Here is a 72,089-nt window from a genome sequence, read left to right as displayed (position 1 = left end):
AATTACTGATATTTACTACATGGGACTACTGCCAGAGATAATCCTGAAGTATCTGGAGGCCTAATAGGTTATTGAATAAAGGACTATAAAGCAATTAAGCAGTTTATGGACCACACATTATTTTAATAAAATTATGCAATCTACCGATCTTGCCAAAATATTAATATTTCAATACTATCCAAAACAGTTATGAAATATTATATCAGTATGAATGACAAGAAATCAACCCACTGTCAATTCCAAACAATCTTTTAATAGCATACATATCCAAACAGGTGATAATCAATACGAAAGAAATCATTTTTAAGAAGATGATATTTGTGGTACAAGTTTCTATTATCCCCAGGGGTATGCTGTCAGATCTGTCAGGAGCTGGCTGGATTAGGAAGATGGAAAATGAGCTTCCTGTTGTGAGCAGTTTAAGACCTCTATAGACAAGATAGGCAAAGGTGACATTTGTTTTGACTGGTTCATTTCAAAGCCTCATCTCAATCTATCTGACATCATAATGGAAGAAGATCATCCCTCTTGATATCTCAAGAGAGTGATTTATACCACTGGGAGTAGATCCTCTTTCCCACTTTCATTTAGTATTGTACTCAAGGGGCATAGGTAACAAGAGTTTGACTATACATAATGACAAATCAGGGGCCCGTTGCAGAAAGAGTTGCAATCAATCGCAACTCTAAAAATCATGCGCGAATTGATTTTCAACCAATCAACAGCACGCATTTGGGACTTGCGATTGATTTTTTACTTGCATTTAAATGCAACTCTTTCTGCAACGGGCCCCAGGAGTAGCTCATCACTGATATCAGGTAAATGAAATTTCATTGATGCATCAAAACTGTGCACAGCTTTTGATTGAGCCTTATGATCAATATGAAGAGTTGATCATTCAAAATAATTTACATGCACTTGTAAGTTCTGGTTAACTATTCAACAATTTGGAACCTTGGCTAGCTACCTCTCTCTTTTTTAAAACAACTCTTAATGTATTGTCTTCACAAGAATGCAGTTTGTAATGTGACCAGTGTGGTAACGCCAGAAAATATACCCAAACTTTGTCAAAGTAGTATAGATCTTTCAAATAATATTATTCAAAGCATCCTGAATATGAAAATCTAAAAGGAAAGAACAATTTCAAATGACCTTATTTGTAAGACCATAAAGAACAGGTATTTTAAGGTGGTAAAATTAAACCCAAAACTTGATATTTTAGTAATCCCATCTTGGTTCGATACCATGCACCTGCTGAGAGAGATCACCCTTCCTGAAGTCAGGTGACTTCACCTCAAAACAACAAAACAAATCTAAAGCTGTGGTTTAGAGCTCCAGACAAGAGCTGGTCTGACAAATACAAGCTTCTTTTCATGGAAACAGACTGTGACAGTGAACATGAAGTAACAAAAGTTTCAGAAGGGAATGTCCATTCTACAAGTGCTGAGTGAACTGACATTGATTTACTGTAGCTTTACCAGAGATTTATCATTTAATCTACCAGTGATTGACAATTAAATCTTGAATAGCTCTGAATAAAAACAAGCTCAAAGAATAATCCATATCCATATGGAATGCATTAGACCTGCAAGTTGATATCTGGTAGAAAAATATAAACACTGGCCATATACATTAGTAGGCCTATAAACCATTTTTTTTTACTTCAGTATTTAATCGCATCACCACAATTCTCAATGCACCAAACTTCTAAATATTCAACTTAAACAAGCATGATTTCCAATTTCAAAGAAAAGTGGAGGAAAAGTAAGTCGATAAAAGTACCAACACTCCTTACATATTATCTTGCTTTAACTGTTCCATAAAAAATGAGAGAAGCAATTTCTATGTTGTAATTTGAACACTCAATATCGAAGGTCATATATTTCTGATAGGGCAACAAGCCTGGAGATTAAAACATTCAAGATGAATATGCATATTTTTGAAATATATGTTGTATACTTACAAAAAAATAAACCATATTTGGCTAAGCTTGCCCTGACAGTTTGCCATGTTCCCAATTAAGCATGTGATCTGATTCAGGCTGGAAAGTAAGTGAATATTCCTGTAGACTTGAAGGAAATGAGTCCTTGATGGGAGCGAGGAGAGATCAAAGGTTCCCCTCTATCCCCTTACTTGATCGGATCTATCACCTGTAACAGGAGAGAAAAAGATATATTCAGATTGATCATCTTTAAAGAGAAGATATTGAGGAATATTATAACTTAAAAGATTGCAAGAAAAAAGGTGCACAATCAGATGCAATGCACAAGGAAATTAAATTTGGTGATTAAATTTTGATGATAGATATATGTTCTTCCTGGCAAAACACCAAAAGGAAAAAGTAGAGGTGAAGTGTGTAAACAAAAATGTATGCAGTAACTGTACTTTCTATAAATTAGACCATCCCATTGATGGAGCAAATATACTAATGACAAATGAATGGGAAATACGGAACGGACAATGCAGATGGTTGCATGACTACACATAGACAAGTGTCATTTCTGTCTTTCTTGTCAGCTATTCTTGACACTAGCCTTCTATTTATCACAGATCCACACGACTTACCAAACCTTGCACTCCAAACTCTTGTAAACTACTTGTTCTTTATTTAGAATTATTCACTCATTGTTCCTTAGAATGAGAGAGAATGCGGTGCTTTATACTCATACCTGTACTAATCTATACCAGGTGTGAGATAGAGGTGATATCAACCCCTGCCTGCCTGTCAGGTAATACATCACGTGATGCTGATATTAGCAAGGTTCACATGACAATTTCCTAAAACTAAGTTTAGCTAAATTCATCAGTTTAAAAAATCAAATTCTTTGAAAGAGTCTGTATTTATAAAAACTTTATGATCTTGAAGTTATGGCTCTGAAGCAAGGTTGATCACACAAATGACTCACGACTTCAGTCGTGAAGTTTCAGATTTTTGTTGCAAAATTGCAATAATAATTTGTGAAGTTCACGATTTTCGTTGCAAACTTTGCAAATCAATAAGTGAAGTTTACACTGGAAATCGTTAACGCTGCAGATAACAATTGAAAAAGTTTGCAACAAAGATCACAAACTTCACTAATGATGTTGTATGTGATGGATCGTACTCCAGATCCACCATCAGAAGTCACCTTATTAGGTTGACAGCAGTACACAGTTTAATAGGGAATCACTATGCTGGAAGTTTATATGATTAAGAGCCCTGGATATTTAAATTTGAGGGGAATTTGTAGAATATTTCCTAAATCTCTGCTTCCCTTACTGCTGTGTTATGGTGTTATGTACAGAGGTATTTTACTTTTTCTGGTACAATGGGGAAAGAGAATGCAGAAAATTCAGTAACAATCCCTGATTAGATTTCAAAAGAACACATAGGACCATGTAGACAACAATAATTTCAGAAATTTAATTTTACTTGAATTTGTAAATATGAATAATTTTACAGTTAAATTCTTCTGATGGCTAAATTTTTGTCCTATCTTACATCTGAATTAAAACATATGTAGGTGCAATATGAACAGAGCTAAATAACTAGTGTTCAGAGCGGATGTTCAGAGGAACTTTCTTAATCGAAAGACATCAATAATTTCACCCCTCTTCAAATGCAATGCCTTTACCTAGGTGTGAAAAGGCTTCTCAAATATACATAGCAGCTCAAGAACAGAAACGGCTTCAAAGAAGATAAACTATTGCTGTATACCCTTTTGAACCCTAAATATATGAATATAAATATCTGATAATACCATGCTGCCTTTTCAAAATGGACAAAATACTCATGTGTTTAATACAAACTTATTTGAAAAGGACAGAAGAAGGAAAGTAGCCCTCATAAAGTAAATAACAATTGTTTTCCAGCAAAAAGTACAAAGGAGGAACACTTCAAATGATAAAATATCAAATGAGGGGGGGGGGGGGTTAGAGGCTGATATAGGTCACAAAGTTATCCAACTGAATCCAGTAGATGTCTGATAATGGTGAATAACAGGTCTTGAGATTTAGAGTTTGTTGTGCTGCCTAGGGTGACAGATAGGTAAAAGGGGATTTATCATTCCGTGATAAAACAAATGTAATTTATTGATTTCTGACAGTCACTGCAAACTTCTCCCTGTTTGTTTAAAAGTTTGAGTCACTTTTCCCAGGCTTGGGACTGTTTTTTGTAGGAGAAATATATTTGAAGCAAATATCCAGGTTTGTTATGTGGTTGGCATAGGGAGGTGGATATACCAATAATAATACAAGGGAGTGCAAGAGCTTCTAACTACAGAATAAAAGCTCACACAGATCATGAAAATATTAAACTTGTACTTCAATAAAATTACATGGTACCTGTAACTACATTGAAAGTGGACCAGTTTGATTTTCATCATAAATGAACTCCAATCAATGTCAACACTGCAAGGCTGTAAAGAATGTCTCAAAATAAGATCTTTTATTTGATTAAAAGATTTTAAATGATTCATTCACTATACAGTGCGTATCAAAAAAAAGTTTACACTTTGAAAAAGCCCTGGGAATTTAAAAATATACAACATGTGGGTAATTTTTTTCACATACAATCCTGGGTTTGGGTCTCATCTATCCAATGAAAGTAAAAGTTTTGACAGAATGTTACACTTGAGTGAGCACTGTCCATTTTTGTAAAGCTCGCAGAAATCTGTTTGCGCAGAAATGCACGTTTGTACGCTGTGTCAAGGGGAAAGGGTGAAATCAAACTTACCCTGTGAAACATTTCTCATACATTTCCCTTGCACTTTTAGTCAATTGAAATAAAACAGATACATTCAAGCATTTTCTAACAATTTTGCCACCCAAATTGAAATTTTAACACTTAGTATACACCATTTTTACCCTTTTTGTGCCTGCTGGATCTGAGGACTGAATATGAACCAAAGTTCATATCAGACATCTCTAGCATTTTTTCACTAAGTTTTTGTCATTTAAAGTGGGTTTACATTTCATTTTTCATTTAATACTTTTTTCTCCTCACTTTTCCCAAGCTTGACAATGATTAACAAAATGAAAATCAAGCCTAAGCCATTTCATGTAAATCACAGCTCAGTGTAAAGCAAATATTGTCCTGATGGCCTCGGTGTCTGGGGGAGTGAGGTGGGGCGCAACGCACTCCTCGAAGTGGTTTTGGCAAAGAAACAAGTTAAATAGGTAAAAGATATCTTCAAATCAATTTTACTAGCTAAATTCCATGTGTTATTCATGATAAAGGTCTACTTTTATTCGCATAACTATTTCAAAGTTCTGCGCAAATCATTTTTCACTAACTTTTCAAAGTAAGTGGTGCTCACTCAAGCGGAAATATTTTTCGACATTTTTATCGTCATTTGCTTAAATGAACCTGTACCAATGTTGAAATGTGGAAAAATTTTCAGGATATTACAAATATATAATTTTACAGGATTTTTTCTAAGTGTATACTTTTTTTGATACGCACTGTATACAGGGCATTTCAAATACACTTAAAATTTATCAAGGGAACACTAAACAAAAGTGGAGCAAAAACAAACTTATAATTCACTAGTTAGTCAAAGAAGCTGCTAACAATCCTAAAAAAATGTCAACTGCAATCCAGATAGAAAAATGATTTACTGCTATCACATCAATAACAATTACAAAGTTTTTCCAAGGATAAGGATTAAAATATTTGAGACAAATTCCAAACAAACAAACAACAATTAAGAGGTAATTCACAGTCCTTGTTATTGATACTAATAACCCTGATATAATCTCCATGGTGTTTTAGAGTTTGTTTTCTATGGTTTCTCAATCTAGCTTTAGCAATATGCCTATATAAATAGAGAATGAATAAAAGTTATTCCACTACCAGTCAAGCAAAGAGCATAAAATTCAGAGACAAAACTGTTTATGTACTCAACTAAGCATTTTATGAAGATGTTACATGGATCATAGATCTATTTATTTCTCTGTATTTACAGTTAGTCTTTCTATTCAGAGCAAACTAAATGGTTGTGTTTGTGCATTGAGTATAATATAAAATACACTTTCACCATAGGGCCTATACAATTATAGCCTTCAAACTTGAACTTCCTTTAAACTTCATGCAACTGAAGTGCATGAGTCAACCAAACCATCATCTGTTTCCACTGTGTACTTGCTAGACTTTACAAACCTATTGCAGTATGATCTTATTGATGTTTAAATAAACTTAAAGTGAATAACATAAATATTTAATAAACTAGATATATTTAAAAAAATATTTTTAAAGTGTAAATCTTAATTTGTCTAATAAAATCAAACTGTCCGAAAGGCAGTTATGCAACATGAGAATAACTATAATTGTATTTTTCAAGGGGGGGGGGGATGGTCTTGAATATCTTATCTGCACTAAATCCCTCTCTGGATATCATAACCCAGTGATAATAACCCCAACGGCTTCTGTGATAAGAGCAAGAAAGACGTCAATTGTGGACAGTGTAAATGGTTTACTGTCCTTTTGCCATTCTGGATTTGTTATGATGTTCTGCAAGCAACCATTCACTCTCTTGCTAAAGCTTCTAAAATGAAATCACACAGACTTTGATCAAGTGATAGTAGGTTTATCCCCTCACATATTAATGGATCAGTTTTCACTATTTCTAAGGCTCAAAGCTATCAATCTCAGTTTAACCCCTTTCATCTACCCTGTGAAGTAGCCGGTGTATCAAAGTACCAAGTAATCCTTGATGCGAAAGAGGGGGACAAAATAATGAATAAACTCAAAATCTTGTTCCTGAATGGTAGCAAAGCTGTTATATGATACAGGACTTTGGCAATCACCAGAGCAGCTGAATGCCTTTGTGCTCAAGATATCAGCATAGTAGCTCCATGATATCAGTATATCAGGTAGCTGGGATAATACAAGACTTGTACTTCACCTTTCAAAATCTCTTCCTTCTAAATCTGGGGACGAATACCTTGATTACTATTGGTGGTGATATTCTTTTGAGCACCTAATCCTGGCCTAAGGTTGCTTTGGCTTCAAGCAAGTGAATCAAATAATCAGAGAATCAGGTGAATCAAAGAAAAAATAATAACTTTGAGTCATGATCTAGCACAATATAATTTCATAAGAAAGATTGTGGTGTGAGAATGGTACCACTTTAAAAAAGGAAAAGCAGAAAAAAACCCTTTCAAGTTTAAAATCCATTGGATAAATTGGATGAGGACATGATTTCAGCACTACAACTGATGTCAGCAGCACGGGGGGGCACGATTTCAGGATTTCTTGGATACTCCACCTTTTTAAGGAGTGCATTAGAATACATTTTAAAAATACATTTGACATAATATGCATTCATTATCTTTGAATAATACCCCTTTCATAAACCCAATTATGCGGCTAATAGCAGCATAATTTGGTCGTAAAATTGGAGGACCAGAGTTATCCGCATTATTTTGATGCTATTATCCGCATAATAGCAGCATCGGGACAAGATTTTGAGTTTATGAACGCATTTCCAAATAATGTGGATAATTGCCATGGTGCGGTCACAAGGTCACCCTTTTCCAACACAACCACATCAGAGGGGGGCGTGTCCAGTTGTCATGATGATTTTCCGCCTTTTTCAGGACGGGCACTAGTAAAAATAATGCGGCTTATTTTCGGAGTTTGTGAACGCAATTTTTATTGAAATATCCGCATTACTCTTAGGCGGCTAATTGGTGGATAGGTTTATGAAAAGGGTATTATAAGTCCATATCATTTAGCCTTTGTTATCACTTTAGTTATGAAGTATTGAATAAATGTATCAAGGTCATATACCAGTTAACATGGAAAGGTAATTTGGTACTTAAATCATTACCTCATGGGAGTGAGGGTATTTTGGGTTCATTAAATTTCCTTTCTAAATCTGAATACATAAACAAGTAAACATGTTTACACAAACAACCTGCAGTTATTATGGCTAAACATCTTTTAAATGGCTAAATGATTTATTATAGGGGGGTAACTACTCGATTTACTAAACACTCATAAAAAAGGGTTATGTAGACATCCTAAACATGCCAGGCTTATATTGCCTCTTGACCTGATACAACCTACCCTTTCTATGGGTATACCATATAAACAATAATATAATTGAGTGCCCCCACTCTTTGACCCCGTTCTCATAACCGCCCTAAAACTAGTTTACTGGAAACTGTAATGAGTACGGTCGAAGCGATCGTCCAAACCAGTTCCAGAAACCATCTCGCGATGTAGTTTTCAAGATCGCTTTGAAAAGCAGGGTCTACGGAATGGGATCAAGGTACAATAGGTATGGTGCACGCTAGCTCTATGCATACATGTATATATGGGGGATAGCGGTGCATGGAACTGATAGCGAAGGGAGTTGTGAAGCCGTGCATGCAGCTCTCGCATGCGGTGCTCACGCTGGACAAGTTTGGCAGGGCAAGTGGAATGAAATGTTTAGTAAAGGGGTCTTGTCAGTGGGGCGGCTTCAGAATGGAACTTTTATCCTTGGGAGTACCTAGAGAACTGAAAATTAGGTCTGAAAAAGGGGGTCATTAAAGCGGCACGTCCCTGTACCACCACTATATGTGAGTGCCCCCCCCCATTGACAGCATTCCCATATGAACAAGACCACTTTACATGAAGTAGTTTTGAAAACCACTTTCGACTGATCAAATGGGAACACTAGAAAAGCGAATTCCAAACTGGTTTCCTGATTCAATTTCCAGTAAACTCATCTTAGATAGTAAAATGAGAACCATGTCTTTATTATGGTGCCTAATATTGTAATGTTTTATACCCAACATTTGTCAGAATTGATCAGATGTCGCACATAAATAGAAAGAATGATTACTCTTTGCAACAAGCAAAAAAAGAAAGAAAATAAAAGGATATCTAACACCAGATTCATAAATCTATTTTCATATTTTGTCAATATTTCAGAAATCTGACTGTCTCATGGATGGCCTCCTAACTATTTAATCTGCACCAAACAAAAACACAGATGACCTTAGGATAAGGACATCTTTCACAATCATCATCATGAATCCAAACTGAAATGACAATTGAGTGTCAAATATTCACATCCAGGTTGACCTCTAGATAACTCAGACAATGCTGTTCATATTAGCATCTACACCCAAGGAGGACCTTTGTGGGTTGCATGGGATCAGTACTCGGAGTGTCAAAAATTTCACATTTTAAAGTACTCTCTAGGTTAACTGACAAAATCTGGAGAATTTCTACATCTACATGTAAACCTGAATATGCAGTGCCATCTTGGTCCGATTGCTTCAGAGTAATTTTGTGGATGCTTTCATGATGAGAATAACAGAGTATAGAGGAAATGTTGGAGACAGGAGCAATGATCTACAGAGCCCTTGTCCCTATTATTTTCCCAGAAGTCTGGCAAAATTGGAACAGGGTCCAGTCCACTAACTCAAGTCTCCTCATCATTCCATCTTCAACAATAGGTAGTTTCAAACCGCCTCGATCATAAGAATCCCCTTTAAACTACAAGAACTTTTTTAGGCTAAAAAATACCCATTAATTATTCCTGCATTCACACCGCCCCGAAACATACTCTTCGGGATAAGTTCCTGAAGTTACGAGCATGCGCAGTATGGTCTGATAAGCAGGCAAGGCGCGAGATTCAAAATCACTAGCCCAGCAGCCACACATGGCGCCTGCGCCAAACGACATGCTGGGTTAAAAGTTCCCGTAAATTGCTTTCACATTGCCAAAATACCTGCGACCTTGGAAAAATCCCCGCGAAAGTTCTTGTAATTTCGCCAAGTACCTACTATTTAGCGGGTATTTTCGTTTGGGGAAATTACACGTAGTTTGCTTTCACATTACCAAAATACCTGGAACTGACGAACTTTGAGGCAGTCTGAAACCACCTAATGTCTACAAATAAAGTTCACTTTCACTTACCATATCATATGTATTTCCATTCCTCCCTTTTCCCTCTTTTAATAATGTTTATTTATCTGTCCCTTTAGTTCTAGAATTTATTTCAATAAATGGCAGTTGCTCTCACTGGATAATTAAGTCAGTCGTTTAGGGAGGCCTACAGAAAGAACACAGAGATCACATTGTAAGTTTGTAGAACAAGATTATGGGTGAATCAATTCAAATACTGCTAAATGCTGCACAATGAAAATGAATGATTGCGCATAATTTCAAGCAATCTTCACAAAAATATAATTAAATACCCCTTTGAATGTCAATGTACAAACTCTGTATAGTGGGTAGAAAATTTCTCAATATGTATTGATAATTGGGAACTGTCCGCTGACTAATCTCCAAATCCCTTTTACTAGATATCTAGTCAGAGTAGTATTTCTGTTTGTCCACCAACCCATATTAATCTTGTATAACTAAATAAATCGTAGCATACAGTATATCAAGTCTATTAATAAATCCTCAACTTGACCACAATGATAGACTATCTGACAAATCACTGCAGTGATCTTCAGCCCTTTGTCAAAAAATGTAAAAAGTGTAACAATTGTCAAAAGTAGAAATCTGACTGGAATAAAAGTGAAACCCTGGTTCAGGATAAATTGGCAATACTCCTATATTTCTGAAAGTTAATGGACATTTTCTTTATCTTGCAGCATCAAGTGAAAGTCGAATGACACCAAAGAACTTCCTGTCCTTTCAAGGCAGACTGATAACTTAACTTTTTACCTTGCAAGCCTTAATATATTCATATTTGTTATCAATAGCCATAAGGATCTAAACAAAGTACATTGTCCTTGCATGATGGTACAATCACAGACAAGGTACAATTCAGAATGCTTGATGTGGATATGAAAAGAAACTCCAAGAGTTAGTGTATTTATTTCATTTTTTCACTTGGTCTAATGCCAATTCGTCCAGTTACCAACTTGTCATAGATGACATGGTCAGAGACGAACTGGTAATTAGACAAAGTGATTACTGGACCAAATGGTTATTGGATTAATGTTGCTAGATTAAATGTTAATGGACAGAATGGCATTATACTAAATAAAGGTAGACCATGTGATGAGTGGAAAAGTTGGTAATAGACTAACTAACAATTAAACTTTATTTCTTCTTGCTGGATTTCCAATTCTCCAAATCATTTAATAATGTGACTTTCTGATTTCACCTTTACCTTTTCTGCAAGAAATTCTATTACCTCCTTTCCCCATTTCCAAAGCCTCAGAAGATACTTAATCTGGTTAGATGTCAAACTAAAAATCAAATACTGTTTTTGATCTTGACATGTGATTTACAAGCAAGAAAGATTTAATTGCTTTGCATCAGTTCACATTCCATAAACTGTCTGGGCTGAAGCATGAGACAATGTCATCGTTAGCCTTATTATCGAACGCAGTCACCTCATTATATTCCATACATGGCTCTTTAACATCAGTGAATCGTGAAATTGTTCAAAATGAAAAAAAAATCGTAAACAAACTCCACTTTAGATTTAACCTTCAAGAGATACCTCTTAGGATCAAAATGACAAACACCCTGATGCTTAAATTTTCTTATCAAGGTTTATATACCTTGGAAACAAACAACAAATTTTGACAGGTTTAATCAAAAGTTTCAACATATCTTTATAACAAAGCACAATACTCCTAAATAACACAAACGTTCATTTAATAAGCACACAGGAAATTGTCAAAAGTGATTGACCCAGATAGACACCATACAACTATAATTGGTCTAAGGTTACTGATTAATGTTAACTTAACGTCCTTCTCATTCTTTCTATTGTGACATTATAATCTACTGAAATCACAACAAAGACTCACCTTTCCTTCAAATGTACAACAGAGATGTTGTTAATCCTTCAAGATCCAGTCAAAAGTAAATTCTAATCCTGAATATGACGAGGAAACAAACAAGATATAGAACCAGTCACAAGCTTTCCTTAAAAAAACAGAAATCTGAAAAAACAGATATATTCTTGATAAGACAAATAAAAGTCGAGAGAAAGAGATAGAGATGAGCTTCCTAATGATCCCAAACTTCTGTACTGTCCTGGAAGGAACCGGTCTTTTGAAAGTTGGCGGAGCAGAGTGCCCCTCTGATCACAGCAAGTAACAATCCCTGAATGATTGGATTAGCAAGGAGACATCATCAGTGCATGAAGGACTACAAAACTGTGTGTGCCCGCGCGAGCTCAGCAGGCTGATTTTGTTCTGACCTCCTATGCATACAATCATACAAGTCTCTTTCTTTATATCAGAATCCAGTAGGCCTAGTACTATTAAGCTATTAAGTGATATATAAATCACTATTAATATTTTTTTTCAGTACTGGTACGTTTGATTTAGAAGTATATTAGACAAAATAATGCACTTTCCCTTACTCCTTACCATAATTTGTCTATTTAAAAAAAGGTTAGGAAAGTATTATTGAAATTTATATTTGGTAAATGAACAAATGTGAAAAGCATTGAAATGCTCTGATTAATAGATTTCTCTTCCAACTACCCTATCCCCCACCCCCCATAAAAAGTTTCAGTAGGTGGTTTCAGACCGCCTTGAAGTGCTGAGCTAGTGGTCTTGAATCTCGCGCGTTGCCTGGTTATCAGACCATACTGCGCATGCTCCTAACTTCAGGAATTTATCCCGAAGAATATATTATGGGAAGGTGTGAATGCAGGAATAATTAATAGGTATTTTTTAGCCTAAAAAGTTCTCGTAATTTAAATGGGGATTCTTATGATCTAGGCGGTTTGAAACCACCTAGTTATTCACAATGAAGTCAGAAAGCCATTCACTTCTGACTGTAGGTCTGATAAACATAATGACAATAGTGCATATAATTTGCGCATTACACACACACACACAATGTACTGAGTTGTGTATATGCTACCACCATTCACAAACTTGGTTGGCTATTACATCAACGTAACTAACCAATCAAAAGTTGCACTCTCTGTGGTTTGATAAAAGTTTAATCCCTTCAGACCAATCAGATCTCTTCTTCCACTACACTGACCAAACAATGAGTCTGCATGATGATAGGGCTTCATGGCAAAATTGGGAACTTACAGCATAGCATGCATAGTTATTGAAAAGGGGCTAACAAATTAATTTTGTTCAGTTAATGGTCATTACTGTCAGTGTGTGATCAGAGCAACAATAAAGTTTACTACAGGGCATAAGTTTTTCCTGCCAGACATAAACAGGGAAATTCCTAAGTTCTATTATTCTCAAGATGGTTGATGAAGTATAATACTGTAGGAGCTCTTATTTTCGCGGGGGTTTTATTTTCGCGGATTTCGCGAATTGCCGATGGGCCGCGAATTTAACAACACGCGAAAATATCAACACATTTCTTAGTCAGCGCCAATGCCCCAAACAGCAAAGCTTTGCTATTGAAAACATCCTGCATATTGAGAAAATGGAGATATGCACCTCTATATGTACAAAAATAGGCTTAGAAAGTACAGTTAGTGATTCAAAAAGTTAGCTAGAATTTCACTTTTTTTAATTTCTCAAACAAAATCAGGGCCTAAACTATTTTCTAACATTATTTTATCAATATTTATACACTCACTGTAATATCAAAATGTATTTTCCATGAAACAATTTGATTTTATTGTCATCTGATTGACTCTATACACGCGTATTTGTAGCTATTTGCATACTCATTAATATTCATAAGTCACATGACCAGAATTTTGAAGGTGAACATTCTGTTCACAAAATTCCACAATTTTGCACTTTTTACCAACTTTTTGAAAAATGAATCGAACCAAACACAAATTCCAAAGATTGCTTAACCCTATAGATCCTGTGGCATGATGAATTTTTAGATCTTAAGGTTAAAAAAGTGAAATATAAGCCACTTTTTCCACAATTTGTAACTGTTTTTACAGGGACATATTTATGTAAAAAAGACATATCAGCATGGTTACTTTGAGGAGTGTAAAAGTGCACATAAATTGCACTAGTTTTGCTTCTTTGAAATGCTGTGGAAATGTATCGTACATCTTCCGATCGCGAATTTAACAACCCGCGAAAATGTCGGGACCCCCGCGATTCGCGAAAAATTCTGTACGCGAAAATAACAGCTTTTACAGTAGTAGTTGTGATTAGCTGGTTACCTATGTATTCATAGGAACAAACAAAATGTAATCAAATAACAATTTTATAAGTGAAGCTGTGTCAATTGTATTTTAAGACTTCTAACAGGGCAACAGGGTGAAAGGGACAGAATAACAAACACAAATGATCTACAAAGTACTGATAATCTTATGAGCTATTTATAAACAAAATATATCAAATTATCCAGTTGGTGTTATTTAAAAATACAATTTCACCCCCCCCAAAAAAAAAAAATTCTAGCACTTCATTGAACAAAGTATAAACATCAAATACTTAACATTTATAATCATAGCAACATCAGTCCTGGGGGTGTTTCATGAAAGTTGTCAGCACTGACTTAATTGTTAGCAGTCAGTTGGCAAGCCCTGAAAAGGTAGCTTCTTTTATCCAAGTGATATTCATGACTAGAGGGTTTTTGCATAGTTAATGAGCTTGGTGCGAACCAAAACACCTCTTTTTATTCGGCCATTTCTGCTCTAAATATTGACCAAATTTCATGTTTTTGGTATCTTTGTAAAGAAGAAGAATTATTCTTTCAGGTCATGTGTTTGGATTTTTAAAAGGATGTTGTAATATAGGGAAAACGTTTGATCTAAAACATGAAACAAAATAATTTTTTAATGCAACAAAAGTTGTTATTTTCACACTTAATTTCTGTTTGAGCACGAATGATTTTTAGATCATGATAAAGCTGAAGATCTCAGCTTTAATATGATATAATTTTTATAAGAAGATGAATTTTAGATGGGTCAGCAGCCAGCTTTTCATAGGCGAAGTACATTTAGCAGCTCAAAAACAAGAATACTGCGCTCTGATTGGTCATATAGACCACACACCCACGCAAATTCCAGTGTTCCCCACACTGGGCCTCTGCAAAGTCACACTCACCATGTGGTAATCTCTTCAAATTACCCGCGGCTGTTGTTTTGAAAACATTATTCAGCCAATCAGAACTCTGGAATTTATGTTTCTCAGAAATTTCAGAAATCTCGTCTTGCATCTTGATGGAAAAAGCTGGCTGCTGACCCATCTAAAATATGCCACATATCAAGAGTGACATTTGTAAGAAAGTATAGAGTTTGAGCTTTCTGATGATATAAATAATGTTGGTGCCTAAAACACAAAATGTTGCACAATTTTCAAGTGAAAACAGAAGAAGAAAATTATGTTTGATACATCTTTTCAGGTAAAAAAAATCACTTATTTTTCAAAATATTTCATTAAAAAGAAAAGACCAATATAAAAGAGTAACATTTACTCTTGCCCATGGTACAATAATAATCAAAATTACTCAAGGAGAAAGTGGTTAAATTCTTTGAGAAAGAAAGTCTCACAATTCACGAGATTTTGCAGGGACATGAATTCAGCCACGAGAGGTCTTGGATAAATCTTGCTCATTTGCTCATTAACACAGGGGCTTGCCGACTGACTGTTAGTGCTGACTATTCCAGTGAAATCCTTGCTTTTGATTGGCTGAAAAGTACTGGCCTATGACTGTTCCTATGGAAACTGTCAGATTGCCAATTTGATGCTGGTCCCCAGGTCATGGTTAATAAGTGCCGAAGCGGGACTTATGTGGCAACACACAGATTAAGAGGTCTCAATAAAGCTATCAAAATAAAATATGTTATACCATTCAAATATCTTTGTTACAATACAATTAAATAATACAGCTGTATGTAATTCTAGGGAGACGGAATTTCAATAGAGAGATGCTGCAATTAAATTCTATAGAAAAAGACTATTTTAAAGTAATTATCTTGAAAGAATATAGCTCTTTTGATCTTTCTTATGATTAAAGATTAATGACAGTAGTTGCAGTAAACACTGATTTCATGAGAAATTCTGTAAAACCAAGCTTAATTGTCAGAATATCATCGAGGATCTAGATCTGGTACAGTTACATAAACTGAACTTTGTGAAATCTTGAAATCTACGCTGAAAAATGTTCACACTGAAGATCACCAACGCAGATAGGCACACGTGGGACAGGGTATTATTATTGCTGGAATAAAGACCCGACGGAAGTGACCGAATTCGCACTTATTTTGCTTATTTCTCAGCAATTACACAATTTCTTCCAGAATCCTTTGGCACATATTTTTTATTCATACAAACAGACACTTGGGTGGTCATTATAATAGATTCTGTAAAAAGTCATTTTGAGATCGTTACCAAAACTGGAATTTATCTTTAATATCATTACTCTCATATTTTCACTAAGCTATCATTATAATCATCATAATTAATATCATGATTACATTACTAACTATAACCATTATCATTATTACAGTTACATTATGATTAATGATAATAACAATGCTCTGCTTCTATATGTATTGTGTACAGTATAGTGTTGTAACACCTGTGATTGCTTTAAAAATCCCAGTCATTAGGTGGTTTCAGACCGCCTCGAAGTTCGTCAGTTCCAGGTATTCTCTGATCGGGAAATTTACCCCGATCAGAAAATACCAGGTATTTTGGTAATGTGAAAGCAAACTACGCGTAATTTCCCCGAAAGAAAATACCCGCTAAATAGTAGGTACTTGGCAAAATTACGAGAACTTTCACGGGGATTTTTCCAAGGTCGTAGGTATTTTGGCAATGTGAAAGCAATTTACTGGAACTTATAGCCCAGCGTGTCGTTGGGCGCGGAAGCTGCCGGTGGCTGCTGGGCTAGTGATTTTGAATCTCGCGCCTTGCCTGCTTATCAGACCATAATGCGCATGCTCGTAACTTCAGGAACTTACCCCAAAAGGGTATGTTTCGGGGCGGTGTGAATGCAGGAGTAATTAATGGGTATTTTTTAGCCTAAAAAAGTTCTCGTAATTTAACAGGAATTCTTGTGATCGAGGCGGTTTGAAACCACCTAATGGATCCTGTCTTGCCCACACACAATGTATGCACTATCTTCACTCCCTGGGGAGCATTTCAACAAGAGTTCCAAGACTCAATGCTAGGTATACCACATGGAATTTCGCTTCCTACCAGGTACTCAGGTGGAGAGTAGCAAAGTGAGCATTGATGCCTTGCCAAAGGATGCTATCGATTGATGCATGACCCTCTGATTACAATACAAGGCAAGAGTAAGCACCACAAACAACACTATACAGTGTTTCCACATATCACAATCATACATTATCACATAGATTAGGGGAAGGCGGGGTAAGTTGTGACACTTTTTGCATTTTGCATGTTAGAATTGATATGACTAGTACTATTGTAGAAATAAGTACCTTGCCTTTAAATTTGATTCTTGGGAAATGTTTTTCACCTACATATAACTTTCTACCCCCACACTGAAAGTCATTGTGACCTTTGAAAAAACCGATGTCAAATGGCTCAACTTGCCCCATATATGGGGTAAGTTGAGCCACAAAAACTACGTACAAAATGTATGGGGGGAGAACCAGCGTGTCAATTTTTTTCACTTGCTAATTCTCTATAAATACTAACATCCTTTCAAAGGAAAAAAGCAGCCATGTAAATTTGCTCCTTTCATCCTGCATTTAAATTGATTTTTATGGTTTGTTTGTTTTTTGAGATACATTACCATAAGAATTACCATGGCTCAACTTGCCCCATGCTGTTTGGCTCAACTTACCCCAGTCCGAACTTAGTGCGATAATTTTGTATCCACACATTTATTATGCATCCATCATATAAAAGACTAGGACAAGAATGAAGATCCATACCTGGACTAACAATGTTGTTATCATGTCTTTACTATATTTAAAGACGTGTGTGTGAATAAAGCACTTATCTATTTCACACTCTTTTTTACTTTTTTGGCTGAAATTCATACTTTTCCCTCTAAAAAACTACTTTTTGTTTCAAAGTGGAAAACAATGTGTTGGGGTTAAGGGTTATGCTATGGGTCATCAATACATGACACCACCACAATGTCTGACTCATTCATTATTTGCCTGGGGCCCGGGGGGGGCCACTTCCATTCACGAGTGGATACCATGCGCGACCATGGGGTCTCAAAAAGCACCCTAAACACGTAATTTCCATGTTCTGAAAAAGCACCCCTTAACAAGTATTGGCGTGTGAAACCCTACCCTTAACAAGTATTGGAAACAAAACGATACTCTTGACAAATATTCCCTGAAATGAACCCCTAAACAAGTACAGGAATGTTTTATTGTTACGGGTCCTTCGGTCGTCGGCTTTACCTTATTTGGTTTAGTACGACCCCACCCCTTCTACACGTCGCTCAAATCGGACTCTAAACACGAAGTGTTGGGGCAAAAAGGACATCCTTTATAAAACATATTAATTTTGTTTTATCATCCCCGCAAATTCGACCCTAAACACGTAATTTTCCTAGCGAAATAGATACCCTTTTTTCATTATTTTGGTGTTTTTGACACCCTTATCACGTTACGTACGTAACGTGCCCTATCGCGAAAAAGACATCCTTTTTACGTGTTTTTTTGGTCGCGCATGGTATCCACTCGTCAATGTAAGTGGCCCCCCCGGGGCCTGGGGCTTGTCACTTGTGGCTCAACTTGCCCCTATGCTCAACTTACCCTGCCTTCCCCTATAAATGGGAGATGTGCACACCCGTCCAAGTTCAGCTGATCTACAGTACCGGTGAGCATTTGTATATCTGTCTTACAAACAAGACGATAAGCTCTAAATATTCAAAATGTGATTACTTACGCATATACACTGCCCAGACTAGAGGTTCTATATTTGTATGCTTCCATGGGACCAGATGACCTTGCAGGTAAGAAATGGGTTAATAACTAATATTGACCTACAAATGACTCAGAATTCAAGCCCAGGCCATGAGGTAACTGATAATATGACATGATGATCTGCCACTTGCTATTAGCATGATGGTATCATTTTTTTCAACAGCCTTTTGATCCTTTTCTGATACCTGTGATAATGTAGGTTGTAACTCTGTTTTATTTCTTTAAGAGCCCTACTATTTTGAGGGTGTATCAAGATGGGAATTAATCTTGAAGTTTAAAATGAAATGATTCACATGAACGGAGTTATATCATAAAAGCAAATTAGAATATTTCAGTTAGTATAAAATTCACAATATCTTACAAGAGAGACTTTACGAATTACTGGGCAGTAAATTAACATTCATAGGAAACCATATTGTTGCAATAAAAGGGCATATTATACACCTCCATCCCCATCAATCCATCATTTCATAATTTATATTTTTCACCAAAAAGGAATATATGGCTATATTAAGAATTAATTTGAATACAGATAATTAGAAAGAACAATAATAAGTCAGGTAAATATCAATGAATTGCTAAAATCTAATACCAGGCTGACTCACTGAATATCAGTAGAATGAAAGAGTAGCTTTTTGTTCCATGCAAATACATGAAAGAGAAATAAATCTAAAAATATTCAACCTTCACATTTGACCTTTAATCAATTTTTCTTCAAATAGAAGATATAATGGAGTGGTTCTTTAATAATTTGAAATATTGGCTTGTGCCAGAAAGTTTCATTCATTTCCTAACAGACGTTTTTGGTTAGAATCTAGCAGGCACAGGATGTGTTAATTCTATCTTATACTGGTTCAACCAGTTGCAGTGACACACTTTATACAGTATGATTAACTTGAAGTTCTAACAGTTATCATAAAACATCAATTTTTTTATCATTTTCCTTTTTATTCTTCATACCCTCATCTCATATATTCAGGAATTTTTTTATGTTGCATACATAATACTTTCTTCCTGTATGTCATCTTCACTGTCTATTCTTGTTTCATTCTTCAGCTCACCTTTATTGGAAATGAATGCACCATATGGCATTCAGACTTCATCTCTTTTAAAAATACTTCCCAAGTTTTTGTTATCGTTCCTTTTTCCTTTCATACCTTCACAAAGATTTCTACTCCTCATTTTTTTTTAATTTCACTAACTTCCTTGTGCTTTACACCACTTCATCCATCCATATTTTGTTTCGATTTTCACCATGTCCTCTTAATCTACAATAAATTCAGATTTATGAATGTGACACTTTTTCTAATCATATCTCACTATTTAATGCAAGACAAGTTACTCAACTCAAATGTCTTGCATCATAATGAAACAAGATCGCCCATTGTATGTTAATGGATGTATCGTAGAATTGATTATATCAGAAAGAAAAAGATATACATGTATAACAATAAGTCCAACAATCCTACTGGAATGCCCCTTCCCCCTGGAATAATCACTAGGGTTTCTATCAATTTTTACAGTCTTTATTGGTTGTAGAAAAGCCTAGACAGGGCTTCAAAATCACAAATAAGGATAAACTTGGTGATATCTAAAGAATATGTAACATGTAATATAGCGGCAAGAAGGCATATAAATCAATTACCTCAAGTTTGAATACAAGGTATATCTATTTCCAAATGCAACCATTGGTTCATTGCCAAAGAAAAGATTTGAGGACTGTAATCAATTTAATCCCATCCTCTTTGATCTAGAAGGTTTTGATTATATCATGGACAACATAGTCCCTTCTTAGCCAGAAAATAAAAAAATTCTTCTGGCTAAAACACAATTAGAGATTAATACACACCAGAAAGCAAAACATTACCATTGTTTAAAGCTGTCATTAAATTTGATTTATGAAAGTAAAATATATTTTGAAAGAATTCTTTGACTGCTTTTTACTTTAGTAAAAAAAAACAAAAAAACCTTATCCATAGAAGTGGAATGCCTCTGGCAGTCTCGCCTGCATTATATGATTCAATGTAGCAGCATTGCTGTATTGAAAAACAATTGAGATGAATATTCATTCACAAAAACACCATGAATAGGAAAATAATATAAGGGCTATTCCACGGTTACTCACGTTACATTTGGAGACACCTTGACTCATACTTGGAGCTGTAACTCCATTATTATTGATAGGAACTAAACATCTCCTTATCACAAGCAAGTACACAGTCTGACTATCCTTTGTATAAAAACAAAACTTGGGAAATTATATTATGCTCCTGGCAAATCTTTGGAATGTGTCGGTTACTCACGTTACATGATTTGGACCAACCTGTGGAATTGCCCATAAGATGGCCATAAATGGCCATTGACCTTAATTTTCATTAAATCAAATTGATTTTAGAAAAATATGTAGCAATAAATGTGAAAAAAAAATTGATGCTGAATTGAAGAATAAAAGCTTATGAAATAGGGCTTCAGATCATTGTCCCACATGGGTTAAGATGAAGTTCATTGAACCAAATTCCAAGAAGTTGTCTGCTATAGAAAAGAAAAACAAATATCTGGGATTCTGGGTATCAGATTTTGAATTAATATAAATCCTGACACACTAATTAGACCATCATCCATTGGACAAATAATCTACGTCATTTGTTTTGCTCTGAACCTGTTATGAGGTTGATGCTTTACCAAGGGATAGGAGCTAATGACATCATTACAATGCTTATTAGATTAGAGTGATGCTAAAACTAATCAAGATCATTGTCATGGAAGGAGAAAAACACATCAGAACAATAGCTTTCAATTTAAACATTGTCTTAAATTAAAGTCCATGAGGTAGAACTAGTTCGTCTTTTGATATTCCATTTGATTTTATGTTATTATACATATTTCAAAAGTAAATACCTCCCAAAAAATTTTCTCCACAAAGATAAAAAAAAAAGAAAAAAAAAGAAAGAAAGGTAGATTATGATATTATTTTCTATTTTTGCTCGCTCGCAGCTTTTTGTAAATTTTACAGAGTACGCCATATCTAACCTCCTCAAGAGTTATGGCTCATTACGCCACTGGTGTACAACATCAGGAATGGATTCTAATGACAGGGTTTATGAGAGACAAGTGAGCTTTCAATGTTATGACCCAGTATGATTTTCAGAACCTAAGTTTAAAGGATATCAGTTTAAGAGATGTCACCAAGAACAATTTCCCTGCCAACATTGAAGAGCAATCCATATGAATGAGAGAAGAGTTAGAGTGAAATCCAAGATGAGATTCTAATACCCCTTTCATAAACCCAATTACTATGAATTAGGCAGCTAATAGCAATATAATTTGGTCGTAAAATTGGTGGAGGACAAGAGTTATCCGCATTACTCTGATGCTGCTATTATCCGCATAATAGCGGCATCGGGATAAGATTTTGAGTTTATGAACGCATTTCCAAATAATGCGGATAATTGCCATGGTGCGGTCACAAGGTCACCCTTTTCCAACACAACCGCATCGGAGGGGCGTGTCCAGTTGTCATGGCGATTATCTGCCTTTTTCAGGACGAGCGCTCGTAAAAATAATGCGGCTTATTTTCGGAGTTTATGAACGCAATTTTTATTGAATTATCCGCATTACTCTTAGGCGGCTAATTGGAGGATAGGTTTATGAAAAGGGTATTAGAGGTATCAACTGGTAGACTTTTCTTGACATTTGACTCTCACTGATCAAGATAAATTCATGAAAGATTGAGTTTCTAGATAAGTATCAGACAGTAAGGTTTTCTTGACATTTTGCTATTGGTGAGATATGTAAATTCATGTATGATAGGTTTCTTAGAGATATCAACCAATAACTACCCTTGATGAGTTGGGTTTGTCAAGGTTTACCGGTATTAAATCTCTCAACAGGAAATGGTTCCCCTTGGTTCTTCTTTGGCATCATGTAAGATACAAGTCACGCACTAAAATTACACTGTCTGCTATAAAGAACACTGCATCACCAAAAGCAAATTTGAGTTCATTAAAAAAGTTTGTGATTGAGCATGTTATTCATAAAGATCTTTACAAGTGAGTCACATATATATTTTTTAAAACTGCTTGCAAGGGAGGAGAAAGGAAACAGCATGAAATGCCACTTTTGCTTTTACTAAATGAGATTTGGGATCAATGAGATAAATCAACAAAGTCAAAGAAGAAAAGTTTACTTCTGACGGAATGACTGGTATAGTGTTTCTTCCTTTTACATATTACCAACAACATATAGTATTTAGATAAAATGGAAGTCATTCACAATTTAAAAAGTGACACATATTCATGGTTAACTGTACAACATTCCTAATAGTGTCCGGAGAGCACATGAGTTGGCCAGACCAGTGGCTTGTGACACACAAAAAGCTATGCCTACCAAAAGAATTCTTAATGGTATTTTGGTACGCTAATGAAACATGAATTTTATATGGTAAATATTTTGATTTATTAAAGACCTATTCTTAACTTAATATGTAAAGCTTTGGCATTTCCTAACTGATCCATATGTTTGCTTGAAACAATGATTACAATACAAGGAGGAAAGGTGATTTCTATGTTGAATCTTTAATATTTGATGAAGTAAAGAACTGCTTTATGTTACAATAGTTTGACTTGCTTTCTGAGGCTTTGCAATGTCCCAAATTGGTTTGTTTAATTTAAACCAGAAAAAAGATCAGAACGTGTGGAATATACTTTTTTAAAAACAGAATTGGAAGCATCAATCTCAATCAAATTAACTTCTTTATTGACAAGAAACAAACTTTCAATTACAATTAAAATCCCACAATCTTTATTTAAACCAAATCAGCAATGCAACTTTAAAATTTTTGGCAAAGAACACAACTGGCATGACATAGCTAATTTAAGAGTTGAGATTTCCCAGGTAAACCATACCAGGAAATGCAATGTTAATTGGACAGACTTGGTAATAAAGATGTCTTGATTTTAAGGTGGAGTTTCATCAGGCTCACCCTACTCTGATCGATGGCTTTAAGGATTGGTGGTTAAAATGTTAACTGATTAAAGCTCTGCGGGCTGAACACAAAAATGGAAAGGCATCACCAACTGCTACTATGAGGTCAGCACTCTCAACACACTCTAACTCAAACCTTAAGAGTTAATGAGAGCCTGTTCACATGTACACAAATATAAATAAAGAAACAGAAAATGATTTTAAAAAGGTGAAAATTAATAGCAAAATTACTTTATTACATAAATACTTCTTAAGTAATATGGGATAATAAGATGTTGTTTTTAGCTTATACGGCGCATATCATTCAGCCAATATTTGCGTCATAGGGCTGATCATGTAGTCTTCCATTGCGAGTGAATCAATCGTATTTGATCGCGTTCGGCTTTTGGACATGTTCAAAGTTCAGATTTGACCAGTCACGACCACCTCGAGTTCGTGCGACTGTCTACGACTGCGAATGCTCGCAAGACACCAAGAGATAGATCGTGCAACAACAAGAAAAAACTCTTGCAGGCGGTCGTAAACTGGTCGGACGTCAATTGTGAAAGGGGCTGAACGGTCGCATACATGCGAATGCAACAGTGGTGGAATATTGTAAGCCGTAATTTCAATCGGTCTTGCAACAGTCTTATATTATCGCACCCAGTCGCAAGACTGGTCTCTGTAGGTCTCTAGCACATGTGCAAGTGTTGTACGACCTCCAGTCGACTAAATGCGACTATACATAGTTGTGCCACCTCTCGCACCAAGTCGTACAACGTTGAACAACACTCACACGATGATCGCCCGACCGATGGTACGACCTGATGCGAGTGAATCAATCGTATTTGATCGGGTTTGGATTTTGAACATGTTCAAAGTTCAGATGCGACCAGACACGACCAACTCAGACCACTTCGAGTTTGTGCGATCGTCTACAATGACTGCGAGTGCTCGCAAGACACCAAGAGATCGATCGTGCAACAGGCTGTTGTAAACAGGTCATACCTCAATTGTGAAAGCGGCTTAATATGGAACCAGAAAAAGAGAACTAGACTAAAAGTTGAAGATTATGGCATGCATTATGATATTTGCACAATATTCAAAATTTCCTGCTGATTTTGATAATTCAATACTGTTATCTACACTGATTTTTTTTCTTCCATTAACACTGTAAAATGTTCTATGAGTGTAAACTTTTTCTCACCTTGATATTATTATTCTAGTAATTTTTTTCTCCTTACGTACAAGTTAACAAACAGCATAAACACATCTTGTAGGATGGAAGAGTCAGAGACTGAAAAAAAATTGAAACAAACATTGTGAACATCACTGAAAATGAAGTGAACAGTATTTGCAATGTGTTTCATTTACAGCCACCTCCACATACCAAAAGTAGTCTACCTATAATGGTTCATAATTATGATGAAAAGTGAAATGGCCTTCCTGTCTAGCTTATAATGAAGTCATTGTGGCATAAAAACAATTAAAGGTTGCTGGAACATGGAAGGAAAATCATGAAAAAAAACAACTTTAATATCATTACAAAACAGGTAATTGCTCTTCTACTTTATCATTACAATGTATAAGCATTATTTTCATGATCAACATCTTCATTTTTCAATCAATCAATCAATCGTTCTATTGATCGATTGATAATAATCAATAAAAATAATCACTAGCTCAACAGCCCAGGGCACGCACGCCCAACTTCTCACTAAGTTGAGAAAGTTCTTGCAATTTGCTTTTACACTGCAAGAATTCCTGTCACTTTGGCGAAAAACCCTGCGAAATTTCTAGTAATTTTGGGAATATTACAAGTATTTTGCTTTCACATCAGCAAAAATTCCTGGTATTCTTCTGCTTGGGGTAGATGAGGTAGACCATGGCATGGTAAATTTTCTGATAAGAGAATACCTGGTATTCTTTGATTTTGTGTCGGTCTGAATACTGTAGGTTTAGAATCATCAGATGGTCAAAAATATACCCTGAAATCTGTAGGTACGAAAATCTCATATTTTTTATGGTTCTGATTCTTGTTTTGATTTTCTTTTATATATTTTTTTTTTCATTTTAGAACTGCAATAATTTTCAGAGAACTTTACACAAACCTTTTTAAGGATATGAAACTATTCAATCTAAAAAAAAAGATGGGGCATACACTTACAGCAAAGGTATTATAAAATCAATAATTCAGTGATATGCAACATAAACCAATGATTTATTACTTTTCAAGCTCGAATCAATGATTACATCACAGAAATAAGTTTGCATAAGTAATCAATCATTGATTTATGTTACAATTCCCTGATCTGTTTTATTGTCTGAAACTTCAAATATAAGTTTTATAGAAAAAAATTAGAATATGTAAAAGGGAAACAAAACATTTAACAAAATTGTTGCTGAGTAAAATATTGATACACAAGATATATATTAACATTCTAGGAAATACTTCAGATATATGATTTATTTTAACTGTTTAGCAGTATTGACTGAAGTAATATATTTATCAAATTTATTTATAAAAGATAATCAAAATCACTGACTATACAACTGCCCGAGGGTCTGAAAGTCGATTTGACCTCTAGTTTGTTTCAGAACTAAGTTTGACTTTGATGGCACTAATTTTACTTTGTTGTTGTGCAATGAGTGATTTGTTTGCACAAGAGGACTTGAAATTCAACTTTAAACACTAGTATAGAGTGTTATAAAAAAAAGTGCAATAGTCAAATGCACATTTAATCAAATTAAGAAGTTTATTTCAAAATTAAAGAACTTTTTTGAAGTTCTTTCTAAAAGGATCTTGAATTAAAAGACTACTAATGAGAATTATTAATCTTCAGATGTTTGTGCCGAGTCAAAATTTAATTCTTAGTATGAAGCAGATTCAATAACAAGAAACATGTTGAGTGCAAGTTAGTCAACAATCCAATGTACGGACATTTTCTAACGATATCACCACTCACAATGGACAATGCTATCAATCACCAGTGGCGATCAGTGTTATGTCATTGAGATGTTATCTTCATTTGTGATAGGAGCATGGGGGGGCACACTTCCATTGATGAGTGGATACCAGGTGCATCCATGGTTTTGTGAAAAGCACCCTAAACAAGTATTTTCCATACTCTGAAAATGCACCCCTTAACATTGGCATGTGAAACCCTACCCTTAACAAGTATTGGAAACAAAATGGAAGGCCTACCCTTGACAAGTATTCCCCGAAATTGACCCCCTAAGTACAGCGATATTTCCATTGTTATGTAAAGGACATGATCATGGACGTTGGCTTTACCTTTACTTACATTGGGTTTAGTACTGCACTTCCCACACCTCGCTCAAATTGGACCCTAAACACGTTATGTTGGAGCAAAAAGTACATCCCATATAAAACATTTTCGTCCTTTTTTTATACCTCGCAAATTTGACTTGAAACACAGAACTTTCCTAGCAAAATATGAACCCCTTTTCAGTATTTATACACCCTTATTACATTACGTATGTAACATGACCAATCTTGACACAAGACCATGGTGATGCATAATGATGCCACCATGCAATTCATTGTACACTCAGCACTGTACAAGGCTTTATTCAGTTATAAAATGTGGTCATGAGTACTGTTCATGAGTAGTGATCAATAGCCACTCACATTAAAGAAGCATTCAGATATTCATCATCACTGGTGACAGATAGTGCTATCAATTATGATTTGTAATAATGTCTGAATAAAAGGGTGGAAAATCTCATGTAATTTAGACTTTTGGGGCTTTTTGGGGGTTATTCAAGAGAATAACCATAAGCTTTTTAAACACTTTACTCCAGTGAAGAAAAATTATATTTTGATCCTAATTTTCCAAGTCCGAAATACTGTTTTCCAACCTTTATACGTAATATCATTTCATCACTTTTAAATGGGAAGAAGCCATAGTTTTATCTTACACACCTGGAGGAAATTTCATACTTGTAACCTTAAGGCACCCCCTCCTTCCCCTATCATGAAAGCAAATACCTTTATAACCTTTATATATCATCTTTCCACAACATTTTCACACTGACTGAGACAACCTTCAATAAAAACCACAGTAAATTAAACCTGATATTTGGCACACCTTACTAGCCTTCTCTTACATCACTTTTTACCAGGGCATCCAGTGGCCATGACAGCATTTTCCTATTTGTCGGCAAGGGTGACTCACATATTTGCTTCAACCTTAAGTTGCGGCTCTCTGTTAAAAGGCAACGATCCCCGGAATTTCTTCAAAGATCACGTGTCAAAACCGGGCCTTTGAGACATCTCGTTAGAGCTGCTTTTTATCTCTCTAAGGGAATGAATGTTCTTTCCAATTTCCTTAAGGTTTGTAAGTTTTGAATTAATGTAGCTACTATGAAATAATAGAGGTCAAAAGTTTGTTCTAATTGATGCAACTCATTTCCAAATTAATTTAAGAAAAACAAATTATATAGACTGTTTGAAAAGATTAGAAAATAATCCAAAATAAATGAAAATTTGATATGGTACACATACAGTAGTGATCAAGACAATTTGATTATAGGGGCAGTAGGGCTATTGATAAACTGTTGTTCAAATTAGGAAAACCCACAATATGATATAACATACAAAGTGTTGGAAATAGTAGTTTCAGTGTTCAGCATTAGAAAGTGTACTTTACAAAAAATGAATGATCCATTACTACTAGTTTTCCTGTTATAGCAATTATTCCTAAACACCTTGTTCCATAATAATTTCAGTGGTTCTAAATATCATACACAATATCAGCTTTTAAAATTAATTTCATACATTTTGATTGTATACATTAATTTTCAGGTTTTGTATACATAAGCACAAGAAACACTTCAGACAAAACCACGCTAAGGCAGAATCCCAAATTGAAAAATGGATGTTCTGAATATGAATCTTTATAATAAACTCTGTTCTTCTGCCCCTCCTAGGCTGAGTCAGATAGCCTGACCTACTTTTCCAAATCCATTTCAAACCAACCTTTATCCAATCCAACACCCCATCAAAATAACATACCAGAAATTCTCCAACAAATTTGATATTGTGCAAGAAATTATTCAATGCGACTCAAAATAGCATGGTATCATGTTATCACTTGAAATCTATGTCAGGGGTAGATATAAAAAACAACAAATAGAAATGAAATTGAGATGGTTGCTATCTAAACTATTCCTCAGTGGTGTAAACTTCAGAGATTTCTTTTATTTACTTCGGCATCAAAATAGCAAGAGCAAATGTCCTAAAGATATAGGATGAATGATTTCATGTATTTCATTTTCCTTACTGATTGAATTTGAAATATGGATTTTGTATTCAAATATTCTAGGAATAATACAGAGTGATTACTTAATTAAGTTTCTTTCAAGGGAGGTCTAACTGGATATAAGAAGCTCTTTGCAATGTATATCATCATCTAGTTGAATTATGCTTTTGTTATTGGTGAAATTAAGTTACAAGTTTTGAATAGTTATTTTTGTCCTAAATGATAGCTTTGGAGATGCATGACAATACATAGTTCCAAAATTATTGATTTTTCCTGTCTCAAAATGCTTTCGTGCAAAATGTCATATTAATTCAATTTCATTGCATCAGGATATATTTCTTCCAGAAGAGATTCTGTTTAGGATTTGAAATAAGGAATAAAACACAATTCACAACGGAAATAATGTTGAGAGGAGCATGTTAGTTCCCACCTCTCTACATCATGATAGAGAGAATGTAAAAAGAAAACAAATGACCATGGATCTCTGAGCATTAGATGACACAATACAAATAGACAGCTTAATCTGTCATAGCTTTAAACCACAAGTATGATGGTATGTCAGTTTTTCCCAAGTTCAAGTTTCTCCCATCCTACAATAACATACAGGTTTTACTATATGCCCAGTTCTGGCATCTGTATGCACAATTTTAGGAAGCCTAAATGTAGTTTTTTGACGGGGTAACAAGTAATTTCAAATAAGTATACAACCTTTATCGCAATATACTTTACTTTTTAATTTGTTTATTTTACTCGTCTTCAATACCACTTAAATGTAAATGTTAATGGGGGCGCATGGTTACGACTTGTCTTTCAGAGGGACGTGGGCTCGAATCCAAGCCATGGTGTGTTTCCTTCCAGCAAGAAATTTACCCACATTGTACTGCACTCGATCAAAGTGAGGTGAATGGGTACCCAGTAGGAATAGGGGAATGAAATCTTTGGAACAAATAGGCTTGTGTAGAAACAGAAAAATCAAAGAATAAGAATAAAGAAAGTTTGAGAAAAATCGGACAAATAGTAAGAAAGTTATGAGCATTTGAATATTGCAATCACTAATGCTATGGAGATCCTCACATTGGCAATGCGACAATGATGTGTGATGTCACTGATGAACAACTTTCCCTTTGGTGAACTATAAAATACCCTCAAAATGTCTCTTTTTGCTTTTTCTTATGATGATACAAACTCTTTATCCATTGTTAGAAAATATGTGTATTACTTGCCCTCATGTAGAAAAAACACATGATTTATGGATAAATGTGATAAAAGAGGCAATTCAAGTGAAATACCTACTACAGTAATGGGGAGAGTTGTTCACAAGTGACATCACACATCTTTGTCGCATTGCCAATTTGCTATCTCCATAGCATTAATGATCGCATTATTTAAATGCTCATAACTTTCTCATTATTTGTCCGATTTTTCTCAAACTTTCGTTGATCTGTTTCTTTGATTTTTCTGTTTTCACACAAGCTATCTTGTTCCAATGGTTTCATTCTCCTTTAAGTGCCTGATCAAAAGCCGTGCTAAAGCCGGGGTAATAACATTATCATGTTAAGCAGAGCCTGCTGGGAAAACAGTTTTCAGAACTGAAGTGGCTACCCTGGCTAAAATATGAAATCATCATTATTATTAATTTTCTCTTATATAATCATAGATTTCATCAGAAACAGAAAAAACTCGGAACATTGAAACTTTTTATCAAGTTGTAAATCTGTTGTAAACCAGTGACATTGGGCTTTAACAAATTAGCTAATATAATTAGCTCAGTATTCCTGTTGTATAATTAGATGAAACATAAATCTTATCTTTTTCATTAAGTGCATGAAAAAAGAATTGATAACATTAATGATGATCTGATGCAATATATGTGAAATAAAATATTTTTATGTTATAGTTGGGAAGAAAAGAGCTTATGATAAAATGAACTCACAATTTACATACATAGTCGTTTTCACTAATTCACGGAGGAAAAAAAGTAAACATGCCATAACTTCTTTCTTTTTTGTTGCTTTTTATGAAAGTCTACTCTTCAGTATTTTGATTCACTTCAACTTATCCTTTGTGTAGACTTGGCCTTTAAGTTCTACCATCTAGAGAGAGAGCTCATCCTGGTAGCTCACACACATTCAAAATTAACAACACCTACGCAATGGCCACAAAATTTCACTTGACTTTCAGAATTGATCTAGTAAACTTGATCTAGGATACATGTAGACATGTATTATCACAGAAAATAATAGCACTGGAACCTTTGATAGCCTTTCCAGATAATCACAATTTGTTTACCATTTGTTGAAAGCATTCCAAATCTCTGTCTAACCATGATAGTATGTTCATCTCAATCTTAGGATAGACTGACACGAAGACAGATAAATCTTTGTTTCTTACAGGATCATCTTAAAATAGAGAGAAGATTGTTTACCTCCAGGAGATAGGAAGTATGTGAGTGGAAAGAGGGGGTGGGCATGGTTTTTTCTCTATTGATGTGGAGTTCATGTGAATATTTCTAGTGCAAGCAATCAAGTACAATGGGAAATCCATCATGAACTAGTTTCTTTTTATATATATATATATTTGAAGTTTAATAATTAACCCCTTCCCCATCCCTTTCCTTCTTACACAAAGTAAAGGAGCAATGAGATAGTAAAAAAAAAAAACTACCTCAAGATGGAAGGCAAAATAATGGATTATATAGTGGTCAATTTAATGTAAAAATTAAAAATATTTTCTGGAATATATATCTTCAAACAACTTCAACTCTTATTTTCTTCTATCCCTCTCTTCAATATTTCCTACCTTTCCACATTTTCTCTTTCTCTCACCATCTCTTTACACATTTTTCTGCTTGCTCAAGATTTTGATCAATGCATCCAACATCTCCAGTAAACATAGCATGCTACCATCATAGCAGGTAGGATTAATCTTTGACATTATATTACACTCATAACAATGATGAATGACACCCACAATGTGTGAAAAATGCTGTCATCAAAAACATAAACCTGTCACATTTCAAGATCATACAGTAATGACTTGCATTTGATAAAAATCTTGCATTTCAAACAATGAGCCCAAATCTCTGGCGCAAACATGTCAAACATACTTTTGCTCTAATTCAATCAAAATCTATTGGCAAACAATTACCATTCATTTTATCAACCACAAATCACCTCAAAAACTTCCACTTATAAAACCACAGTATATTTTTCCTGGCATCAATTGAGTTGGTCAAAACATGGTATAAAAAATAATCTGCTGGCTTCCCCCCCCCCTCTCTACAACCAACTTGATGTTTGTCCCAGATTCTAAGAATTATTTAGATTTGTACCTTCACAGACTGAATGAATCAGCAGATATCCACGTAACAAAGCATGTCTGGTACACTGTGAACTTGTACTTTTAGATCTAGGTAAAATGTTCAGAATAGTGTAGTGCTGAAATATCTGAAAGACCTGAAATATCATATTGCACAAAAGTCAAGCCTTATGTTTCCTGATGAACAACCACTTGCATGATATTCATCAAAACAGAGAAAAAAACTTTCAGAAAGTTTTATCAAAGACACCGGAATATAACTGAGAATTATAATAATAATCAGAATTCCTTAGATTTATTCAGGGGCATTACCAGGGAATTCTGTTGTGGGAGGGATGCAAGATACCCCCAAAATTGTTTGATTTGTTTGAAAGGGAATATTGTGAAGTTACAAAAATATTTATCCTTTCTTTTCCACACTTTCTTTTTATGTTCTCTCTTTTCTTCTTCTTTTCGCAGCCTCCTTCTGCAAAACACCTTCATTCATAAATGGGACCAGTAATAATACACATCACAGAATTCTTTGAAGCAAAGAATAAGCTGGAATATCATTCATGAATATAAGTTTGTTTTATCAAATGAATGTGCTCCTACTCATATATTTGAACATGATTTCTGACATGTGAAAGACACAAAACTTATATCCACTAGTTATTGATTCCAATTATACAGTAGCAAATGATAATATATAATTGTAATAAGCACTAATTATCATACATGACATTTTAATAAGAAATTCAAAATAAACATCCGTCAGCAAAAGAAAAAGTGATGAATAGATGATATAAACTCACCTTGGTCACACTTACAGAGAGATTTCACTCATTTCAAATCTTGGATTCTGCTCACATAGATTTTAGAATCATATAACCAAGGCCCTGTAATAAAATTGATACAGTCAAATGTAAACTAATCAAAACTTTGAAGTCTATCGCAAACCATGTAGAAAAAAATTAAAAGTTATGTTATACCCCTGATCTCTACCACATGATCTTGACTACAGTGGGAATATCCAAAAACTTCAAGATCAATATCATTTTCAATTGAAGTTGCAACATCGGGTGCATATTGTAAGAGTAAAAAAAAAATTCTTAATTCTTGAAATAATATTAACTATTAATTCAATGTTAAATTTGAAAAAATTACAATAAAAAAGAACTAACAATTTAGAGGTACACAATAACTCTTATTTTCCGTTGGGAAGTAAATTATCAAATGCAAATCATCAATTATAATAATGTTTAATTTAATCTTTCATACTGTTTATTTTCTTAGCATCCATATATACCCTCCTTGATATGTCCTCAGGATCACACCTAGTGATAATTTCATGACATTTCATGTCCTAAATCAGAGATTTCCTGTATCAGTTACACTTCTTCATAGTCTAACCACAACAATCAATCTATAATACAAACTCTGACACCTAGAATCCAGAGGTGACAACACCAATAACAAATCTCTCTCTCTCACACACACATCATTCAAAACATGTTTCCATACTACAGAAAATGGAAGTCACTTTTATTTTTTGGTTCTCACCTCTGTCAAACTATAAGAAGAACCACACTGTTCAATCTATTTTAATTGATACCAACAGTTCATTTATTTTTTTATCTATCGATTAATCCTGACACATGATGATATTTAGAGCCCAGTCATCAAACATATAAGGAAACAGAAACTTTCATTCACACATTTATTTTTTATAAAACTATATAGGCAAATATACAGTTAACAAAGAGGGATGGGGGGGTGGTGGAAGTGATGGTTGAGTTGTGTGAAAGGGTTCGGTTTAATTATTTATACGTTTATGCTTTGAACACCCACTGGGTGAATTAAGCACAATATAAATGTCTCTACCATTATAAAAAGATGAAAAGTACTTCTGTAAATGTTTTTAATGCGCTTATACAGCTTTCATTCATTTACAATACTGATCTTGATTATTGAATACCAATCTTTTATTAAATCTTTAAGTTTAATAAAAAAAATAACTTTAGTACATAGAATACAATGATAAAATTTTCAATAAAATAAAATTCCTTGCATCCATCTCAATGTATGCATATACTGATACTAGTATCAGATATGAAAACTTGCCACCAAATAACAAAGGCCATATAATCAAGGAGAATAACTATATTGAGGATGACTCAGAAAACATCAATGACAAAATAAATGATTCATTATCTAATAAGAAGTAACATCTGGTATATCGTCACAGAACTAGGATTAACATGATAAAAATGGATTAATATCTAGTGGCCTCAGTCCTGCAACTTAACAAAATTCAAAATGACCTCAGCTCATTAAATGAAAATACAATAATTTCCTTGGGGAAAAATGTCAATCACTTCACACAAACTATCAAACAGAGAAGAGGGGTGGAAGTGACTGAGAAAACAGTCTAGTCCAAACAAATAGCAATTTTACTTGCAAAGGCCCCTAATAGCTACTCTAATCTTTTAAGAAAATTGAAAGATATGATTTTTAGGTTGCACAATGAAAAAAGGAAATTCTACAAACAACAAGTGGAATGCCTCTGGCCGTCTCACCTGCATCACGCGGTTCAATATAGCAGCAGTGCTCACTTTGAATACTACTCTAACTCGCACAAGATGTTCAGTGATACATGGTTACTCTTATTTCCCTTTTTTATGAACTAGACCAATAAACTTACAGAGATATGATGGTTATTCAACAAAAAACCCCAACATGGCCAAAGTTCATTGACCTTACATGACCTTTGACCTTGATCATGTGACCTGAAACTCGAACAGGATGTTCAGTGATACTTGATTACTCTTATGTACAAGTTTCATGAATCAGATCCATAAACTTTCAAAGTTATGATGGTAATTCAACAGATACACCCAATTCGGCCAAAGTTCATTGACCTTTGACCTTGGTCATGTGACCTGAAACGCGCACAGGATGTTCAGTGATACTTGATTACTCTAATGTCCAAGTTTAATGAACTAGACCAATAAACTTTCAAAGTTATGATGGTAATTCAACAGATACCCCCAATTCGGCCAAAGTTCATTGACCCGAAATGACCTTTGACCTTAATCATGAGACCTGAAACTTGCACAAAATTTTCAGTGATGCTTGATTACTATTATGTCCAAGTTTCATGAATCAGATCCATAAACTTTCAAAGTTATGATGGGAATTCAACAGATATCCCCAATTCGGCCAAAGTTCATTGACCCTAAATGACCTTTGACCTTGGTCATGTGACGTGAAACTCATGCAGGATGTTCAGTGATACTTGATTAACCTTATGTCCAAGTTTCATGAACTAGGTCCATATATTTTCTAAGTTATGATGACATTTCAAAAACTTAACCTCAGGTTAAGATTTCGATGTTGATTCCTCCAACATGGTCTAAGTTCATTGACCCTAAATGACCTTTGACCTTGGTCATGTGACATGAAACTCTGATAGGATGTTCAGTAATACTTGATTAACCTTATGGCCAAGTTTTATTAACTAGGTCCATATACTTTCTAAGTTATGACATCATTTCAAAAACTTAACCTCAGGTTAAGATTTGATGTTGACGCCGCCGCCGCCGCCGGCGCCGCCGCCGTCGCCGTCTCCGTCGGAAAAGCGGCGCCTATAGTCTCACTTTGCTTCGCAGGTGAGACAAAAACTAAAACAGGCATCAGTCCATGAATCTCAATGTGATCTAGGTCCCGTAACACAAAAGGTTAGCAATTGTACACTTGATTTTCACGACTGATTGCATATTGTAGTCAATGCAATCAATCATAGAAAAATGTTCTACAATCATTACTAATTTTTTTTGATACATGCTTCTAGTCAGTCTATTTAGAAATAATACATTCAAGGCACTTCATTACACAAATTACAGAATTATACAAATTAAGCTTTATCCATCCGCAAGGCTTCTTTATTTTGCAAAATAATTGTTCATGTATCTTCTGATATAAAGGGCCTTTACTCTACCATTAAAGGATCTCTGATCCTCAAAAGTTTGTTTTAATTCACACATTAGCCTGATCTGGTATACGCCGGTCTAGTGGACAGGTTTCTGATCGCATGAAGGAGACTGACGGGTAAAGGCAAAGCCAGAGACGGTCAGGCAAGAGCGCAGCCCAAGTGCCTATCATCACAGGTACATGTAAGGTCATCATTATGCATGTATGGTTATTGTATGAGTGACATACTTCTTATTATGCATCATTCATGAGATAACCCTTATAATGGCCATCAACTGTATTTATTTAACCAATAAAAAATCATCACAAAGTACTGATTTTATTGGTAGAGTTCTTTCGTATATGGGTAGATTTATAAGATCAAAAATTTAATTAATCTTTTGTTTCCTTATATTTCTTTTGATTTTTGATGTATTTGATTTTTTTGTCACAATAAATAAGCTCTTGTGTGAAGCATTCTGTTTTATTTGGAGTTTAATTGAACAATTATTTGTTTTCTCTCACATCTTGTACCCAGTTCGAAGTATTTACCAAATATACTTTGTGGCGTTGGGAGTTGAATTGGAGATCGTGGGGGCTTCCCTGCCAATACCTCAAGGTCCATTGCTGCTGCTAGCAGCTTCGGTCACAGAACAAAGGAAGTCAAAAGAAAATGGTATATAGAATAAACTGACAAAAACATCCTCTCCACTAAGAACTAAATATATTGTAGAAGCCTGCTGATCCTTAAAATCATCTATTTTGAGCAGCATATTTCAAACTTTCTGCAATTTTGTCAGGTTTGAAACCTCTCACGAACGCCATTTGTGAGCTCATTAATATTTGTAACTACGCTTCATCGCTTATTGGTACCTGTTCTCATGCAGCTTTAAATATTTATATCAAAGCTTGGCTGGGGAGTTTGTAGATTTTCTACAAACGAAAAATGTAAATAAAAGAAAATTCATTTTTCGTCTTTACCAGTGATGATAGGCACTTGGGCTTCACCCTCGCCCATCAGTAGTTTGCCCACTAGCCCAACACATAGCGGATAGGTTATACACACATGGAAAATATCTATTTTTCTTATCAGGAATTTAACCCAGATCAGAAATATCAGGTGAGCATTTCATGAAAATATTGACAAAAGTAGGTTCCATCCAACATTTACAATAGTAAGTCCTTCTCAGCCATTTAAACTCATGGAAAGTTGACAGATCTGACAAAATCTTGATGAAATGCTCTCCAGGTACTTAGCCAGTGTGAAAGCAAAATAGGCCTATTTGTAAGATCCCAATACAAAATATATCTGCAAAGAGGTACGTTTTAAAATGACAAGATACCAGGAACCAAGACTGTGCATTCTTCATATATAATGGGAACTATGTGAATTACAATGTGGTTCAGGCAGGAGTAAATTCATGAAATAAATAATCTAGGAGTTGTTTACATAAAGCTATTAAAGTTCTGCATGACTTTATTCACAACTGGAACATGCTCTTAGGTGCTAAGTCGGCTACATACAATATATCATGTATCCTATAAAAAGGTCACCAGTCGTGTGAAACTTACAATTAGTTCTATGAAACAACTTCTAGGCCAGATATTATGTGTTTGGAATAAGTTCTTTAATTGTTGGTATTTATGGAAAGAGGTAAGTATAAAAGTTAAAGTACGAAGCTAAAGGTAACTTTACAAACTTTTGTTTTCACACTTGCTCTGTGGATAAGTTCTCCTCATCAGTATAGTAAACTTTTATTCCAATTTTACTATCATCAACTGTCTTTTCATTACTTTATTCAGACATAAACCTTTTTTTAATTTTTTTACTTACAAAATGTACAATATCACAGCTCAGTTTAATTATGATTGCCAGTCATTTATTAAAAAAAATCAATCAATAATTGGCTCCAGGTACTATTTATCATTATGTTAAACCATCATTCTTTCATGTAGTGAACACATTTATTAAAACTGATTCACATCTTTTACTCAACAAAGCACAAAGAAACAATTATTTCATTCATATTTTCATTTAAAATATATGGTCTTTCTGTACATGATGACCTTCCCATGAAATTTGGGATACAGATGCTTCTAATAGTGGAAGGCAAATTTTATCATTTCCTACAGAGAACTATTGAATTTCCATATAAAAAAGGGCTAGATAAGATACAAATGGTAGAATGCTGCCAATTAACCTTATTCTTTTATGTTAGAGTACCTTTACCCCATTAGACACAGGAAAAAGGTGAACCCTGTATAATTATATGGGAATGAGGGAATTAAGAAGTCCATTTAGGTTAAAAGGTATACAAAGTCCACAAAATTATTGAATGAACAAAAGACTAATGAAGTAACAAAATTACTTACTTTACACTGTCCTCGATTTCTCCAAGGGCCTACTGGGTATGATTGAAGCTCTTTTAGTCCCATACTCTATAGCTCCCTCTATGGTGAGAACATGATATTGCTCCAGAATTGAAAACTGAAGGGAACAGATGAAAAAAATGGATGGTAATTTAATTTTTCATAATTTTAGATACTTAATTTGATAATTGAAAATTTTTCCTTCAACAGGGACCTCATTCATGTGTAAAATGTCAGTTTATGTTATCTCTATTGGAATTGGATGGAACCTGTAGAAAGCCTACTATGGGAATTACAAAATTCAGTACTCAATGGGATACTACATGTATAGTCGGATGTAAACATATATTCAATGAAACAGGTTAGTTACCAGTTTCAACTATGAAATATTAACAAGGCAAAAGCAATTTTGTGTCTCGCCCACTTATGAAAATAACAAGAAATATTGTGAATTGTGAGGGCACGCAACCGAATTGTATCCAAACTTCATTGTGAAATGACTGGGATGGAATAACACTTGTCATAAGAGTCTTGCACGTAAACTTTAATGTTGACCTAAAATTGACCTTTGACCTTACCATGTGACCTCCCACTGCAGTATAACATGCAGGTCCCCCAAGTCCATCTACCATCCAAGTTTGGTTGACAAGCGACTTACGGTTGTAGAGTTATGTGTCATTAGATTTGTGACGGACGGACGACATTTGGATCCGTAAGTCTCGCCTTCACCTCTGGTGGGCGAGACAAAAAAGGGCAAAACATATCAAATAGCTTCTCTGTTGACTTTCTTTTTTTTTTTTAAATACATTCCTGGGGAATAAGAGGGACTTGATCATCAAAAATACCACTTTTCAACTTGCTGTCCAAACAGTAAAAATGCACCTCAGCCAATCAGAATCAAGGAAAGTTGTCAGGGATGAAAATATTCATGAAATGCCCCACATACCCGGGGGGGGGGGGCACTCAGTATATAATGCATGGTGGGTATGTGCCGCAGAGGGGACCCCCATTTTTACACTCCAAGGCATAGCATTTTTATCTTATTGAGAAAAACAAAGCCGCTTCAAAGCATAGCATTTTATTCTTATAGAGAGAAAGAAATCTGCTCCAAAGCTTCGCATGATTTTCGTTACGCTGTTCCGGCCACATTGATCCACTACAATGAGCTGCAATTTTGGTGAAAAGCGGCCGCAGAGCGCTGTCTGACCATAGCCTCAGCGCAAGTGCACCTGTTTTTACAAACATTTGTAGTTCCGAAGTCCGTTTGTCTCACCTACGGCACATACCTACCACTTTTTTGGTCGAGTACCCCCTCCCCTCCTGGGCCCACATATCAGAGATTAACTGGTATTGACATCGTTTTATCCAGTTTGAAAGCATGGGCCTATTATAAATGATAAAAGCAAGTAGGAATTACCCACCTATTATCTTGATGTGATAATCAGTATTTGATCAAGTCTCATCCTGGTAAACATTAATCAGTACCTGCTTGCCCTTGTCTGGACATTCAATCTTGATACCTGAATATGTGGAACAACTGAACACCACAGGTTAGCCTCTCAAACATTCATTTTTACCTAGATTCAATCCACATGTTTTAGATCACAAAAGATGTGTCTTGAAACATGTCATTAAAATACAATGAGCCATGTACTGATATACTACCACTATATTTTTTACCAATTCTACATTGATTATCGGCAACAAACATTTCCCTGAAAAAAATGAGATACACAGAAGATTGAAAAGCTTGGCTGCTTTAGTGTTATATCCAATGGGATAGTATTCACTCTCAGAGATAAAAGCTCAACATCACTTGAAAGATTACTTTTTTAAAATGATTTTCCTACAGTTTTTGAAACAAGACCTTGTCACTCCATTTACATCCCTGCTTTAGATACAAGGTAAGCCAACCAAATTTTTAAAGTTGGTTTGATAGAATTAGAACGCAACATGTTATTAAGAATGAGCAATTTCAGTCAGTTATTAATTTTACTAATGTGCAATGAGTTGATTAGAAAATGACTACTATATGATGCACTATTTTGTAAATATTTGTAATTTGTAATCTAAATACAAGCTATCAAAATATATTTAAATTTCTTGAACTGTTTAAAAGATAAGTTTCAAGACAAAAAATGAGAACCATGCATATACAAAGGCATTAAAAAAAGCAGCCAATAGTATTACATACAGGTTTCTTCCTAAGAGTTTTATCTTATAAAAGAGTGGCAACTAATCAAATTACAAATCTGAAGTTTTAACTTCCATTTCATTAGTAACAAATAAGATTGTTTCTTCTTCAATTTCCAGAGGTGTGCTTTGATGAAATGTTTAAATATTCAAAACATGATTAACACTCTCCCTACTTAGAATATGGACCCTCCACTTAAAAGTATATGTCTGTACCAGTCTAATTTGTATAAATTATTAGCCAATAGATCAAAACATTTCCCCATAAAACTTATTCACACGACCCAACTTGATTATTATTTGTTGTTTAGCTGTATTTAATGAAAATTATTTCATGTTTCAGCAGACTAAATTTGGTTAGTTTAAATCTAAAGGTTCATAAGACTGATAATGTCATATATTATGCGAATAAATGAAATGAAGATATATATACATGCAATTTTTTTCTTCAAATCTTTAATAATTATCATGGTAAAATATTTAGTATTTCACAAGTTGTTTATCATGTACAAGGTAGACATTTTATGATGCACACATTTCAGCATGAAACAAATGCAATATGAATTTCTCAAAGGAAATGCACACAAATCAAACATGCATTTCTACAAAAATGCAGCACACATTGGAAGACAGTCAACAAAACATCTGAATAAAAGTATTTCTATAAAGACATTTTTTCATAAAAAAAACTCAATTAGATACCTTGTCAAAATTTGCAACCACATCTTTCATCGGGGAATTCCCCAATGGGTGTTTGATTATGACTTCTCACACTTCATGATAGACAAAACAATGGGGAAGCTGAATTCCTGAAAAAAGATGTGGTACAAACTTTTGACAAGATATCTTTGTAAACTCTCAAATCTTCATGGTCCATTTCATGGTTTTTCTTTGAAATTTAAGTAATGCAATGTTTCAAAACTTAATAAATGACCATACAAAAAAATTATCCACAAATATGACAAATTTTCAATTACATATCTTGCCAAATCAAATGACTGTAAAGTTTACACTGATTGTGTTAAACCTCAAAATACAAGAGAAATGGGTAACATGTAAACACTCCCATCAAAATATTTTTATTAAATATCATTTAGAAAATGGCTGCAATCAGGAAACGGCTCCACATGTACTGATAGAAAATTTTCATTAATCCTTTTTATTCATTTATTCTACATAATTTATCAAGGTTGAAAAACAAATTATGATAGTATTACTTCGAAAAACTTGAAATGAGCCCAGAAGTTACTTTCATTGGTAAGTAATGCTCAAAGAAAAAGATCAAAACAGAACATCGCTTGCATGACAAATCTCTGTCCTCAGTCATCAACAATGTATTTCATGACAGAATGTTATCATACAAATGATGATAATGGTGGCAATGTGTCCCATGATATAAATGTTTGAGATGATTGATGAACATTTAAGCTTCAGAAGCTTCTCAGATTACTGGTGGAGGATTGAGAGCTAAGAAGATGTATTTTCCTGGAAGTCTGGATCGATGTTGATTTATGGCATAAATCCCATTGTAATAGTCGAGAGTTGCCCTTTACTGGTACAAGCATGTGACCTCTGGGGAACACATGATTGCTTCCGTCCCATTTAATGTAGTCTCAAGATTATACCACCCAAATATCTATCATTGCCATCATCTGTTAAAAAAAATCTTTATTCTCAAATCGAACAGAAACAGATAATAAAAAGAGTCCTTATGAGCAGAAAGGGTTTAATACTTTGTGGTATATCTGAAGGATTGCAAGCAATGACTAATTAGACAAAGCAGATGTTTAATACTAGTACATATTATATTAATGTCTTTACAAATTTTCACATAAATTTAAGTGAAGTAAAATGAATTTGATTTCCCTCACCCATGGTGTTGGCAAAGGGGTCGTACCCCAACAATTCAAGTGTGGATTAAGTCATCCATGATTATTTTTGGAATATTCATTGCCCCCCCCCCCCCCGTCATTGCCCAAACAAACCAGCAATCTAATATATTCTTCAGACAATTTCTTAATCCCAGATAATCCTTAACTCATTACTCCCTTTTCTTTTGTTTCTGACTAAACCTCACACTATTTGATAAGCTACAATGTAGGGTTAACACCATAATGACTTAACCCTGGACTATTGGACAGTTAATGAATACTGATTTTGGCACACAAAATTGCAAACTTTCAACTTCTCCGATAAGTTAATGCTTAGCCCCACTTTTTCATAGCCCAGTCTGGTTTCAGACGACAGCTCTTAGCACCGCAATAAGCTGGCTAACCTTGCTTTTTAGCAGGGCAAAATAATGTACATGGGCTGAACCAATGCAGTCTAATATTGATTTGGTCTAATGTCCAATTGGTCTCATTCTAATTTAGTCTATTGCCCAGTTGGTCTAATTTCAATTTTATCTTATATTTTCATTTGTCAAATGAAAATTTGGTTCATGCACAATTTAATGAAATAGTTTAAGTGATGTTAGACCAAGTGAATATTAGACAAAATGATATAACCTAACGTGATATAATGGTTAATAAACTAATTGGAAATTAGACCATATGGTAAACAGTTGTGGACAAATTTGGATTAGGCCTATAAATGGGATGAGACCAATGGGAAGTAAACAAAGCAGCTGTAGACCAATCAGCAAATTTATCTTTCATATCAGTGATCCCAAAATCTCGAGTTGACAAGAATTACACTGCATGTCACATTACCACAAATTGGGCCATAGGTTTTGTTTGTACCATGGTACCATACCATTGACTATGCAGATTTTTTGCATCATTATGCATTTCATCCCAAACACTAAGAAAGACCCAAATAAATGTGTGCTTTTGGCAAAGGGCCTTTAAGGTAAATGCAATAATACAAGATACGATGGTTTTGTACCATGATACAATTGAAACCTCTTTAAGAATACTGGCCAGTATGATTGGTGAAGCATGTGGTCCTGTGGTGAACTCTGGTCTAATGTTGTGATTTCAACAATGGATAGGTAGATGTTGCACAAATATTTCATATTACAGACTCAATTGAACAGCTCATTTTGTACTAAAATAATTCCTTAAAGTCTGGGAGTAATACCCAAAACAGTTTTTTCATCATTAAATGAGGAAACTACACAAACATAAGAAACATACAGTGTAAACAAAATCTGGGCATTTTTCAGCAACCCATAATTTTAGCCCAGAGTTAGACCACGATTCAAGTACAGGCCTATGACTCAGATAATGTGTGCATGGATCAAGTCCTTGTATCATTGGTAAGAGTTACTCTAAAACATAAGTTTCTTGTAGTTTGCTTAGTACTGTGAGGGCCAAGGGTCCAGGTCCTACATGTATGTATACTCTACAGACAATCATTATGAAGGCTTCCAACCCTGGTTGGTGTTTAATAAAGCTGTTCGTAAAATACGAATGACTTTACACACAACTGGTGATCTTTTTTGTGTTATGTCATATCCCTATAGAATTGATATAGGACCTAAGATCATATTCCAGTCATGCGTAAAAGTTGCATGTAACTTTACAAACAGCTTTATGAAACACCAACCAGGGTTGGAAGCCTTCATATTATAATTACAATAAAGTGCTTTAAGATATCTTTGATGACTGAAGTCATAAAGGTGGAATGGCTATGTGTTATCAATAATACCTCAGTCACATTTCCCCTACGACAGCAGTAAGGCGAGTCAAGAACAGCTGCTTTAACATTTTTATACCAGCTGCATATAGTTGGTTTGAATTAAAATAATCAAAACCACTGTTTTTGACTAGCTGTAAGGCCACTGTAGGGAAAATGTGACTGAGGTATATAAAGTAACAAATAATTACAAATGCCATCACAATCCCAGATCACACTCCCCCTCCCCTTCTTTAAGGCCCATATTCCAAGGAACAGAGACCCCTGAAACTGAAAGATAAAAATTTGGCAAGGTCCTTCAGCAGACCTCAAGATCACTGAAATTTATGGTCTCTGCGAAATAACGGAGGAAAAAAAAAACCTGAAAGACCTATGAAAGACTGATTGACACTTCTCGATTTGCTGAACTAGAGTAGTCCTACAGTGATCTATAAATGGATTTTATATATTGTTTCAATGGTCTATCATAGATCTTTTATGCAACAAATGATCTTTCGGCACTTCCACTGGCCTTTCAATGATCTTTCAAGGAACTCTCAAGAGTCTTCCAGAGATCTCAACAAAGGTCTTGAGTGAACGTCGAAAGATCAAGGAAAGACAAAACAAGACCTTTGAAAGTTCAAAGAACAGTAAATGACCATTTTATTGAAAGACTGATGAAAGACCGTTTGAACCGTTTTTTTTTTTATTTTGTAACCTATGAAGACCACAAAATGAATGACCACTGCAAGATCAGTTCGGAATCATGCAAGACCACTGAAAGATCAAGAGATGTTCATGGTGTTTCAGGGGTCTTGGATAATTTCTTGCTCTCTGTAGAATGGGGGATTAAGACATAATGGGGTGACTAATATACCCCAAAAAACATCAATTTTTAAGAATGATTCATTACAAATTTGACTTAACTTCAACCATGACTGAAAATAATTTTTTTTATTCAGAAGTGCTAAATATATCACTTGCTCCTATTCTTCTTTAAGGATTAGTTATTAACGACATGTATGAAATGCAGAAGAGGATTATAGTTCACCATGGGGTTTATCATGAAAAAAAAAACTTTTTCTTGGAGGAATGGAGGATATGAAAATTTAAAGGCAAGAGAGAAAAAAAAAGAGTGAGAAGTATCTTACATAATAAAAGGCCTTTAAAAGGAAGGTAAACCAAATGAGAATTGATGACTTGGAGAAGAAGAGAAGATGAGATGAGAAGTCCTGGCAGCAATGACTAGATGAGCAGTGGTGAGTAGATTGCAACGAGGTGTCTCAACAATCCAGGCAGTTTGACTGTCTGTCATCAGGAGTGAGTGGGTACAGGCAGCGGTAATGCATTAGTGACCATTATGACATTGTGGGTGTAATCTAGTGACGTCAGTGTGACGTATCAGTGTCAGTGGTGGCACTATTTAGTGCAAAAGTAGACTTGCGGTTGTTGCATGAGTGTAAGCTGTAACCATCTTTAATCACATCCAACACAACCACCACACCAACTAAGACAATAGCCATCTCATCACCAACATCCCCACCGATACTCAAGAAGCTACTGAAATACATCAGCATGACACCATACCTCAAGACACAGGCCTCCACATCAACAACCCCTAGCATCAATCCTACACACCAACTCACAAGAGACCAACACCCTAACCCCTGCCACTTCTCCTATTCAAGCCAGCACCAGCATCAAACCTACTGCCTATCATCCACCTTGGGGCCAACCTTCTCTCGTCATCCAATACCACAAACATGTCAACAAGATTACCAAGCCCACTGCAGATGCAAACTCCATCTTATAATACGCCCATGCAACAGTTGTAAGTCTACTTTTCCGCCAATGGTGCCACTACCGACACCAACCAGTCACACTGCCGGCTACGACGGCACCAGATAACACCCACATCTGCCCAACAACCACTAATGCCTTGCTGCAGCCCGCACCCACTCAATCCTGATGACGGACAAGTCAAGCTGCACAGAACGTATGAGAATCACATCTACTCACCGCTCCTATCTACCCATCACAACCAGAAAGTCAAAACTAATCAACTCTTCTGCTCCAAGTCATCATTTCTCATCTTGTTTACAGTCCTTTTAAGGAGTACATCTTATGTCATAAAAGATACTTCTCACTTTCATCTCTCTCTTTCAGGTAATTCGATTTCCATCAGTTTCATTCCATTATCTAAAAGTCCTTTTTATGACTAACCACAAGGTGAACTGTAAGCCTCTTCTATGCAAAAGATTCAAGAATCATCTTCATACACTCACAGTGGTGCTCAAGAGGTAGTGAACCCCACCAGGAAGTTAACGTATTTGAAAGTGTTCAAGTTCTGCCAGGTTTTAGATATTCAATTGTGAAGTCAGGTGATATTACATTCAATCAAGTTTGTTTCTCTGGGCTCACAGAACATTGTAGTGTTGTTGTCTACATGAAGGAGTGTATTTTGTGGAGGATTCACTTACTCTTGAGCACAACTGTACATGTACCTTGATATTCTGATAAAAAAACCTTGTATCCCTCCATTACTAGACAGCTCTGAATTTAAGTCAACTTGGTCAAATCATGCTCTGATATATTGAACCATGAGTAAATAAGCACAGCGTAAGTGAACTTGAACAGTGGACAAATCAGAATAACATGAAGTTAGACCCCGTAAATGCGTAGTAATGAATTTCCACTTTATGCATTCTGATGTAATTACACAATACATACGCTTGGTGATTATAAGCTAAGTGAGGCAACAGTTGTGAAATTATTAGTACTTATTCAAAATGATCTAAAATGGTCCAGTCAAGTAAATGAAATGGCCAAACGAGCATTCAAAAGGGTGTACATTCTTCGAATTCAGGGAGAATTCAGATTACTTATAAATGATCTGAATCGAATCGTAGTAGAATATTGTGCCCCAATTTGGCACTCTGGGACGATAAAAAAGGTTCCAAATTGAGAGAATTAAAGAGAGTGCCACCTTTTACCTGGTCAGTGATAAAACACCTACCAACAAGCATTGGAGCTTTTGAAGTCTTCACAAAAGACGAGAAAGCACTCGGTCTTCCTAAAGGATTGATGAGAATGTCAAACTTTGCTCACTGGCTTCCTCCCTTACAATCGACCTCCAATAGCAGATCGCTACAAATGCCTAAACTTATACCAAAATTTTCTGCAAGATGGAGCGCTGCAAAAGCAGTGCTTTCCCTTATAAAGGTCATTGAATGAAATGATGCAATCTTTTAATTGTCATGTGTGTCCATATGCATTCCATTATATATCAATATCAACTCTTGCGCAATATTTCCAATGTCAGCAATGTAATTCTGGTGCAATTAATAATCTTAGCAGTAAATTGAATTATTTGATTGCAATGAAATCTGCTTTTCTTGTCAATTATTTTCCATATTATAGCATGATATGTTTTACATCCAGACAAAGAGTACATATTTCATTGCTTCTCTGTTTTAATATTGAAGAAAAACTATATTTTGAACTTTAAGTCACAATTTCGCTTAATTAACAAAACTGAATTATTTGACATCTAGCAAATTTGTTATTCTTAAGTCCATTCTAGAAATAATAAAAGATGTATGAAGGATTAAAGATTGACTTTTCCAAATTCGAATTCATTCACGTTTTAAGTCATTGATGATTGAAAGTAACGCTAACAAGACTCCATACGTTCACAAATATCACAAGATTTCAGATTGCACATCCATACATCATATTAATCATAATTTTTTACTCTTTGCTGGTTTCTTCTGCCATTTCTTTGATGTCTTTTGATCCCGTACAGCTTTCTGATGTCTCTTGCGGAAATCCTGAGGGAGAATAATGAAAAATCCATTTAAATGTAAATTCTAATCCAATTCTACTTTACATGGGGTACCTCCAAGACTTTGGAACAAGTTTGTGTATGGTCAATTGCCCGCAGGAGGGGGGAGGGCACTTCCATAATATTATGACTAAATTTTTTTTAAAAGTGTTCATAGCGCATAGTAACGTACAAAAAGAGCTGTCCAAAAAGAGTGAAAGGCACCGACCTCTTAAAAACTGTTTTACATTGCTTGTCTGAATAAGATCATTACCATGGTACTATATGGACCACTTGATTAAAAAATGAAATGGTAGAACTCTTTCTCTCCCTTAATAGTTAAAGTCAAACATACAGCAGAAACAATTGCAGTATCAAGCATGTTTGAATGTTTATGTAAAAGGGAGTATTTATCCACTTACATTTTGCAGCTGAGATTTCATTTCTTGCCAGGTTGTCATCATAGTAGCTTGGTCTTTAGGTCGACAAAACTTCTGGGATCCAACTGCAAAAATGGATTTGCAACAATGAACTAAACAATTACCTTCAGTCAATTTGACCTGGTATGAAATACAATGCAACTGATTCTTGTTGCATGAAATTGTTGCCAACTAAAATTCTGTCGATATACATGTATAAATAGAGACCTGCAATATCATTATGTTTCACCATTACATTTTAGAGTCTTATAAATAAAATTGATAAATTCAAAGAAACCTATTCTATTGATATAAATCAATTATCATTGTAGCAAGTATACATAAATTACCTGTAAGTCTAGGGTCATTTGGTAGAAAGAAGAATGCTTGTGGAACAGACATGCCCTTTGATTCTTCTTCTTTCACAGTTCTGTCAAGAAAAATAAAGAGATATCATGTTAACAAGCAAAGATTTATTCCTACTGATCAAATAAGCATTCTGTACATTGTACTAGCTGTATTTTACACAAAATGGTCACTTCTCATGAAATAATATCAATCATTATCCCATCCCCCTTAACTACTAACAAGATGAATGAAAGGTTTTGGTTAAAGTATAAATTGAAAGAACAATGAAGTAAATAATCCAAATATGTTGAATGCATTGATTGAATAAAAATACACATAAAACTCTTTCTTCATGACCCTGTAAAAATAAAATCAATAGTATCCAACCATAGTAACAATTCTCAAACAAAAAAGTGGATTCTATAGAAGCTACCATAAACAACATTTACATCAATTTCTAAGTTTTACAAAACCAAGCCATCTTGTAAAAATGTTGATGGTGAGATTTCAAGTTATGTTGAGCTTTATATAGAGACAAGATTTAAAAAGAGCTACGTTGGATTACATTGATTAACACGATTAATCCCTTGGCGTGCTATCCACATTCAGTTCACAATTATTGAAATTGAAATGAATATCAAATCAAATTTCTAAACAAAATAGTTACTTACTCTGTAGATTTTACCTCCTTTGGATCAATGTCCATAACTTCATCATCATCATCATCTTCCTCATCACTGCTATCGTATTTGAACCTCTTTGAAGGGAACAATGATGAAGCAAGGCCTGCAGTGAGATCTTCATCATTCTCAGGTCGGGAAAGTTCATCTATGAAAATAACACAAATAAGTTGCTTAAGGATCATATAAGAAAAAAACTATTAACCATTTGAAAGATATGAAAGAAGTATAATATGACAACAAAGGTTAAATGCATTATTACTTCTTACCATCTTTAGTTTTTTGATTGAGAAACACTGGTGAAATTCATGATATTGATCGGCCAATGCACACGTTTTATCTAGCACTGCCCATGATGCTACTGACCTTGCGTGTCATAGCTAAGCTACAATAGCAAAGATAAGATGCCGACAGTAACATCTGTGAGTAACTGCTCATTTTCTCATAACTTTTTTCATAATTTTCGGATTAATTTTCCTTCCAAAAGGTAATCATTAGTTCCTAAGGGCTAAGGGGGGGGGGGGGATAGCGGGATCCCCCCTCCGTGTCCGCCCTCCATAATTTTCAATTATTCATGGATTTCTTCATGGCTTTTCAACATGGCAGCCACTGATATAGATATCGGGCCAGTGTGGAACAAAGTGAAGTGGGAAGGAGCACCAAACCTAAAAAAAGAACAAGAAGAATCCATTCGATTATTACTCAATAAGGACGTTATGTGCATCCTACGAACAGGATTCGGCAAAAGCTTAATTTATGGAGCTTATGCAGTAATTAAGTCAGAGGTGAGTGGTTGGAAAGTCAGATGATACAGGGACCGCGGAACGGTTTTAAAAATATGATATCTCTGTGTCTAAATGTAATTATAGTTACGACTTCTGATTTTCAAATAGAGTTCATTTTTATGATAATGACAGTTTGTATTAGTGTTATGGATTATACTTGTAATCATTCAAAACGTCTCTTGTTATAATAGTGTTTTATATTAGCACATAGCAAGGAAACATCTATAGAACTATATGAAAAAGAGGCCTCCATACACAATTTCATGAAGAGCATTATTTTGAAAAATATCCCTTTAATTGTTATATCTTATTAATGCAGACTGTGAATTACCGGGTACTTTCGAAATTAAAAAAATAAATCTAATATGTGAAGTAACCGAACAATGCATAGAATAGCTGTTTAGAGATGATGATACCTATATATTAATTTGCTACGCATTCGGTTGCCACATCTGTACACTGCCATGGCAAAAAAAAACTAAATAAAGACATAAGTGAACATGACAAAACTGATATAAAAGGCTTATTTTGTGGTTTAATTCTACTTTAGAACATTTTTTTTTAGAATTGGGTACACATGTAGCAATACATATCCCTGTGTCTAAATGTAATCATAGTTACGATTTCTGATTTTCAAATGAAGTTCATCATTACGATGACAGTTTGTATTAGTGTTATGGATTATATACTTGTAATCATTCAAAACGTCTCTTGTTATAATATTCCATGTTTTTTATTAGCACATGGCAAGGAAACATGTATGGAGCTATATGAAAAGGAGCCCTTTATATACAATTTCATGAAAGGCATATTTACGAAAGTACGTATTACAGAAACTTTGCTGTACAAAATAATGATTATATGTAAATTTTGACTTTTATTACATACTTGGAATGGAAAAATACACATTTGTTTCCTAGCAACCGTTGCTGTACCAACTAGAGTTCATTTTGGCACCAGCTTTGAAAATGTTTGGAATGTTAAGTGGATCATGTGTGCCAAGTTTCATGCCTTCATCACAATCATTTCACAGACCATCACAATTTTCTCAAGTGATGGAAATAATTCGCCATGGGCGGATTGATCTAGGATTTTGAGGGGGGGAAGGAATTCAGACCTTGGTCACTGATAGAAATATAGGTAAATGTACATAGACACTTACCCTCCACAACCCCAGTATTTTCAAAGCATCCCCCATAATGGCGGGGTGTTGGAGGTTGGACCCCTCAAAAATTGAGGTTGAGTCGTCCCAGAAATGAGGGGGATGGCAGGATCGCCCCCCCCCCTCCATGTCCGCCCTCCTTAATTTTCAATTATTCATGGCTATTCAACAGGGCAGCCACTGATATAGATATCGGGACAGTGTGGAACACAAGTAAAGTGGGAAGGAGCTCCACAACTAAAAACAGAACAAGAACAATCTATTCTATTACTACTTAATAAGAAGGACGTTATGTGCATCCTGAGAACGGGATTCTGCAAAAGTTTAATTCATGGAGCTTATGCAGTGATTTAGTCCGAGGTGAGTGGTTGGAAAGTCAGATGATACAGGGACCGCGGAACGGATTTGAAAATATTCCTTTAATTTTCATACCTTATTAATGCAGACTGAATTACTTTCAATAGTAAAAAAAATAAATCTAATATGCAAAGTAACCGAACAATGCACAGGATAGCTGCTTAAGAGATGACGATACCTCCATATTAACTTGTTACGCCTACATTTGCCATGTCTAAACACTGCCATGGCAAAAAAAAACTAAATAAAGACATGATATGTGAATATGACAAAACTGATATAAAAGGCTTATTTTGTGGTTTCATTCTACTTTAGAACATTTTTTTAGAATAATTGGGTACACATGTAGCAATACATATCTCTGTGTCTAAATGTAATCAGTTACAATTTCTGATTTTCAAAGAAAGTTCACCATTATAATGACAGTTTGTATTATTGCTATGGATTATGCTTGTAATCATTCAAAATGTCTCTTGTTATAATATTCAATGTTTTATAATAGCACATGGCTATGAAACATCTATGGAACTATATGAAAAAGAGCCCTTCATATACAAATTCATGAAAGTCATTATATTTATGAAAGTATGTATTACAGAAACTTTGTTGTACAAAATAATGGTTACATGTAAATTTTGACTTTTATTACATACTTGGAATGGAAAACTACATGTTCGTTGTCACGTATATGAACCTGATTCTTTTCTGTTGCCTTTTTCATTGTTTTATTATTTTTCCCAAGAAAAGGGGAAAAATAATGGGATATTGACAGTGAACTGAACTCGTTAACGTTTATATGTTGTATTTGAACAAAATGCCTAAGAAATTTGAAATTTATTTGGTAGGACTAAATGTAATGAATGGTTATGAAATTAGGCATAAATAAACCAGCGAAAATTGTAATTTGTTATCCGAAGAGATTGTATTGAATTTAACTCTATTATTTGGAGAATCTCCCATTCTTCACTAAAGGGCATTGCTTTAATCAATCTTCGTCACAAGAGACCCAAGCGAACTACTCTTTTTATGATTGTTTTTTTTATGGCAATGTAAAACGTATTCAGTGTCATCAGGACTCATGGTTATGTTCCGGACGCACGACTTGTGTACGCATTTTATGAAACGCCATCCATTTGCTTTGTTTTCTTGATTATTGATTCTCAAACAATTGTTTTAATTGTTCAAAAGAGGTATTATTAAGATGTGTACAATTTTGAATACTGATAATATATCATTATTATATGAGTTTTCAGATGGATAAAGAGTAATGGGAATCGCAACCAAATTTTTTCTAGGTTTCATAATGTTGATTTTGAAGTATATTATTACTGAAATCGTCGAGGGGAATTAAGAAAGGTTTTAAGAGGTACAAGTATGATATATATGGAATGGACAGAGCACGACTCGTTTTACGATAAATCATATTGGAGTAATTTTTGCCCATTAATAGTTACTTCAAATCATCACGTCAAATATTATATTCATATTCAAACCTATCTATAACTAGTAAGTTTGAATTTAAGAATAATACTTTGTACTTAAACTGCTGAAGGTAATCAAACGTGTAATGACCAATATTCATCGTTTGTATCCATACATTACAAGATTGAAATTCAAAAATAATAGACTTATTAGGTCATGATATATCAGTGATCACTGCATTCATTATAGTTACATCAATATTCAAATCAATACTGTTATCAGTAAATTATTCCTACCAATGAGGAAACGAATGATAAACTAAAGTGCATTTCCACTCCCCCATCATATATGTTCTATATTATGGCTAGATATATTATTCTGAACCTTCTCCATGTTTTTATTTTCAATTCTTACCCACGAAATTGACACACTGAGATGCAAAATCTAAGATCTTTTCAAGGAAAATGAATGAAACTGAACAAAATCAATATTCTCAAACTTTGAAATTCCATTTAGAATATTCGAAATTCAAACTCACTGTCAAGTTTCCTGTGGCCGAGAATGTCTTTTCACTTTTGCTTCACAAATTCAAAACGTTTTCATCTTTAATATAAACTCCAAATTTGCTTCTGATCCCAATACCCCATCGAGACCATGTTTTTGCTGTTAGGACAGATCCTGAACGTTGCCCCTGACAGAGCAGAACGCAGGTTATTTCTTCATATCATCTGTGCCAACACCCCTTCTGTTCAACAATGGCGCTCTGTTCTCAGGATGCTAAATCTTCCTTCGCTGAATGAGCTGTTGGCTAAACCTCTAAATCATAACCTCTGGAAACGCATGGTGGTGTTAGCAATGACTGGAGCATCGGAGTCAAGGCACAGTGAGGCTCTATCCAAGAAAGTTTCACTCTCATTATGGACCAGAAGACTAAAGCCCAAGGCTATTGACTTGTATCCTGGACATATAGCTAATCCATCCCTGAAACCAGCGATCACCATCAGAGCCCAGGGGCCTGTTGCATGACGAGATGAGCGATACGTAGGAACGTCCTAGGACCATTCTTCCGAGATAGGAAGATTGGCGACAAATCAGCGCTTTCCGTTTCACGAAGGCAATGTTGTCTTCCAAGTCCGCGACATCGTTTAATATCGATAGTATCGAAAAAAATATTTAGTCTTCATCGTCACCTGAACCTTTTATTTTGGAATGACGACCTTTCATAAAATCAATTATTTCAATAAAAGGAGATCAAATGATGTTTTATTTATTACTGATTGTTGAATTGATGTATGGAGCTTACTTTATGAGGTAAAAAGAGAAAAAAATGAAGATTCAGAAACATAACTGAATAAAATCGAAATTGTCATTATTTCCCTTATTTATAACACGGTGTCCCTTTAGAGAAACCTTTCATTGATATTTCAACGAAAGAGACCCTTGTCCGATATGAAAATTGATTTAACTAAGAAATTTCGACATTTTATTTGTTCAAATATTCTGTATTTTTATAGAATATTTATATATAGTGATAATTTTGCAAATTATGTGTTAATATGTTATTTGTAGAGGTAAAAATAGGGTTTGAATGGAGTAAACAAAATCAAAAGTGTCTGATTGTATGAGACTAAAAAGGAAAATATGAGAGGCTGCATGTGAAAAATCAAATTTATTCATTTATTTGTTAGATATAACGCAAGAAATACAAATGTGAGTGTTTAGAGTATAAACATACCTCATTTGCATAACAGGAACATGAACATTGCTGCAAACATGTCCAAGTGAATAAAGTCATGCTTTGCAATAATAATTAAAACATAGAAAAAGTTGTGCAATCCGCAATGGAAAAAATACTTCTAACAGAAATAATGCTAAAAATTACAACGATCATAAACGTTGGTCATATTTAAAGTTGATCACTTAATTTATGGAAGCTTATAATTATAATAATATAAGATTTAAGAATATAAAAAATATGTTCAACATTTCAATTTTTTAACATGACATAATATATAGGAGCCGAAAGGGGCATACCCTACGATTTGAAATGCGCCTATTTGCATGGACTTTCCATAATATTTTGTTTGATGAACTTATCTTCATTTGTAATTATTGTGATGGATTCGTAAGCTATATATAGGTATAATCTGTATCTTAAATTCAATTAGCTATTTTGTTACTGCAGATTTTGTCTGTTTCACTGTATCCCAAATCCAAGAATTAATTTTCATTGATTAAAATTAATCTCATCAAAAGTAGTAATCATAATGAAAATGAAATAAACATAAATAAATGATTTAGCATGTTTACCATCTTAGTTTTGTATTGTTCCTTTTTTTAGCTGAACGTTATAAATACTTTTTTCCTTACATAATTTCTTTTAAAGAAATTGTTTTCATGTTGTTTAATTGTATACAATGTGAAAGCATGAGCGGTCAGAGAGATAGCTATAGTGCAGTGCTGCCCATTTCGATAGTTCAAGTTTATTTTCTTTTTTAATGGGACAGGGGTGGGGATAGGACGGAGGGAGAATAAAAGAAAACTTAAAAAAAAAATTGGGCCTACATTACCCCCGGAGAAGATAAAATGACATCCGTTTTTGGTCGTCTTGTCGACCTGAAATTGATGACAACTAGCTCCCAAACAAAGAATAACTTGGCGCCATCCCAGATAAAATGCATCATCAACCCCCTAAAAAATATGTTTAAAGGTGATATGTCAGTGTGGCTTGCCGTAAGCGCATTTTCTCTCAATGCCGACGGTGGCGGGCGGTGTGCAAAGAAGATCATGCCTACGTAGGACATGTCTGGAGGTGTCTTTCCAAGGACCATTCTTCGTATCGCCCAAATCGGCTTTGTGAAACAGTTGAGCGATATCTTGTTCTTACATGTACGTAGAATGGTTCTACGAAAGACCATTTCATGCAACAGGCCCCTGATCTCTTGCAAAGTTTACCTACATCAACCAACGCCAGACTGGTCAGAATTGGAAAGTCTGCAGATGACATCTGTCGATTGTGCTCTGCTAATCGAGATGTTGAACACTTTGTCTCATCATGTCCAGCCACTGCATCTGTAAGCCGTGACCTCATCAACCGCACAAAGGAAAATGACAATACCAGGCAATTTGCAGGCTTCTTTGAGTCAGACCCTCAGTGTTTCCTAGAATGTAATCTCTTTCTTCCCCCTGTGCACCTTCACACAACCCGTCAAAACCTCCTCAGTAATAAACTTCCCCAGCTCTAACAACTCTTAGGAAGTGTCTACATTTTTCAACTGTTACCAGCGATCTCCGACCTTAACGGAGGAAGGATACAAGAGAATTGGTATTGCATAGTCTCCTTTTATTAACTTAAAGTGGGCAAGGCAACAATCCCACTTCTCACACTGGTGTAAAAAGGCCAACTGCAGACTAGTATGTTGCTGTACATGATCTGATTTCCAACACGACAACAGCCTCAATACCACAGTGTTCAATGTCCTCTAGCAACATGCATAGTCAGGTTGTACTTTGACTAGACTCTTTGGCAAGACAACGTCCTACACCTACAGTTCAATTCCTTCTCCACATTCATGCCCTGGCTGGCTTGAAAAGAATGCCTCCTGATAGGAATAGATCAATGGTCAAGTACAATGGTCAAAACATCCAAGTATATCTAACAATGCTTGATTGCATACATGAATGCATTTCTAACAAAAGCAATTGTAAACTGAATAGACCAGTCCTCTAAGATGACCTTTTCTTTCTTCAAATGGGATAGGCTAATTCAAAGCGTGCCTGAAACAGGATGCAAAAATTGAATAGACCAGGTGACAATATTTCAATGATCTCTTTATGAAGGGATTTGCTGCATTTTTACTTTGAATGCGTTAGTGTGTTGCTATTACAATGTACTTGGCAGACTGATAAATACCAGTCATTAATGGTTTTTACTTTTCAGTAGATCTAATGAAAAGCACAATTTTAAAGAATTGAATAATCTAGACATCACAGTTGGTGCAGGAAGTGTTAGGAAAGGTAGGAAACTAAAGCACAATACATTAACAAATCTATAGGAATACAAAAGCATCCCAATCATTGACAGAGCATTCCACATGGGTTTGGTATTCAATAAGCGCTATATAAATGTTAATTATTATTATTAATATGGCATGCCAATGTTAACCCTCCAGAATTGACTTGCCTCTGCAGAAGCAAAATATATATCTAATTTTGTCTCTAGAAGCATTGTTTTGCAAATCTCAAATTAGTTATGAACAACAAAAGGGAAGCCCTTGTAAAATTTTCATACCAACATAATATAAAAGAATCATGAAAAAAAAGACATAATACAATTATATAACTACTTACATGAAAAATGTATATAGGGACAGTGATTTTTTGTGATTCAGTTTCAGCATGTCTGAAAATGGAAATTCTGTTTCCCAATAGACTTTGTGTACATGAAAAAGTGACAATTCCGTTTACATAGAATATCAATATGCAATGCATGATTAGCAAAATCAAAATTTTTGCATTGGTCAAACTTTGTATCTGCCACTGTACTAACAACACTTGTAAATGAAGAGATACGAGAACAACAAGGATTTAAAGAAACGTCCTCATCTTTCACATAATTAGCATTATTTTAGGGTTGAATGATATATTATCAATAATTTTGGTGAGATCATGTTTTTGGACGGTTGACATTCTTTTTTTGTTTGAGGATTTGGGAGTAATTTCTGTTGCTATTCTACGATTTTCCGTTTGAAATCATGCATATTCTTGCGTGAATCTGGCATAATTAACTTTTAATATTGCTCAAATTATGGTTATTTTTGTTTGCTGAAACCCGTTTTGCTGACAAAATGTACTTATGCATCATCAAGAACTGGACAATCCAAAATAGGATCTGACTTGATCTTGTTGCTCTGAGAAACTTTAGTCAAATGAAAATGTCTGTATTGCTAAAACACCTGAAAGGCATTGTTGAAACACCTGTTTAAAACTCATTATCTTGTTGTCGGCTGTCACATGGGGTTATAACATTCAGGAGCTCAGCGGGTACATTCTTATCCTTCCTTAATATCAAACAACCATGCAATTTGAGTTCAAAAGACCTTCTTCTGGACATGCACAGAATGGAACTTCAAACTAGTCTATAGAATGAAGCAAATTTTACAAGCCAGTGCAAACACAATAGCGTATATTCAGATGACATCACAAAAAGGGACCATGAAAACTTGATTATTTATTGTGGTTTGATGGACAGCTTTCTATTGTGTGTCCTCCAACATGTCTGCTTCTGGAATGCTCTATAGGGGATAGCCTGTTTCACATAACATAACAAACCAAATGAATCTGAACAACATACAAGATTCATACCTTCGATATCTGAATTATCTCCTCCAAAGAATGTAAAAGTTCCTCCTCCATCTCCATTCTCTTCCATCCCTCCTGCACTAAAAGCATCTTTGAGATTACTACTAACTTGGAAGAATTTCTCCTTAGAGACTTCAGGTAACTTAGATCTCTCTTCATCCATCTTTCTCTTCTCTTTACGCATATCTTCTTCTAATTTCTTGGCATCACTGCAAAAATAATACAAATTTTATCTAACTGTTCATATACTTCTCGTCAAATATGTAATCATAATGATTCAAACATCTGTAGCTCTATCTAGAATTTCAAATCAAAGTCCACAGATAATAAAATATCAATACATACTGTCAAGATGTCAGATATTAAGAATGAATAAAGGTAATTCTTTGAATAACAATGGCGCTCAATAGCTAACGTTCTTACATAATACTAATATCGTTAAAAACAAAAATATACAGTGTTAATGATAAACATACCTAACTGTATATCATAAAGTAATATCTACTCCTCATGCTCAATTTAATATAGAAGGAATTGCATTCATAATATGTTTGTGTCAAATATTTTTCAGAATGACTGCCAGAGCAGGGCACTTGCTATTCAAAATGTTAAAGAGTAAACAAGCAAGTAGAAATATCTCCTCTCACATATCACTCACTCACCTTTCATCTTCAAGATCATCTTCTTGAAGCTCATACTTGCTATGTTCATCTCTGCTTGGATCATAGTGGAGTTGAGATGGATCTCTGGATGGTAAAAAGAACATCTTGAAAGCTGTATATTCATATTCTAAAAAATTGTCCATACTGCAATCTAAATATCATGGTGACACAAGAAGGAACAAATAATAAATGATCATTTACACAACCAAATGTATCTCTATTAATAATAACAATATAAGGTGTAAAATTCAAACTTTCTCACTTGGGGGAAAAGAAGAGTACTTCTCAATCTGTATATTTAGATGAAATTAAATTGAAAATACATGTATAATTTTGATTTAAAACCAAGTGCTAGAAATTATTACAATATGTATTAAAAAATAAGTTATGAAAATGTACATGTACATCATTCTTAGAAGAAAAAAGTGAATCATGCCAATAATCAACCCCTGATTTATTGAATTCATAACAAAGGACAGATAAATGAAAGCAAAATACATCATCCCAAGGAGCCAAAAAAGATAATGCGTTCAAGTTCAGTGTTTAAAATGAATAGCATCCTCACTGCTCTTCTGTTACACTTAAATGTAAAGAAGACAGCATACTTGAAATTAGGCTCCACAGCTTTAGATGATGTAACGACTGGTGTCCCCAATAAATTCTGCAGAATGGCTAAAGATCTACGTTTCTCTTCCTGTAGGTCACTTGATAGGTCATCTTCACCATCTATAAAATAGACAATTACAAAGCAACAAGGATACAATGATAAATGAGCTGTAATTTATGAATGCTCGGTTATTCTGACTACACTAACAAGGGTAAGGTGATAGAGGCACCACCTTTATAAGCAGACTATGAAACTGAAGTTATCGCATTTACCAGGACTTTAGTAGGGTAAGATGGAAACATTTCACTGTGACCTTGACCTTTGGACCTCAAAATCAATAGGCTTCCGGTCATCCATCTTAGTATCATACACACTAAATTATGAGCCTAGGTTAAGTTAAACTTAAGTTATCATGTTTACAAGGACTTCAGAAGGGTAAGGTGAAAACATGTCAATGTGACCTTGACCTTTAGACCTCAAAATCATAAGGCTAATACACGTCAAATTATATGAGCCTAGCTAAAGTTAAACTGAAGTTATTGCATTTAGAGAGAAACGTTAATAGACAGAAGGACGAATACCGAGCGTGATAGCATGATATGTCCTGTCCCATAGCCGGTTGGGCATATAAAAACATACTAATTTGTCAAATCCATCAAATACAAACAAGCAGAAATCATCTTGTAAGATAACTATACTTTGAAATATGACAATCGTTGTGTCACCAGAATTTATACTGTTGAAACTGATTTCAATTTAAAACTTGATATTCAAAAACTCAGATTTCAGATCTCTGGAAGGTTGCTACTCTTCTGAATGACACTGAAAATAACTCAAACAAATGGAATAATTTTAAAAGATATGAAAAGTTAAAACCTTCTTACCTTCATTGCCTTCTCCTTCAAAACCAGATCCTGCATTTTCATCTTTTCTATCGAGAAATCTTGAATCTAGTTTAAAACGGGTGTCACCTCCATACCTTGCTTCCATTTGAATCAGCTGTAAAACATTATTTAGCAATTCACTGACTGTCATCATAATATAAACTCTTTCATGCAAATAAACATGTCTTAAAATTCTAAATTCACTATCATGTAATCAACTAGAAAATTGGCAAAAACCACACACGTAAAAAGTTAAACAAGGAAATACATTCTTAACCCTTATTAAACGGGGGGGGGGTCAATTTGACCCCCCCCTCAACAAATTTCATCACTACGCCGTCGCGCAAAGTTTTTGATCGGGCCGCTCACTGACTTTTTAATTTAAAGTCTTGCACATCTTTTGAGACCAAAATTGCGATGCCCGGGGACGTGGTTCTGAAATTACCCAACATTTTGTAAGTGCATGTCAGACCTGAAATTGCTAAAAAACGTGATTCCGTGTACAAAGTGAATGCAAATTGTGTATTTCAACCTATTTTTACTTTTGTTGGTTTAAATGGATTATTTTATGCTATTTATGATCGCAGAAGGGCCCCCCACAAATTTCATTGGGAAAAAAAATGTAAAACAAAGGTTTGAAAAAACAAAGAAATACATACTTAAAAAAAAATACATAAGAAATTAATTGTATTTTTGCAATTTTTTGTAGATATTTGTTAGAAATGTAATAATTGATACTCCAACCAAAAATTAGCATTCTACTAGCTATATAAATTGAGTTAAAGGCAAAAACATACACAAAACACAAAATTTAGGGTGAATTTCATACGCTTATTTGCATAATTAATTAAAAATATAAAGAATTAATTTTTTACAAATTTTACCAGTCTTGTAGTTTACATCCGGCTCTACGCGCGTGCAAATTTTCGGGGGGGGGGGTCAAATTGACCCCCCCTCGTATATACTGGTCTGAAATAGCCCAGTTAAGATAGGGTTAAAGCAATATAGTGCAATATTACACTGAAAATCTACCAATATTTTCATCTCAATATGAATTAAAACCATCAAACTTATTCTACAACAAAATTTGTGAACTCATTGTCATACACCAACTTCCTATAAAGTGGTTTAATCCTCGACAATAAAACAAAATATCAAATGCATTCAAAATTAGTGTATTTTCCCAATTCGAAACCATCCAATGACAGACACTCCCCTATATAACTGTTCTATCATGACATTAGAACTCATTGATCTGTACAAAATGCAGACATATTTTCTCTCAAATAGAAATGAAAATCAACACTTACCTTCTGACCAGCTTCACCTTCATATTGAGGCTTAATCTTAAATCTCTCATCATCTACTCCGTCATCATCTTCATCATCACCATCCTCCCACATCTTCCTGACCCTGTTCTCTGGGAGTGAATCCTCCTCCTCCTCATCATCATCAGATTCATCATCATCATCACTTTCAAAGAGTGAAGTACTGCTCTGTATTTTATGTCCAGCAAAATTGGTTTCATCATTTAACCCTGTATCACTCTCAGACTCTCCATCATCAGAATCAAATGTTATGTGCTTTCCTTGTTTCTTCTCTTTGTCATCCTTCAAAGAAATAGATAATGACAGAACAATCCTTCACATTTATCTGAGAGTGGAACAAGTCTGATGGATAATTTTTTTTTTTCAGAGAACATTTACTTATGTAATGAAATAGGACAGATTTAAGATAGAAATCATTCAACAGTGCTGTAATCATGATATAAACTCAGTCACAAGTCCTTATCCTGATGGATAATGAAATAATCACATGACTCATTTGGCGGGGCGCAACAAACCCGCTTGCCCAGGGCAAGTGAAAATGACATGAAGGCAAGAATTCCTCAGTCAATTGCCCAATCAGGCAAGTGGTTTGTTTTGACAAGAAAAATAAATAAAATGACAGTAAATTTCAATAAATTTTTGATAAATCACAATTATTAGTCAATTATCTCTCATACAATGTCAAACCAATAAAAACAAAACAGTGAAAACATGTAAAATCAACGCCAATTTACCGATAACTTACTGCCAGGTAACTCATTTGCAGAACGGCTATGGGGGCTGCCGTCTTACGCTCTAAAATACACTGTGCACATGCACTACTATCTTGCACAATTCGCTGATGACTAAGGCTGGGGAAACCCCTTTTTTGCCGTGTGCGGATGCGCCACACAGCCGATTCTCGAGCTCGCTGCAAACTTTATGACACGGCTTCAAGATTTGTAATTGTTCCCTAACGAGAAAATTTTGAGTCATCACACTGAAATTGGAGATTTCTGTCGTCACGATGGGCAGTGACTTAGTTTTATAGCTCCAAAGGTAGTGTGAGTGAAGCTACTAGCAAAACCTAGTAAAAATTAGCAGATCCATGTCTATAATGACAAGAACCGATGTCATGACTTTGCTGTAAATAAACTTATATACTGATCTATGTCAGAGATGCCAACTTTTGGAAATCAGAATTAGGGAGGATTTGCAACTGCCACCAAATTATGTGCGCGTAGCGCACATCTCGAGCGCGGAGCGCTCGACCCTTGCGGCCGGGGTCCAGGGCCCGCCTTAGGGCCCTGGAAGCTCTGGGTTTCTAGATGCTCTCTGGTGCAATCTGACCCTTATTTTGGGGCATTTCACATGTTTTCAAATAAAAATTGTTCCCCCTTTTAACATAAAAAATATCAAATATGCATTCTTACATGTAAAAAAAATGAAAGGACAAAAGAAGTACCTGTTCAACAATAATAATTAATAAGGAGGAATTATCACTATCGGCTATAGGTAGGTTATGTTCCACTATAAATCCAGTAAAGAAAAGCTCAGCGCTGGTCCCTTGCTTGGTGAAATAAAGTCAACAGGGTACTAGTGGAGCTCGAAGATCTTGTCTTCGTAATGTCCGTAGGCCTATGCCGTTTGCTCCGGCTCCCGAACGGTGCTTCCGAATATCATCACGACCTCCGTACTCAACTGAAATGTCCACGCTGCAAGTTGCGCAAAATGCATGGTAAATTCCTCTTTCCGACTTCCGAATACACAGGTACTGGAGACTGTATTCAGTCTTATACTTCTGAGACCATTTCTTGGTCTTCTTTTGTTGATTTTCCGCCATTTCGTGTCAATATCAACCCATCAATACGCCAAAATCACACACCGATATTCCACCGCACGACTCGACAAATCCAGTGGCCGCGAGCGCACACGCCTCGCGAAGCTAGCCGGGCCTACCGGCCTGGTGCACAGTGGATTCCCGTTGGGCATATCACATGCACCAGCTTTTCGCTGCTCCTTATTTGTCTACCTTTAACACACAGAATTTAGTAGCAGCGAACGTAATGGAGTTACTACATGCTAAAGTTAGCAGACGATACATGTCCTTCCAATCCAATTTGATCAATTCAAAAAAATCGTAATTTCGGGAGGATAAGGATGGTAATCGTAAGGGCAGGAGTTGGGATGAATTTTCGGGAGCCTCCCGATGAAATCGGGAGGGTTGGCATCTCTGCTATGTGTGTTTAATGTTTACTACACGATTCTTATTTTTTGCTATTTCTCTTGACCTTTAAACTTAATTGTAGTACCATCATAAAAGAATTATTAAGAGCAAAAGAATTATAAAATGGGGCAAAAAGTTTTTTCATCACAGCTCAACAGGGAAAGTAAGAAAACAATTTGTAGAGGCCTGAATAAGGATGTAATATATTATTCATATTAAAAATATCAGAAGACCTCCCCCCAAAAAATAAAGGAACAAAAAAAAAGAAATACAATTAACAAATACAATCATGAAGTAAATAATTACCACAGAAGACAAAGCTCCTTTGATAGCACCTTGCCGATCCAACAAGGCCCTCTGTTGTTGTTTCATGGACTCCAATCTTCTTTCATTGGCTTGCTTCTGTTTCTCAGCTTCCTCTCTGGCTAGTTTCTTCTTTGCAGCTTTTGATAATAACCGTCCGGATTTGTCATACATAGCCTGATTTAGTTTATCATTCTTCTGCTCTAACCCTGTTCGGGACTTTGTTACTTCTTGTTTTGTGGCCGAAGTTTCTACCTCAAGAAAAATGTTTGATTTAACCTCTTGATCTGTTGATTTATTGATTTGTTTGATAGATACTCCATCAGAACTGTCATCAGAATCTGAATTGTTAACATCTTCAGGAGCATCTTCCTCATCATCACTGCTTTCAATACTACTCCCACTACTACTCTCCTCCTCATCACTGTTATCATTGGTTTCATTGTCATCTGAACCAAGTTTCTCATCTTCTGTGTGGCATCCTATATTAGTTTGATCTCCTTTTGTTTCTACACCCATGCTCATTCTGATGGCTTCCCTGTCCAGGATAAGAGGCTCAAAGTCAAATCTAGCTATTGGGCTACCTAACATTTCCTCCTCCTCTTCACTGACATCATCTACATTATCTTGAGAAGCAGACCCCTCCTCTCCAGCATCACTCTCATGGACATTCTCCTCTTCTTTGTCACCACTACTGTCCTCCTCATCCTCTATGTGATGTTTTGAAAGAACTTTGGTGTTTTTATGACCTTGGAGATATGACCGATCCAGAATGAGAGGTTCAAAGTTCAATGAAGGTACATGGCCATCATCTATAACATCTTCATCACTGTTCTTCTCATCCTCATCACTATCTTTATGCAATTCATCATTAGAAGCATAGTCACTATTCAAACTGCTGTCTTCTTCTTCATTTTCAGAGTCACTTTCGCCTACTTCTAAGGATTCATGAACTCTTAAAATGCCCATATTTTCACATTCATTTCTATTGCTTCCTCCTCCTCCCTTCTCTTCCTCTTTGGTTTGATTCGCTCTTTTCACTGCTATAGTTCTGGCAACCTGATCTTCTGTAGGCAATAGAGTTTTGGATGTCTCTTTTTTGTTCAAGTCTCCATTTGTTTGAACTGTAGAAGAGTTCTTTGTAGATCTTATCAAGGTACAGAGTTCATCAGTATCAACAGACTCCCTATCATCTGAATCATATCCAGGCTTAGAATCAAACAAAGAGCTATTTGTTCTTAAGCTCAATGATATGTGGGATGTACCATCTCTAACAATCTCAAAATCAGTTGGTTGTTCTTTACTACCTCTAATATTCTGGATATGTCCATCAATGGAGGGAATAGATGTAACAGCATCTTCATCTATGTCATCATAGTCACTGTCACTTTGGCTTAAATTAGAGCTTTTGACCTTATATTCTGGCAACATGTTAGAAGGAAGCAAATCTATCTTCAAAGTGATATCACCCTTCACTTTCTTTCTATCTAACTTAAGAGGTCTTTCCTGTGAGAAGATTCCTTTCCTTTTCTTAGAAACCTCTGAGTGAATCTCTGGGATGTCCCAAGTCAATTGTTCAATTTTGGGCATTTCAATTCCTTCATCCACTTTGTCATCTTTCTTGAACTTCTTCAGGTGATGGCTAAATTTAGAGGGATCGCAACAAACAACCTTCTGTTTATCTTTTCTACGAACGTATACCACAGGTAAGACACGGCCATACTTCCCAACAATCCAGTTCTGTTCAGAGATAAATAATATACTAATTGTTAGTTATACAATCCAAACATTACGATAAAATCATTTACAGGAGCATTGTTACTATTTGCATCAAACATATGTTTATGATTGCTAAATGCTGACTACTATACATGTCAAATCGTGATAATCGTGGAATCTGAATCACAATTACTGCCTTGGCCTAAACAAGGAAGGTGTTACATTAAGCCTCTTGTCCCTGGTAATAACATGTAAAGACTAGGGGAACTGTATCTACTGATATGAAAAGATCTCACAAATATTTGTTGATAAGCCTGCAGCTCAGTCTCTGGGAATGCATAGGTATGAATATATTACCATTGGAATAAGTAGTAGCACATAAACTCTACTTCAAAGTCACATTATTTTGTAATTTCTTTTATTGAATTGCCAACAAGCAAATACGGATACACTTGAAAGAGTGACTTGCAAGTCTTTGGGAGATTCTGTTCTTGAATGTTTTCTTCTTTTTTTAATAAGATGCTTGAAATAATAGTGTAGCATCATCATACCTTCTCTCCTTCAATCTGTGTGCCTGGAACTTTTCCTTTCACAACAAACTCACTGACTCCAGCCTTATCAAAGTTTTCTTTTAATCTCTTCTCAGCAGCAGCTTGATGAGGTGATTTTTCCTTTGGTCTTACAATCAAATCTTCTTTGATCTCTGAACACGCTGCTGCTCTCTCTTGCTCCAATCTGAAATTTATGTATATATAAAATAAATACAAAATTTCTTTCTGAAGTAATACATTATGAACTCCTAGATTTGAATATCAACATGGACGACTACTATGTAGTGACCTCATTTTTGTTAACATTCTCTAATATTAGAATCAAGCACAAATAAACTATGATTCTGCAAACATCCTATATCTTGTTCTTTCTAGGAGGACATGCACTTATTTTCAAGTAAATGATGTAATCTGAGAGAACTTTTAAGTATGTTCTAACTTTTCATCTGTTGTCAACAGGGCCAGCCAACAATGTTGACATGCATGATCAGTGGACTTGAGCACTTGTTCTCTCAACTCATTCCAAAACCTAAATTATATTGATAAATATTATCAGCTATCGAACATTAAATGCTTCAGAAAGTGTGTTAATTTGTGTCTGAGGGTTGAAAAATCAAGCTGGAAATATCATTCTATTTTTACTATAGTGATTACTTAATTAATTCTAGTTTTTTTGGATTATCTATTTTAGTAAAGTACTGAAAAATCATAGATTAACCTGAAGACAATTTAAGGCCCTTTCTATGGGACCTGGTTACTGCAGATCAATGTTCTACCAAAGGGTCCAGTACATTTTACCCTAAAAGGATGCCCCCCCCCTTGACGCTTCACATGATATTTCTAAAAGGATAAAAGATAACACCGCATAATTTCATGACTTTTTTCTTTTAAGTTTTGTGCAACTTTTGAGATCAAATTCGCAACATACAGGTATAGCATCGCGACGCCACTTGAATTTTGATAAGACGATGTCATGCCTAAAATGGCTCATTTTTATACTTTTGTGTATGAGAGATAAAATTCATAAAAGGGTATTTTTTTGTTCTTATTGGTCTGCTTAATCAATTTAGGGTTTAATTTAGTTGTTAAATGGTCTATAATAACTTACATTGAAAAAAAACAATGAAAACCAAAGATAAAAAAGAAATACATAAGAAATTAAAAAAAACAAAGAAATACATAAAGAAAAAATTCACTTTTGAAATTATCTTTGTGGAAACCTCTTAATTAGATTAAAAAGATGGCATCTGGAAAAAAAGAAGAAAATTTGAAGTGAAATTGGGTGTTAAACATACAAATCACGTTTTTCACAAATAAATTTGCACATTAAATTTTCTGAATTTTTTGTACTGGCTTGTAGTTTATATGGAAAAGAATGTGCGTGCCAAATTTCGTCGTTATCGCGCAAATGGAGGCCGAGATCAGAAGGGGGGGGGGGGGGTGGGCCATCATGCCCCCAGTCCTCAATACATCTCAAATAGCCCAGTCCTTTTAGGGTTAAGTTGGTTTCATACCCAAACTGCACAATTACATGATCACAAGTACAATCACTACATTAGCAACTAAGATGCAATATTTCTATTAAATATTTTGTAACCATCTAATTAAAATATTAACTTGTGTACTGTAGGTTACTTAATGAACATCAAGTGGAAAAATAGCTAAGCTTCCTTATCAAATTTAAATTAAATAATATTAATTTTCTTCTTCTCAACAGAGTGGTGACACAAATGTGTGATGATATTCATATTCCCTCGTTTCATTTTCAACGTTTAAAACATTTTTCTCAGCCTACTTTACCTTGTAAGAAAACTCTCCTTGGCTAACTGTATCTGCATAGTGTTCCCATTCCATTTTGTGTTGTTATATATACTCATACCTACAAGCAAAGAGGGAGATAATCATTTGTGTGCAAACATATTACAACATCTTTATCTTCCCAATGTAATGTTTTGAGATCACATTTCTCCTACACTGTTAAAAGATGGAATTGGGTTAAATTTACAATGTAAAATTACACAACTAAAACTATTCACAAAATATGAAATGAATGGATGTATGATAATTTAATACATTTCTATCTTTTTCCCCTATTAATCAAACTTACATTTCTTCATTTCATTTTCTGTGAGAATGATGTCCATATGGGCAAATGTCTTGAGTGGGGTACCTGTAAAAAGAAAGAAAATTTTTAAAACTGTATACAACTTCATACCAAAATGTTCCTGCCTAGCTCAAAACATGCAATGAGTCAGTCAAAATTCAAACTGATATAAAACTTATCATTACTCAACCAAAATCCATAATGATTTGATCAAATGTAAAAGAAATTCAAGGAGAGATCCACAAATCAAACAGAAAACAGATTTTAACACAAGCATGAGACTGCATACTGTTTAGATCTGCTGAAATTAACCTCATTTACTGAGTTACAAAGAAATAGAATACAGAACTGCTAAAAAAAGAGGTAAAATTTCTGCTCATTTTCGTAAATGGACGTTTGTTTTAAACCATTTTCAGTATTGTATTTATATGTACCCTGTATGATTTTTAAAACATTGCCCTCTTGATATTTTTTTCTTCTCTAATTTCTTTTCAAAGGTCAGCAATAAAAAATACATAATTTCCTCATGTGATTTCTATTTTACATGACTGAGTAACTCATTAACTTTAATTTGAAACCTTTCTTGCATCGCGATTGTCACGGGATACAGAGTTATGGTCCATCAAAGGCCAAGGGTACAACACCCACTTTTTCCACTTTTGGGGTTTTTATGTACAAGCAAGACACCTACTTGTAAGGTTTTTGATTCATCAGAGTTTGCCATTTAAAATTTGGAGAAATCCTATCCCCTCTGTTAACATTCTGTGAGTTACTGGCATTTACATATCAACTGCCTAGCTTCAATCTCTGTTGAATACCTACGTCATTCACCCCTAACTTTTGAACCAACACCGTCAACGTTTTCACAGCACCTCACAGTTGACACTGCATGTCTTGCATAACCTTAGTGGAATTGTTACGAAAAACATTTATCTTATGCTAAACATGTGCCTGCAAGTTACCAAGGATGTGCTGAGCCATAATTGAATGCAGCTATACACCAGTTATGTAACATTTACTGGAAAAAAAGGTTTAAGAAGGGTAATATTGTTTTCACTGAAATTTGCAGGGATATCTCTGATGAAACCAAAACCTTACAACAATATTGGTTTCGTGCTTTTACATTATAAAAAAACCCCAAAAGGTGGAAAAAGTGGGTTTTATACCCTTCACCTTCAATGAACCATAACTCTGTATCCAGTGACAATTATGACGCAAGGAAGGTGTCATATAAAAGTTGATGGATACTCAGGATGTAAAATAGAAATAACAAGAATAAATAATGTATTCTCGATATGGCCGACCTTTGAAATTTGGTTACCTTTTTTTTTAAACACCCTGTATATACATGTATACAAAAGAGATGAGAGATGCTGAATATATCTGCCATCCAAAGAGATACTTCTATCCCAAAATTAGTCAGATTTCAAAAGTCAATAGTTTAATAGTAATAAGAGGAAAAATTAAAGTCCATTTGCCTAAATTTCAATTTTGAACCCCAAAATGACTAGTTTACATATTTTCATAAAACTTTGCCAAAGTTTGGAATTTCAGTATCTGTTTTATATCAATTTTTCACAAGATTCAAATTTAAGCTCAAACATAACATCTATGAAATTACACAATGGAAGTGAGATTAGCATAGCATGTATATTATTAGCATGGATTCTGGCTGGAAAGTTACGATCAGATTCAAGAAAGAAAAAATTGCTGACATGACTATCCCCCATTCCTGGATCTAACGTTAGGTTTTACTAATAATAGTTCATCAGTGACACTACTTACCTAATGAATCTTTCTTGGTCTTAATTTCTAAAGATGAGATGGTTCCATGTCTTGCAAAACGCTCCCTCAGATCCTTTTCTTTGAGATCATGATGCAAACCTCCAATGAATAATCTTCTCTTCTGTGTGTCTGCCATTATACAACCTGAAAATGATGCATGAAGTTGAAGTCAGAATGCTGATAGGCCAATTTTACAGATAATGCTTCTGATAATGGCAGAGTAAACTACAGATATTGTTTGGTTTATCCTGAAGAAAAGTCTGATTTTGATAATTATTTTGTCAAAACACATAGAATACCTATATTATTTTTACAAGATTAAAGTTCACCCCGATAAGTCAATTTTAATAAAAATAGAAAGATTAAATAAAAAATATTGGAGGTTATCTACATCAATCAAGGATTAAAGGAGTTGCAAATTTTCAAAATTTTCATTTTGTGATGTCAGTGTCAGTGAGCATGTGTGAGATAAATTCCTCCCTAAAATCATGAAATTGGCAAAATGTCATTTAGACTCAACTCAAACATTTGAAAGTGATTTTATATAGACATTATTTTATGTAGACAAAACCGTCGCCCGAATTGGGAGAAATGATTACACATGCAGGCTCGCACTAACACACTAACATCGGTGAATGGGGATGATAGTAAAATGTCAGAAATTGTTATATAAATCTCCAGAAATGAGGGTTATTCCTGTCTAGAGTCGGAATAGCACTTCGAATAAAAGGGGAAAAAATAAATTAGGCACTTACCTCGATTATGTAAGTCTATCGTGACACAGCTATCCTGACATCGAGGCACAAACTGGACCCTCAAAAAAAGGAAAAGTTCTGTCTCCTTCATTTTCCTTCTGTCAAAACTAAAAAACAAAATGGCCAAAAGAAACGCGACATAGACGTCTAACTTTTCCTTTTTTTGAGGGTCCAGTTTGTGCAGCGATGTCCATATAGCTGTGTCACGATCCGCCTTGGGAAGAGATCCCACTCAAGGGTTCATTTCCATTCTGCCTGTGGGGAATCTACATGTACAGGTAGGACTACGGTATGCCAATGCTGTACACAGCACATGTTTTAAAAAAAAAAATATCACTTTTTTGACAAAAAAATACTAATTTCC

General features: G+C 34.9%; 1 protein-coding gene across 2 annotated transcripts; it reads right to left on the bottom strand.

Moving 5' to 3' along the window:
• Positions 1-46,834: 46,834 nt before the first annotated feature.
• Positions 46,835-71,776, bottom strand: LOC121410352 (nucleolar protein 8-like). Of its 2 annotated transcripts, none has more exons than XM_041602379.1 (15): positions 71,726-71,776; positions 70,971-71,114; positions 69,189-69,251; positions 68,882-68,960; positions 67,082-67,265; positions 64,815-66,551; positions 62,285-62,584; positions 60,975-61,089; positions 60,089-60,209; positions 59,484-59,567; positions 58,825-59,030; positions 49,726-49,882; positions 49,057-49,136; positions 48,710-48,792; positions 46,835-48,294 (listed from the first exon to the last, which is right to left on the bottom strand). In XM_041602379.1, exons 2-15 carry the CDS (start codon positions 71,104-71,106, stop codon positions 48,205-48,207), a joined length of 3,435 nt encoding a protein of 1,144 aa, XP_041458313.1. In that variant the 5' UTR covers positions 71,107-71,114; positions 71,726-71,776; the 3' UTR covers positions 46,835-48,204. The 2 variants fall into 2 exon arrangements, with proteins under 2 accessions (XP_041458313.1, XP_041458314.1); XM_041602380.1 differs by lacking the exon at positions 71,726-71,776 and adding an exon at positions 70,004-70,088 and having other exon boundaries at positions 70,971-71,049.
• Between the last annotated feature and the right edge of the window lie 313 nt (positions 71,777-72,089).

The sequence above is a fragment of the Lytechinus variegatus genome, chromosome 3 (genome assembly GCF_018143015.1).
Source record: "Lytechinus variegatus isolate NC3 chromosome 3, Lvar_3.0, whole genome shotgun sequence".
Taxonomy (NCBI): domain Eukaryota; kingdom Metazoa; phylum Echinodermata; class Echinoidea; order Temnopleuroida; family Toxopneustidae; genus Lytechinus; species Lytechinus variegatus.
This window is presented reverse-complemented; position numbering and strand designations above follow the sequence as displayed.

Excerpts from the sequence above, each read along its gene's own strand:
- LOC121410352 (XM_041602379.1), bottom strand. The coding sequence starts at position 71,106 with ATGGCAGACACACAGAAGAGAAGATTATTCATTGGAGGTTTGCATCAT. Across the intron at positions 59,568-60,088 it reads GCTGTGGAGCCTAATTTCAA|AGATCCATCTCAACTCCACT; the intron begins GTATGCTGTCTT and ends TTTACCATCCAG. Across the intron at positions 48,295-48,709 it reads TGAAATCTCAGCTGCAAAAT|GATTTCCGCAAGAGACATCA; the intron begins GTAAGTGGATAA and ends ATTCTCCCTCAG.